Here is a 72,089-nt window from a genome sequence, read left to right on the forward strand (position 1 = left end):
CATCCTTCCCACTCGGGTTGGGGATCTTCCGCCTATAAAAGTGTCGGAGTCAATTCTTGCTAAAGCCAGAGACAAATCCACAGTGGTCCGTGGTGGTGCTCCTCATGCAGGGTTTCTCCCTTTGCGAACTCTCTTTTTGGTTCTACTCTACTACTATCTTAACAAAAATAAAATTGAATCAGATCCAAATCTCAGGTGGACCATTTATATGAAAAAGTGGTGATTGAACGCACCATCATAAAAAACTTCTCAAGGCCTAGCTTAATGTTTTCCTAATGTTTATTTGCCATCCGACCTGTTGATAAGATCAGAAAACCTGGATTGAGGACAAAAAAAAAAAACAAATATCACTTTGATCCAAAACTGTTGTAGCCCACAAAAAGTTTTTAACGGTCAATCACCACCATTTCCTATGCTATGGTCTACCTAAGATTTAGATCCACTTCATTTTGTGATATGGAAAAAGATGGACGGCATGGATATCGTCCTAAGTGAGGCCAGGCCGCCCTTAATCCGCTCCTCGTTAAAGCCTTCTCTCCCAAAAGCACCACCTACCTACTAGGTGTTGTTGACTCTGTAGGGCCCACCTAACTAATCATTTTTCTTTTGTAGCATTATTTGATGGCTATTGACCAGACGGATGAGATCATCTAATAAATATATATCATCCAGAGAGGGGCCCAGTAAATGGATGGGTCCGATTGATACGCGGCCCTACCAAGATTACTCTGGAGTAATGGATCTACCATATTATTCTTGTACCCGCTCTCAAGCTTTCTATGTTATGCACTTTAGCATATATGAATGATGATCCGATGATCCAAAGCGTTCATTCATCTGGGACAACCATAAATGCTTTGCACACCGAAAATAGAATAACATGACAGCCGCATATATTAAAATGGTGTCCCAGATCGCTAAATTCCGATTTGTGGTTTTTTTACGTACGGCATTCTTCACATGTTTTGATAGTTGTTGTTTTTGGACTTATAGTTCATTTATGGACCTTATGATGCATGAACATCTATTTATTAGCCCCCATGATGAATCAACATCTGACCATCATATGCATGCCACGTGTAAATGTACTTGCCCTCTTAGGTGAATCCCATGCATGCTTGTCCATGTGGGAGCATCCTGTACACTCCAATCCCAGTGGAGAATGATCACATACATTGAAACTAATTCAAGCCATGTGGGCCCACTGTCCCTCATGTATGCTACAAAAAATAACCTTGATCATATATAAATGTAAAATAACTCGGGTGGGACAGACCAAAACTGGTTCAGTTGAAAGTGCAGCAAGAGTCATGTTTTGAATGTTCCTATGCTTCATCTTTGTATCTAATTGTTTGCTTTGAGGGATAGTTCCATTAGGTATAGGAAAAGACTTATGCTTGAATTTTCTTGAGCTATAGCAATTTGGTTTCAGGTGTGCCCTGATGGAAAAACCATTGAAGCTGAAGCAGCACATGGCACAGTTACACGTCATTACCAGGTTCATCAGAAGGGTGGTGAAACCAGTACAAATAGCATTGCTTCAATCTTTGCATGGTCACGGGGCCTTGCACACAGGTATAGTATCTTAATCTGCAATCTTTTCCTATTAAGCAATGATGCGGTTTGTCTTGGCCTTTTCAAAAATTAACAATTTACTTCAGATCCTGCGAAGCTGACAAAACACAAACAGATTACTGCCCTTTTCATGTTTTTCTACATTTTATCTCATTACTATAATTTCAGTATCAGATTACATGTTGGCAGATGCCAGAATCAATACAGTATAAAACATGTTGGTCGATTCAAATAAAAAGGCTTTATCAGTGATGTGTTTTGGTCAATATGGTATCATATACCCAGTTTGCCTGCCCCATTATAACAGGCTGTCTTTTTCAAAATGCCAATCTCCTAACTTCATATAAAGGCTGTAACGGGTCCTACTGTTCCCGGTCTAATGTCTCAACTCTCATATCCTGTTTGCATTGGAAACATTAGTGCTGGTAGTGCATTTACAAAGTATCTAAACTTAACAAAATGTGTCTAACTTTGCAGGGCAAAGTTAGATGGCAATGCTAGATTGCTGGATTTCACTGAGAAACTGGAAGCAGCTTGCATTGGAACTGTGGAATCAGGGAAGATGACCAAAGATCTTGCACTTATCATCCATGGATCCAAGTAATCTCAAGAGGCTATTCTCACAGTTGTTGTTGCTGTTGTTATGTTAACATCCTTTCAACTTCGGAAGCTAAAAACTCCCAGAGGATCTAATTCAAGGCTTGGATAAGTATTTTTTTTCTTTCTTTGTTAGCTTGTTAGTACACCCATGAGGTCAAGCCGTGTGGGCCCCACCATGACGTGTGTCAAACATCAACACCATGCATTTGATGAGTCCCCTTTAAATTATGGGATATCCCAAAAATCAGTCGTATAAGGAACTCTGGCGGGCCATACCATCTAAAATCATGTGAAGACATGCCTAAAACATATAAAAGCACTTGGTGGGCCTCACCTGATATTTGGATGCATCTGAAACTTGGTATGACCCCTCATCCAAGTGGTACACACATAATGGATGGGCTGGATTTGTGGACCACATCTCGGTGGGCCCAAAAAATAATTATGAATGTTTTAATGGAGGGTAACCCCTCTCAACTTTTGTATGTGGTGTGGCCCACACAAGTCACAGATTCACTTGATTTTTAATCTCTGGACCCACCATGGAATGGTGCATCTGACTGATGGGGTAGATGTTTGACACGTATTATGGTGGGGCCCACACAACTCTCCCGTCGCCTGCCCCAAATCTTGGGCTCACACAACTGATGGGGCTATAACTCCTTTTTTGTATTAACCCTTAAAATGATCCGTTAAAATGAATGGATGGAGTGGATCAGTAACATACATCACGGTGGGCCCCACAAAACTCAGCGCGCGCGCCCATCTTCCCAAACCCAAATCCCTTCTAATCCTCCCGCGCGCGTCCATCATCCTAAAACCCAAACCTAAAACTCTCTCTCTCTCTCTCCCTCTCTCGCGCGCGCGCACCCTCTCCTCTCTGTCTCTGCCTCTGCCTCTCTCACACCCTCTCTCTCTCTCTCTCTCTCTCTCTCTCTCACACACACACACACACACACACACACACCCTCTCCCTCCTCTCTCTCTGTCTCTCTCTTCCTCTCTCTCTGATCTCTCCACCCTACCGTTGCCGAACGCCCTACCCACTCACACCTTCTCTCTCTCTCTGAAGCTCTGTTGAAGGCTAGCTCATTGACGACCATGAGGTATCTCTCTCTCTCTCTCTCTCTCTCTCTCTCTCTCTCTCTCTCTCTCTCTCTCAATCTCTCTCATCTCAATACCGATTTAGGGATTTGGGTGTGGTCTAAGATGACAATTTAGGTATTTCATTTAGGGGTTTATGCCAGATTGGCAATGACCGCTTTCAACTATGATTGAAGATCTCGTCTTTCCAAATTGAAAAAGAAGAGAAAAAATCCTGAATTTTCTTTGTTCATGAGGTATATGCTTTTTGAATATTTCTTTTGCATCGTTTAGATTCTATTCCTGGTTACTTTTCTGCTGTACAGAAGGAAATCTCATGTGGGTATATCTCCTTTTGAAGTTTCTATGATTTTTTTTGGGTGAAAATAGCGATTCTGATGTTCTTGGGATTTGGATTTGTTGTAAAAATGGAGTGTTATTTGAATTTTTTTATGTTATATTTTAGGGAATCTCATGTGGCGTGCTTTTGCATTTGTTAGTTCTTGAAGTCTGTGTGGTTATTTGTGGTAATTTAGATTTGAATCGGTTTGAATTCTATTGCAGATTATTTTTCTCTTATACTCTCATATGGGCATACCTCTTTTTTAAATTTATTTATTATTTGGTGAAAATCAATGAGGATTTAGTACGATTTGGCTAGATTTATTTATATAAATTTTTTACACCCATGTGAATCTGTTTGGATTCTATTGCAATTAGTTTTCTGTTTACAGAAGGGAATCTCACATGTGTATATCTGTTTTTGAAGTTTCTTTGATTTTTTTTTTTGGTGAAAATCAATTTGATTTTAGTAGATGTGTAGTTGTTTTCTTTTCTTTTTTTTTTCTTTTTGGAAAATCAGTGAAATTTGGGATGTTTTGAAGCAATTTTATGCATATTTTTCGATTTCGATGTTCATCAAATTTGGATTAGTTTAAAAAAGGAGTATTATGTGGGTTTTTTCTATTATATGTAACAGAATCTCATTTGAGTGCTTTTGCATTTATCAGTTCTTCAAGTCTGTGTAATCATTTGATGTGAATCCATTTGGATTCTACTATAATAATTTTTCTATTGTCAAGAAGGAAATCTCATATGGGTATCTCTTCTTTTGAACTTTCTTTGATTCGGTGAAAATCAATGTGACTTTAGGATGATGTGTGGGCTGTTTTCAATTGTTTTGGGATGAAAAACCAATGAAATTTGGATGTTCTTAAGCAGTTTGATGCATATTGGTTGAAAAATGAAGTGTTATGCAGATTTATTATATTTTTTTGTGATTTAAATGAAGGAATCTCATGTGGGTGCTTTTGCATTTATCAATTCTTAAAATTTGTGGGATTACTTGATGTGAATCAATGGGAGTTTTTGATGATTAGTAGTTGCTTTTGGGGGTTCTTGGACTGAAACTAATGAAATTTGAGGCACTTTCAAGTTATTTGATGCTAGTTGATTGATTTTAGTGTCATTTGGACTCGGCATAATTAATGGAGTGTTGTACACATCATTTATGTTACATGTAAGAGAATCTCATGTGGGTACTTTTGCATTTGGCAGTTTTTGAAGTTTATGTGATCATGTTATATTAATTGATGGGAATTTAGGATGATGGGTACTTGTTTCTGGTTTTTTTTTTTTTGGGACCAAAATCAAGGGAATTTGGGATGTTCTCAAGCAGTTTGATCAGTGGGTCTGGTTCAACCCAGTTTGAGGAGCTCATGGGAACTCCCCATGAGGTTGAGCTGTGTTGGCCCCACCATGATGTGTGTCAAACATCAACACCATGCATTTGATGGGTCCCCTTTAAATTATGGGATATCCGAAAAATCAACCGTGCACTTAGTGGGGTCCCAACTGAAATTCATATTCTCATTTCCCTCGTTCCAAACAGGACCTTTTCTTTTTTCTTATTTTTTTTGCACCAAAAGGTGTGGTTTGCATTTCTGGGTGGACTCGCTTTCCTCTTTCAAACCATTCTCTGCTTTCTGCACATTCTAGGGAAAGTGGATCTAGGTGATTGGAGTAAATCACAATTTTGACCTAGGAAAAAGCTTTTTCCCTCCTTTTTTTCTTCTCCTCCTTGCATGATCCAAGGCAAGAGGTGGCAAGACACACAGGACAGCCTAGTGGGCCTAAAAAAGTTCACTTGGATGTGTGGCAATGATGCTAAGATCAGCCCACTAGAACATGTGTTAATGATGTTTAAATCAGTTCCACTTGGACATGCATTTATGATGCTTAAATTAGTCCACTTGGACATGTGTTTACAATGCTTAAATCAGTCTACTCTACTTGCTCAAATGTTTATGATGCTTAAATCAATCCACTTGGATGTGTGGTAATGATGCAAAGATCAGCCCACTAGAACATGTATTCTCTTCATTTTTATATGAACCTCTCTTTATCTCGGCAATGGGCATCCTTCTCTTCATTTTACATTTATCATTCGCATATGAATTAAATCTCTTGTTTTAAGTAGCTGACAGTAGCATCATTATACATGAGGACTTTCTCGTCTTCTAGAGCTTTTCTTTCACATATTAGTTTGCTAGAAATGTTTGTTTACTTAACATTGTATTTCTGTTCTCAGTATAAAGATAAAATGTGTATTTCTATCGTTGCAAACCTTAATTGGCTTGTAAATTACATTTTTTTGTCTTGACTTATTATTGTGATTAGTTAGTTTATAGTTGTGACTTGTAATTTATAGATTTGTAAGTTAGATAATTAGTTACTTGTTTGAGGATTCTATGGGGCCATACATAGATATGGTGTGTTTTTGGTGGCATAGAAATCACTCAAATTGTCCCATTTTGGACAGTTCAAGGTTAGATGGATAGTATGCTTTCATATAATCTATTTAGATATTTGTAAGTTAGATAATTAGTTACTCGTTTGAGGATTCTATGGGGCCATACATAGATATGGTGTGTTTTTGGTGGCATAGAAAGCACTCAAATTGTCCCATTTTGGACAGTTCAAGGTTAGATGGATAGTATGCTTTCATATAATCTATTTAGATGTTCATGCTTGATCCGTGGTCCATCTCCTCGTTTCTCTCTGGATCTGTTTTTTTCGTTCCGTATCCAATGCCAAATATCTTTACATTGCTTTAGATTTTTAGCATCGGAATATAACGTAAGATCAACTTATCCGGAGAGGCATGGGGAGATGCTACCGGATTTTCGGCATGGACGTTTAAGTGGGAATATGAAAGTATTACAATCTATCCAATCTTGGATGAGTAACTAATTTAGGATTTAATTGTATCATCTCGAAATTGATGGAGCAGACTCGGATGTGCGTCGGAGCTATCCGGATGTTGAGCGAGGGTCCCTAGAAGACAGGAACTGTTGTTATGACCATGATGAAGCTTCCATTTCCTATGGACAACATTGGAGGGGCCTAGCCAATTAGAGCAGGCCGTGTTTATATCTGTATTTGCTTGAAATTAATGGAGTAGACCCGGATGTGCGTTGGAGCTATCCAGATGTTGAACGGGGGTCCGTAGAAGACGGGAACTGTTGTTATGACTATGATGAAGCTGTCCATTTCTTATGGACAACATTGGAGGGGCCTGGCCAATAGGAACAGGTTGTGTTTATATCTGTATTTGCTTGAAATTAATGGAGTAGACCCGAATGTGAGTCGGAGCTATCCGGATGTTAAGCGGGGATCCCTGAAAGATGGGAACCATTGTTATGACTATGATAAAGCTGTCCATTTTCTATGAACAACAGTGGAAGGGCCTAGCAATTGGAGCAGGCGGTGTTTATATCTGTATTTGTAGGGACCACACCCTTAACCAATAACCTAAACCTATTCTCAAATCCTAAAACCTATAACTACAACCTAAACCTATAACCTAAACCTATAAACTATAACCTAAGCCTATAACCTAAACTCAATTCCCTAAACTTTAACCTACAACCTAACCTAAACATAAACTTATAACCTAAACCTATTCTCAAATCCCAAAACCTATAACCTAAACCATAACCTAAACCTATACCCTATAACCTGAACTCAATTCCCCAAACCTTAACCTATAACCTAACCTAAACCTATACTTATAACCTAAACCTATTCTCAAATCCTAAAACCTATAACTATAACCTAAACCTTAACCAAAAACCTATAACCTAACCTAAACCTAAACCTATAAACTTAACCTAAACCTAAACCTATAACCTTAACCTTAACATATAACCTTAACCTAAATCTAAACCTATAACCTAAACCTATTCTCAAACCCCTAAACCTAAACCTAAACCTTAATGTATTCTCAAATCCCTAAACCTAAACCTAAACCTTAATGTATTCTTAAATCCCTAAACATAAACCTACACCTAATCCTAATCTCAACTCCCTAACCTAAACCTAAACCTAAACTTGAAAACCCAAACCTAAACCCGATCCCGAACCCGAACCCGATTTCCTAAACCTTAACCTTAACCTATTCTCAATTCCCTAAAGCTATAGCTTATAACCTAAACCGAAAACAAAACCTGTACCTTAACTTAAACCTAAACCTAAACCTATAACCTATAACCTATAACCAAAACCTAAAACCTAATGTATTCTCAAATCCCTAAACCTAAACCTACACCTAATCCTAATCTCAACTCCCTAACCTAAACCTAAACCTAAACTTGAAAACCCAAACCTAAACCTGATCCCGAACCCAAACCCGATTTCCTAAACCTAAACCTTAACCTATTCTCAATTCCCTAAAGATACAACCTATAACCTATAACCCTATAACCTAAACCTAAACCTAACCTAAACCTATAATTTAAACATATAACCTAAACCTAGAACCTAAACCTAAACCTAAAACCTAAATATATTCTCAAATCCCAAAACCTAAACCTACACCTAATCATAATCTCAACTCCCTAACCTAAACTTAAACCTAAACTTGAAAACCCAAACCTAAACCTAATTCCGAACCCGAACCCGATTTCCTAAACCTTAACCTTAACTTATTCTCAATTCCCTAAACCTATAGCTTATAACCTAAACCGAAACCTAAACCTATACCTTAATCTAAACCTAAACCTAAACCTAAACCTTAATGTATTCTCAAATCCCTAAACCTAAACCTAAACCTTAATGTATTCTCAAATCCCTAAACCTAAACCTACACCTAATCCTAATCTCAACTCCCTAACCTAAACCTAAACCTAAACTTGAAAGCCTAAACCTAAACCCGATTCCAAACCCAAACCCGATTTCCTAAACCTTAACCTTAACCTGTACTCAATTCCCTAAACCTATAGCTTTTAACCTAAATCGAAACCTAAACATATACCTTAACCTAAACCTAAACCTAAACCTATAACCTATAACCTATAACCTAAACCTAGACCTAAAACCTAATGTATTCTCAAATCCCAAAACCTAAACCTACACCTAATCCTAATCTTAACTCCCTAAACTAAACCTGATCCTGAACCCGAACTCGATTTCCTAAACCTTATCCTATTCTTAATTCCCTAAACCTATAGCTTATAACCTTAACCTAACCTTAACCTAAACCTAAACCTTAACCTATTCTCAATATCCCTAAACCTAAACCTAAACCTAATGTATTCTCAAATCCCTAAACCTAAACCTACACCTAATCCTAATCAACTCCCTAAACCTAAACCTAAACCTAAACCTTGAAAACCTAAACCTAAACCTGATCTTGAACCACTCAATTTCCAAAACCTAAACCTTACACCTAAACCTAAATAACCTCAACTCCTAACCTAAACCTTAAACCTAAACTAATAAACATCAAACCTAAACCTAAATCTAGAACCTAAAATACAATATTAACCTAAACCTTAACCTTAACTTATTCTCAATTCCCTAAACCTAACCTATAACCTAAACTTGAAACCTAAACCTAATACCTTAACCTAAACCTAAACCTAAACCTAAACCTATAACCTAGAACCTATAACCTAAAACCTATAACCTACCTAAATGTATTCTCAAATCCCTAAACCTAAACCTAAACCTTAACCTGTAACCTTACTCAACTTATAACCTAAACCTAAACCTAAACCTAATCCTAAACTATAACCTTAACCTAAACCTAAACCTAAACCTAAACTATGAAAGCCTAAACCTAAACCCGATTCCAAACCCAAACTTAACCTGAATTCCTAAACCTTAACCTATAACTTAACCTATACCTAACCTAACTAAACTAAACCAAAACCTATAACCTATAGCTTTTAACCTAAATCGAAACCTAAACATATACCTTAACCTAAACCTAAACCTAAACCTAAACCTAAACCTATAACCTATAACCTATAACCTAAACCTAGACCTAAAACCTAATGTATTCTCAAATCCCAAAACCTAAACCTACACCTAATCCTAATCTTAACTCCGTAAACTAAACCTGATCCTGAACCCGAACTCGATTTCCTAAACCTTAACCTATTCTTAATTCCCTAAACCTATAGCTTATAACCTAAACTGAAACCTAAACCTATACCTTAACCTACACCTATAACCTAGAACCTAAACCTTAATGTATTCTCAAATCCCTAAACCTAAACCTAAACCTTAATGTATTCTCAAATCCCTAAACCTAAACCTACACCTAATTCTAATCCCAACTCCCTAACCTAAACCTACACCTATACTTGAAAACCCAAACCTAAACCCGATCTTGAACCTGAACTCAATTTCCTAAACCTAAACCTTAACCTATTCTCAATTCCCTAAAGCTATAACCTATAACCTATAACCTAAACATAAACATAAACCTAAAACCTAAATGTATTCTCAAATCCTAAAACCTAAACCTACACCTAATCCTAATCTCAACTCCCTAACCTAAACCTAATCCTAAACTTGTAAACCCAAACCTAATCCTTAACCTAAACCTATAACCTATAACCTAACCTTAACCTGAACCTATAACCTTAACCTATACTTATAACCCTAACCTAAACCTATTCTCAAATCCCAAAACCTATACCTATAGCCGAAACCTAAACCTTAACCTTAACCTATAGCCTATACTTATAACCTTAACCTAAACTATAACCTTAACCTAAACTTATAACCTTAACCTAAATCTATTCTCAAATTCCAAAACCTAAACTTATATCATAAACCTAAACACGATCCCGAACCCAAACCCGATTTCCTAAACCTAAACCTTAACCTATTCACATTCCCTAAACCTATAACCTATAACATATAACCTATTACCTAAACCTAAACTTAAAGCTAAACCAAAACCTATAACCTAAACCTTAACCTATAACTTATAACCTATAACTGAAACTTATAACCTATAACCTAACCTTAACCTAAACCTAAACCTAAACCTATAACCTTAACCTATAACCTAAAACATAAACCTAAACCTAAAACCTAAATGTATTCTCAAATCCCTAAACTTAAACTTACACCTAATCCTAATCTCAACTCCCTAGCCTAAACTTAAACATAAACTTGAAAACATAAACCTAAACCTGATCCTGAACCCAAACCCGATTTTCTAAACCTAAACCTTGACTTATTCTCAATTCCTTAAAGCTATAACGTATAACCTAAACCTAAACCTATAACCCTAACCTAAACCTAAAACCTAAACCTAAACCTAAAGCAAAACCTATAGCCTTAACCTAAACCAAAACCTATAACCTAAACCTTAACCTATAATCTATAACCTGTAACCTAAACTTATAACCTATAACCTAACCTTAACCTTAACCTATACCTAAACCTATAACCTAAACCTATAAACTAAAACCTAAATCAAAACCTAAAACCTAAATGCATTCTTAAATCCCTAGACGTAAACCTACACCTATAACCTATAACCTATAACTTAAACCTAAACCTAACCTAAACCTAGAACTTAAACCTATAACCTTAACCTAAACCTAAACCTACACCTAAACCAAAACCTATAACCTTAACTTAAACCAAAACCTATAACTTAAGCCTAGACCAAAACCTATAACTTAAACCTATAACCTTAACCTAAACCTAAAACCTAGACCTAAACCTAAACCAAAACCTATAACCTTAACCTAAACCCAAACGTATAACCTATAACCTAAACCTAAACCTATAACCCTAACCTAAACCTAAAACCTAAAGCAAAACCTATAACCTTAACCTAAACCTTAACCTATACTTATAACCTTAACCTAAACCTATTCTAAAATCCCTAAACCTATAACCTATAACCTATAACCGAAACCTATAACCTAAACCTATACTTATAGCCTAAACCTAGACCTTAACATTAACCTATAACCTATACTTATAACCTATAACCTAAACATAACCTATAACCTAACCTTAACCTAAACCTATAACCTATAACCTATAACCTTAACCTATACTTATAACCTTAACCTAAACTTATTCTCAAATCCCAAAACCTATAACCTAAACCTAAAACCAAAATGGATTCTCAAATCCCTAAACCTTAACCTATAACCTAACCTAAACCTATACTTATCATCTAAACTTATTCTCAAATCCCAAAACCCATAACCTAAACCTAAACCTTTACCTAAACCTGTAACTTAAAACCGAAACCTATAATGTAAACCTATACTTATAGCCTAAACCTAAACCTTAACCTTAACCTATAACCTATACTTATAACCTATAACCTAAACCTATAACCTATAACCTAACCTTAACCTAAACCTATAACCTATAACCTATAACCTTAACCTATACTTATAACCTTAACATAAACTTATAACCTTAACATAAATCTATTATCAAATCCCAAAACCTAAACTTATAACATAAACCTAGACCTAAACCTATAACCTAAAACCTAAACCTAAACCTAGAACCTAAACCCGACCCCGAACCCGAATCCGATTTCATAAACCTAAACCTTAAACTATAACATATACTTATAACCTTAACCTAAACCTAGACCTTAACCTAAACTTATAACCTAAACCTAAACCTAAACTTATAACCTAAACCTATTCTCAAATCCCAAAACCTATAACCTAAACCTAAAGCTTAAATATATTCTCAAATCCCTAAACCTTAACCTATAACCCAACATAAACGTATACTTATCACCTAAACCTACTCTCAAATCCCAAAACCCATAACCTAAACCTAAACCTTAACCTAAACCTATAACCTATAACCTATAACTGAAACCTATAACCTAAACCTATACTTATAACCGAAAACTATTCTCAAATCGCAAAACCTATAACCTAAACCTAACCTTTCCCTAAACCTATGACCTACACTTATAACCTAAACCTAAATCTATAACCTAAACCCTAACCTAACCCTATAACCCATAACCTTAACCTAAACTTATAACCTTAACCTAAACCAATTATCAAATCCCAAAACCTATACCCATAGCCTAAACCTAGACCTTAACTTAAACTATAACCTATACTTATAACCTATAACCTAACCTTAACCCAAACCTATAACCTATAACCTAACCTTAATCTAAACCTATAACCTATAACCTTAACCTATACTTATAACCTTAACCTAAACCTATTCTCAAATCCTAAAACCTATACCTATGGCCGAAACCTAAACCATAACCTTAACTTATAATCTATACTTATAATCTTAACCTAAACTATAACCTTAATCTATAACCTATACTTATAACCTTAACCTAAATTATGACTATATTTATAACCTATAACCTAAACCTTAACCCAAACCTATAACCTATAACCTTAACCTATACTTATAACCTTAACCTAAACCTATTCTCAAATCCCAAAACCTATACCTATAGCCGAAACCTAAACCTTAACCTTAACATATAACCTATACTTATAACCTTAACCTAAACTATAACCTTAACCTATAGCCTATACTTCTAACCTTAACCTAAACTATAACCTTAACCTATAACATGTACTTATAACCTTAACCTAAACTTCTAACCTTAACATAAATCTATTCTCAAATCCCAAAACCTAAACTTATAACCTAAACCTAAACCTTAACCTATAACCTAAACCTAAACCTAAACTTATAACCTTAACCTAAACCTATAACCTATAACCTATAACCTATAACCTATAATCTATAACCTAAACTCAAATACCTAAACCTAAACCTACACCTAATCCTAATCTCAACTCCAATTCCCTAAGCTTAAACCTAAACTTATACCTATTCTCTATTCCCTAAACCTAAACATATAACCTAAACCTATAACCTAGCCTAATCTTAAAGCTATTTCCATAAACTGACTTTAGTCTTTTCATTGTAGACATGCATAAGAGTTGAATGCGAGCTAAGAACAGGTTTGGCCCAGAGTATAAACAAGGGGTTTAAGAGTTCATGAAATTTGCGCGAAATCGGGCAGATTCAAGGAATAGGATTAGGTGTCCATGTCGAAAATGCAAGAACATGATATATAAGACTTTAGACAAAGTAGAAGATGATTTGTTCATAGTTGGGATTGACCAGGGTTACACTTGGTGGATCTATCATGGTGAAGATATAACCCATAGAGTTAAGCCCACTAAAGTCCTTGCTGACCCAATTGTGCCGAATGATGAGGATGAAGACGTTGACGAAATGCAAGATATCATAGGGGATGTGTTCAGGGGAACAGCTGCAGATACTGATTTTGTAGCAACAAGCAGTAGCCAAGATATTTCTCCAATAGGTGATGTCGAATCAGAAAAGTTTAGTAGGTTGTTGAGGGATGCGCAATGTCCACTTTATCCGGGTTATAAGAACTTCTCCAAGTTAAATTTTCTTACAAAGTTACTTTATTTAAATACAATAAATCGTTAGAGTAACAAATCATTCGACAAGTTGTTTGAGTTGTTGAAAGAAGTATTACCGGACAGTGAGACATTACCAAAGTCTCATTACGAGGCAAAATCCTTGATGCGAGACTTGAGCCTTGGTTATGAATTCATACATGCATGTATAAATGATTGTTTATTATATCGAAAAAAGTATGATAAGGTTGAAGAGTGTCAAGAATGTGGAAAGTCTAGGTGGAAGAATGACAGAGCCAGGGGTAAGAAAATCCCACGAAAGGTGTTAAGGTACTTCCCATTGAAACCCAAATTGCAAAGATTGTTTATGTCTCGTAAGACAGCTGAAGATATGAGATGGCATAAGGAGAAATGCGTTCATGATGATAGTACACTGAGGCACCCTATGGACTCTGAAGCCTGGTAAAATTTTGACAAGCAACATGACTGGTTTGCAGAGGATTCTCGCAATGTTCGACTAGGCCTTGCAAGTGATGGTTTTAATCCATTTAGTAATATGAGTAGCTCGTATAGTATGTGGCCAGTGGTACTTATGCCCTACAATTTACCTCCTTGGTTGTGTATGAAAGAGTCATTTTTCATGATGTCATTGCTTATTCCTAGACCCAGGTCACCTGGGAATGATATTGATGTGTATTTGCGACCGTTAGTAGACGAGTTAAATGAGTTGTGGAGTCAAGGTGTACAAACGTATGATACATTTGTAGGATAGATATTTCGATTGCATGCAGCGGTCTTGTGGACAATAAATGACTTTCCTACGTATGGAAATTTGTCTAGGTGGAGCACGAAGGGCAAGTTGGTTTGTCCTACATGTGGTATTGAGACTTGTTCATTGTCATTGAAGCATGGTAGGAAAACATGTTATATAGGCTATCGTCTCTTTCTTCCGAGCGATCATAGTTAGCATAGGAAGACGATGATCTTTGATGGCAAACAAGATCATAGGCCACCTCCGAAAGAGCTATCTGGAGAAGATGTGATGTAGCAACTGATTAACATTGGAGAAGTTAGATTTGGTAGGGCATCGCACTTGAAGAAAAGGAGACGTACAGTATTGGACTATAACTGGAGGAAGAAGAGCATCTTTTTTGAGTTACCCTATTGGAGTGATCTGAAATTGCGACACAACTTGGATGTCATGCATATTGAGAAAAATATATGTGACAATGTCTTCAGAACATTGATGATATAGAGAAGAAAACAAAATATAGTTTCAAGGCTCGATTGGATCCATAAGAAATGGATTTAAGGAAAGAGTTGCACTTGTAACCACATGAAAATTCGTGTACTATACCAGTAGCCTGCTACACGTTGACAAAACTAGAGAGAAAGCGTTTATGTGAATGGTTGAGATCGGTGAAGTTTTTCGATGGGTATGCGTCAAACATATCTTGGCACATAAAAGTTATGGACTGTAAGGTAACAGGAATGAAAAGTCATGATTGTCACGTCTTTCTGCAACGCCTACTACCGGTTGCGATTCGTGGATTCTTGAGCAAGGATATCAGTGCAGCACTGATTGAGTTAGGGATATTCTTTAAGGATTTGTGTTCGAAATCGTTAAATGTAGATGTTATTAAACGACTAGAGAGGGACATTGCCGTAATCCTTTGCAAACTTGAAAGAATATTTTCACCTGCATTTTTCGATGTCATGGTACACCTAGCGATTTACTAACCGCACGAGGCGAAGCTTGCAAGCCCAGTACAATATCGTTGGATGTATCCGATCAAAAGGTGGTACCAATATGTTAAAAATTTTATTCATTCCATAAACTATATATATTCATATTTTCATATGTATAACATAGTAGTTTTGCGTACAGATACTTTCACACACTGAACCGATTTGTGACGAATAAGGCACAACCGGAGGGGTCGATAGCTGAAGCGTACATTGATAATGAGTGCCTTACATTTTGCTCCATGTATCTTCGTGGCATAAAGACTAGATTCAACAGAGAAGATCGGAATGCCAATGAAGGGCAGGAGCATGAACAAGGACTCATATCTGTATTTACACATAACGTTCGTCCTTTAGGATCCCCGACGTTTCAGGATATGGACCTTGGGGATCTAGTAAAGGCGCGGTGGTGTATGTTGCATAATTGTGAAGAAATAGAGTCGTACTTGGAGTAAGTCTTTCCTCGATTATTATTTTCTCTACATACGATGATCTTAATGTTTCTTGCTAATGACATGCCCTTTATGTGTAACGAACACATAGACGAGATGAAGACCAAATTCCCCACAAATTATAATCGAATACATCAGGATCAGTTTCTAGAATGGTTCGCCAAACTGTAAGATTTCACATTGTATCTCACCACACTTAGCATTTTCATTGTATTGCACATTATTTCAACTTATAAAAATTCTTAAACAATTATATTCTGTACATGATAATATATGAAGACGTTGCGCACAAGCAACTCTGCGTATGCGTCTGATGCATTATACTCACTGGTATGTGACCCTGATAGACGTGTATCTAGATATACAGGTTGTATTGTAAATGAGATTCGGTTCCACACTGAAGAACGTGAGAAGTATAGCACCACACAAAATAATGGGGTGGTTGTGAAGAGAATAAATGAGGAGGATGAAATTGACTTTTATGACATTTTGACAGATATTATTGAGCTGAGTTATTGTATGAGAAAGCGGGTGTACTTATTTAGATGTGATTGGTGAGACATTGGAAATAAGAAGTTGGGAATAAAGACCGACAACTACTTTACGAGCATAAATTTATCTCGGATGTAGTTTAAGGACGACCCATTTATCCTTGCCAGCCAAGCCGAACAAGTATTTTACCTCGCTGACACCAAGTTAGGTGGCTCTTGGCACGTGGTGCAGAAAATAAAGCCTAAAAACGTATTTAACGTTCCCATACCAGAAGTTGAAGATAGCGAGGACGGGGGAAATGACACGTTTAGGGTTGAAGAAGCATATCAAGAAGACATGCTATCTAGGGATATAGGGACTGATTCAAGTGTTGATATTGATGTGGTGTAATTAGATAGAGATGATGTACCACCTGATCATGTTGATGTTTCAATAATACGTGATATTGTTACAGATGATAGCGGTTTCATTGATAACGACATTACAGACAATGAGGATGAAATACTGATCAACAATAGTGATGGTGAAAAAATAGCCCTAAGCGATAGTGATACAGACAACGATTATTAAACGTACACATAATTTACATGTTATTTTTCAATTCAAATAATTTATGTATTCCATGTATACATGAAAATTACAAGTCATGATTAATTCTTTTTATTGACTTGTTCATAATCCACATTTGCAGTTGAGTCAATTTTTGATCATGTCCTCCTTAAACCGGAGTATAGCAGAATCACACAACATACTTCATCAGCTATTACAGATGGATGTTTTGGTCCTATCTTCTTCTTATAGGGCCATAGAGATACCCGGTCTGGTCGATGAGTGTAGAGTAGAATATATTGACGATGACTCAGAGCAGAGATTATGTCATCTCAAAGAAATTTTGGGGCTAATGGAGATATATAATCGCGGGAAACAAGATATGGAAGATGCGACTCTGTCACTTGCACATCTGAATGGAGTCCCAAGAGACTAGATTTCTCCTATTATGACTGGCATGTTGGCTGTAAATATGTCGAGTGCTTCACACGAAATGACATATGCTTCTAAAGCATACGATAGCTCACGCAGGGAGTACTTCGGATAATTTACCTCAAAGTTGTTTCGTATTACAATGAAATATGTGTATTTAATATAGAATGACAATGTATAATGAAATTTTCAATGGTTATAAATTAAAGTTTACAGTTTTATTATATTCTACTTGCATTATAGTGTAATGGTCTAATCATATTTTAATCATCTCTCTAAGCATAAGCACAAATGCATTGTACCGTCAACACTACTTGTATAATGTTTTAGTATATTCTACTTGTATTGACATTATTTAAATTTATAAGTTCGTAGCTCGCACATATTCAGTGATGGCACCAGGTGGGAGAGTACATTGTTCGCGCACTAGATCTACCCTTTCTACCCGTGATGCGATGGAGCCAGCATCGCCGCCACATGTTGCATCGCAAGCGTCTGATCCTTCAGTCGTGCATACACCGAGCACTGCATGTAAGTCTAGACGTATATTTCTTTTAATAATTTCTGTTTATGTTTAGACTTACATATTTCTTTTGCAACAGCGTCGTCGACCAGTCGACGAGGACGTGGACCCACGCGTGGGTTGCTTTTAGAGTGAGTTATGCGTGAGGGTAGGGTGACGGTGGAATTCCCATAGGACTGCATTAGACCTATTGGGAACAATGTCATATTGTTTACGTCGGAGGTCGGTGTCTTATGCCGATCTCTGATCCCCCCACCAACCCCCGTTGGGGAGACGTGATAGATGATGTGCGGCAGCTCATCCGTCAGCACCTTTAGGTAAATTTTAGCAAATTAAAATTTATTTTATAAAAGTTCATTTACGATTAAGTTATTTTCTTAATAAGTTTATTGTCTTAATCTATTATTTACTAAACTGTAGGATAAATTTAACTTAGATTTGAGTGTTCCGCACATCTCTCATGCCGTCGACGACATGATAAAGGAGTGGTTCAAGGATTACCACAGTAAGTTACACTGGCAGTACAAGCGGTGCATGAGCCACGAGGAGGCCGTACAGTCCGCACCGCTGCACGTGACCGATGAGGACTGGCGGATACTCTGCGATAGGTTTTCATCTGATTCTTTTCAGGCAATATTTACATATTTATGATATCTTAACGTAATAATTAAATTCGTAATTAATAACAATGTATTATGAATAATGTGTTCAGAAGAGGAGCAAAATAAATTCTAACAACAGAGAAAAGTTAGAAGTGAACCACGTAGCGGGTTCAAAGTCATTTGTACGACTTCGTCACGACATAGTAAGAAAGTACTGGAAATTATTACATTTATATATTCTTTCCATGCATTTATATTAACTTTATTGTCTTTTCAATTACGCAGCGAGATTCTGTCACTGGCCAGGAGCCCGGACTAGTAGACTTCTACAAAGGGACTCACTGTCTGCAGGCGACGGGATCTTGGTTAAAGATCCTAACATTGTAAAATTTATTTGCATTAAATTATAATAATGTCATTTATTATGAAAATTCATATGTTTTCATTACAGGAGGAGATGGACACCTTACGTAGTCAGCCCACTCCCGATGGTACTCAGTAGAGTGAGCCAGAGATCTTGAGTTAGGTGCTTAGCACCTGTTCTGGATATGTGCATGGTTTTGGCCATGATGCCAAGCTCACGGCACCCGCTAGAGCTGCCTCCAGCCGATCCATCGTCGTTGGCGACAATGCCGTACGCTGAGCTGATACCGCAAAGAGAGAGGTTCAGCAGCTACAGGTGGTTGTCGATGACATCAAAGATCAGCTGGACAGACAGAGGGAGGGGCAGGAGAGGAAGATGATGGATCAGCTGGCGAGGTAAAGGGAGGAGTAAGAGAGGAGGATATAGGAGGAGCTGGCGAGGTAGAGGGAGGAGCAAGAGAAGAGGATGGAGGAGGAGCTGGCGAGGCAGAGGGAGGAGCATGAGAGGACGATGGGCGATTAGCTGGCGAGGCAAAGGGAGGAATAGGAGAGGAGGATGGAGGAGATGCGGGTGCAGCATGAGCGACAGATGTTGAAGATGTTTCAGGTTATCACTGCACTCTTACCCACCGCTGCCCATCACCTCCTCATTCATCTTTGTGATTTTTTGTATATTTGTTTATGATGTTAAGTTTATATGTATTTATGCGTGAATAAATGTGATGCGGATAAGATTGTTTGTGTTTGGATAAATGTAGTTTATGTTTGGGTTTGGGTTAATTTAGATGGATGTGAATGTGAATATGATGAAATATATTATATAATAGGTGTATATCAGGATGAATATGATGAAATATATTGTTAACAGGTGTATATCAGGAATTTTGTGAGGAATTTTGAGCCGTATATTAAAAAAAATTGACTTCTAGCAATGAAAATTTTTGTAGCTAAAAGTTTTGTATTTTCTACCAAAAGTCCTGTAAAGTTTTTTAGCGACGAAAGTTTTCGTTGCTAAAGGTGTAACAAATTTTTTGGCAACGAAAATTTTCGCTGTTAAAAGCCATGTAAAGGTTTTTTAGCGACGAAACTTTTCGTCGCTAAAAGTGGAACGAATTTTTAGCAGCAAAAATTTTTGCTGCTAAAAGTATTGTTCATTTTTTGTAGAGACGAAATTTTTCATCACTAAAAGTGGAACGATTTTTTAGCAACGAAAATTTTCGCTGCTAAAAGTCTTGTACAGTTTTTTTAGCGACGAAAATTTTCGTCGCTAAAAATGTAACAAATTTTTCTAGCAGCGAAAATTTTTGCTGTTAAAAGCCTTATATAGGTTTTTTAGTGACGAAAATTTTCTTTGCTAAAAGTGTAACGAATATTTTACAGCAAAAATTTTCGCTGCTAAAAGCCTTATACAAGTTTTTTAACGACGAAAATTTTCGCTGCTAAAAGTCTTGTACAGGTTTTTATACGACGAAAATTTTCGTCGCTAAAACTGTAACGACTTTTTTTAGCGGCGAAAATGTTTGCTGCTAAAAGTCTTGTACAGTTTTTTTAGCGATGAAAATTTTCGTCGCTAAAAGTGTAACGAATTTTTTTAGCAGCCAAAATTTTCACTGCTAAAAGTCTTGTACAGTTTTTTTTAATGACGAAAATTTTCGTCGCTAAAAAGCTTGCTTTAGCGACGAATTGGATTTTTCGTCGATAAAGTCCTTGTACGTCAGTCTTTTAGCGACGAAAATTTCCGTCGCTAAAGGGTTTTAGCTACAAAAATCTGACTTTTAGCGACGAAAATTTTTGTCACAAAAAGTAGCATTTCTTGTAGTGTATTGAAAATCAGATTGAGAGTTCATTGTATCCTAAAGATAATTTGCAGATTTCCTTCGTTTGCACTTGTTGGAAATTTCAAAAAAAAGGGCAGCAAATCTGTTTTAAGAAATTGACTATTCAAGTCAAGCCTTGAACCAGATAGATCTGATCGTTTTGTTATCGTTTTCTTCTATCCTCCGCTGTGTACAAAAAACTTTAATAAATCTAACATTCAAGACAGAATTTTTATCTTTTCACAATAGAGGCAATTCATTTCATTCAAGTTATGAACCAAGACTTTATACGACTGGATCGTTTCGACCGTCAATTCTTCTCAAGATGGCGGCAGAAGATACTTTTTTTTCTCACTACTCTCAAGTTATCTTACATTCTAGATGATGATCTATCTTCTCTACCCTAGCCAAAAGAAGACGACTCAGATCAAGTGAAGGAAGAATGGAAGAAAAGGAAGGAGGATGATTTTCTATACAAAGGTCATATCCCAAACGCCCTCTCTAATTCCATCTATAATTCGCACCATGAAATATCCCCTGCTAAAGATCTGTGGACAAAATTGGATCAAAAATATAAAACTAAAGAGATTAGTACTCAGAATTTTCTGATCGACAATTATGTCCACTTCAAGTTTAAAAATGATCAGCCAATTCTCTCCTAAGTAACCAAACTACAGAACTTGGTTGATGAATTGAAGATTGATGAGATTGATCTTCCTGAAGAATTCCTGGTTAGTGTAGTAATTACAAAATTACCCTTATCATGGTTTGATTATAAAAAGAAACTAAAACATGATGAAAGGAAGTACACTCTTGAAGGGCTTCAACAACATCTTCGTATAGAAGAAGAGTCCAGAAACCGAGACAAGAAAGAAAGTGCTTCGGAAAATCATTCCAAAGCAAATATAGTAGAAGATGACAAGTTAAAATCTCAGAACTCCAAATCTATTCCCCCAAAGAAAGATACAAAGTTTAAGAAAAATGGAAAGAAAAAGGGCAAGTGTCACTTTTACAATAAGCCTGGACACTACATAAAGGAATGTTGACACAGGAAGAAACAACTGAAAACTTAGGCTAACATAGCAGAAGACCAACTTGTAGCAATGGTTACTCAAGCTAACACAGTAATATCTGATGGTGGATGGTGGCTAGATACTGGTGCAACCATTCATATATCGAAGGACCGAAAAATCTTCAAGACCTATGAAGGTATAACAACTGGACAAGAAGTGAAGATGGGTAATAACATTCATGCGAACATTGTTGAAAAAGGAACAGTAGAGCTGCAGTTTACATTAGGCAAAAGACTTACACTAACAAATGTATTACATGTACGTGACATGTCTAAAAATCTATTGTTAGGCGATCTTCTCAATAAGAGAGGATTCAAAATAATGATTGAGTCTGATAAGTTGGTTATCAACAAGAATGGTATGTTTGTAGGCAAAGGATATTCATGTAATGATATGATTAAACTAAATATTAATAATAATAATGATGTTTCTGTTTATATAGTGGATTCTGTTTCTTTATGGCATGTTAGACTAGGTCATGTTAATTATCATTCAATGAAAAGAATGATGATCCTAGGCCTTATACCAAATCATGAAATTCAACAAGAAGGAAAATATGATGTGTGTGCCCATTCTAAAATAACCAGAAAATCATTTGGGACTAGCTTGAGAAAATCACAACCCTTGGAGTTAATTCATTCCGATATCTGTGATTTAAATAATATCTTAACTCGTTGAGAAAAAATATATTTTATCACATTTATCGATGACTTCACTAGATTTTCATATGTATACTTGATAAAATCTAAAGATGAAGCCTTTAAAAAGTTTAAGCTTTATAGGGCTGAAGTAGAAAATCAGTTAAATGTAAAGATTAAAGCCCTTGAAGTGATAGAGAGGGTGAATACTCTTCTAACGAATTCAATGACTTTTGTGAATCAAATCGTATAATCCATGAATTTACGGCATCTTACATACCTCAGCAAAATGGCCTAGCGAAATTTAAAAATAGGACATTAGTTGAGATGATCAATTATATGATATTAAATTTTGGATTACCACTAAATTGTGGGGGGAAGCATTGTTAACAGCAAACCGTATTCTAGATGTTATCCCACACAAAAAATTGAATATCTCCCCATATGAATTATGGAAAAAGAAAAAACCATATCTTCATTACTTCAAAGTGTAGGGAAGTATAGCAGAATTAGAATTATTGATTCTAAGAGAGTAAAGTTAGGTCCTAGAGGAATTAGGTGTGCTTTTATGGGTTATGGGATTCATAGTCTCGTATATAAATTCTTGGTTCTAGAACAAACTTCTTTTGCTAACAAAAACATGATTATAGAGTCTAGGGATGCTATATTTTTTGAAAATACAGTATACAAAAATTATATGAATAATCATACAAAAAGGCATGTTGATGAAAATATAATAGAACCAATGAACGAAGAGACTAACAACTTTCATGATAAATCTAACACTCATCCAAAAGGAAATGAACCAAGGAGATCGAAAAGGGCAAGAAAAGAAACACCTTTTGGTCCAGAATTCTATATGTTCTTTATAAAAGAGGATAGAAATAAAATAAGAAAGGAGATTACTCTATCACTAAGTATTGAAAGTGATCCATCAACACTTAGTGAAGCTCTCTCATCTCCTGATGTACAGTTTTGAAGGGAAGCCATCGACGATGAAATGGATTCCATAGTCTCCAATAACACACGGTGTTTAGTCGATCTTCCACCAGGTTCAAAGCCTATAGGATGTAAGTAGATTTTTAAAAGAAAGTTCAATCCTAATGAAACCGTAAATAGGTTTAAAGCTCTATTGGTAGCCAAAGAATTTAAACAAAAGGAAGGTATCGATTTTTTCGATACATATGCTCCTGTTGCTCGAATATCTACCATTAGGACTTTAATTGCTCTTGCAGCAATTCACCACCTGGTAATCTATCAAATGGATGTCAAAACGGCATTCTTAAATGGTGATCTAAATGAGGAAGTCTATATGGAACAACCTGAAGGGTTTGTTCAACCCAGGCAAGAGAAGAAAGTGTGTAAACTGGTCAAATCTCTTTATGGGCTCAAGCAAGCTCCTAAGCAATAGTATGAGAAGTTTGATCAAGTAGTACAATCTAATGGTTTTAGAGTAAATCGAGCAGATAAGTGCATATATATTAAAGGTCAAATCATTATCTGCCTATACGTAGATGATATGTTAATATTTGGACCAAATGAGGACTGTGTGAAAGAAACTAAAAAGTTTCTAAGTACTAACTTTGACATGAAGGATATGGGTAAAGCCGATGTAATATTAGGTATTAAGATTTATAATCTTAATGATGGAATAGCCTTAACACAATCTTATTACCTAGAGAAAGTGTTAAAGAAGTTTAATCATTATGATAGTAAACCGGTTTCAACCCCATTTGATCCAAGTATTAAATTGGTTAAAAATACTGGTAGATGTAAAACACAACAAGAATATGTGAGTGCTATTAGGAGTTTAATATATGCAATAAATTGCACTTGACCCGATATAGCATTCACAGTAGGAATGCTAAGCAGGTATACCAATAATCCAGGACAAGTACATTGGAATGTGATTTCGAGAGTTTTAAAGTATCTAAGAGGAACTATAGACTATAGACTACATTATAAATCATATCCTTCTATACTTGAAGGGTACAGCGATGCAAGATGGAATGCAGATAGCATAGAATCTAAATCTACAAGTGGCTGGATATTCACTCTTGGAGGAAGAACAATATCATGTGCATCTAAGAAATAAACATGCATATCTCACTCTATAATGAAAAGTGAGTTTATTACACTTGATGCTGCTTGTAAAGAAGGTGAATGACTAAGATACCTACTATTGAAAATCCCGTATTGGCCAAAACCTATTCCTGTCATATGTATCTTTTGTGATAGTCAGGCTACTCTTTGTCGTACTATGAGTAAGACTTATAATGGTAAATCTAGAAATGTAGGTCTAAGGAATAACTTTGTTAAAGGATTGCTTAGAGATAGAGTAATCACAGTGGAATATGTTAAATCCATCCTGAACTTAGCAGATCCCTTGACAAAAGGTTTATCAAGAGATCAAATAAGAAGAACCACTAAAGGAATGAGACTAAGATCCATAAAGATGTAACTTTCACTCTTGATGGCAACCCTACCTATGTTTTGAAATATAGGCTAGGTTCAAAGGGACAAACAAGTCAAGTATGTGACTGAAACATACACTAGAAAAAGAAAATTTGAGTCTCATTCCTAGAAGTCTAGTATTTGGTTTTTACATTTCATAAGAGGCTAAGTACTAACTCTTAATAGATCTATAAGCAGACTTTGCTGAGATGAAGTAGAATAATTTTTGATAGATCTACCTATATGAGTAGAAAAGTGAGGCCGCTTTTGAAGAGATTGGGATCGTCTCTAAAATACTCATGAAATAAGGATACGCACAGGGCCAGAAATGTGTGAACTTTTAGATCTCCAGTTATATATGAATAAATATGTGTTATGTGTCCAGTGAGTTATATAAGGTCCTTAGTTCAAGACTAATGGGTCACTAAGTACCTAGCATAACTTTGATATGTATAAACTAAAGTAAAGGTTCAAATCCAAAAGATACCTTTACTTATGCACCATTTATACTGATATGCCATTTTGTTCCAAAATCTGATTTTATTTTTGAAATTGTGGGGGATTGTTGTGTTTTTTAGAATAAAAATAAATTTTAAAAATAAAAGTTATTTTTAGAAAGTAAATAAATATATTAATTATTTAAACTTTCCATAAATAGTGTATATAGCCAGTCGGTAAGAGAAGGGGTTTTTGCTTATCAACCAGGGTTCAAATCTCCTCGAGGACGGTGCGAAGCACCGTCACCGTTCGCGCACGCGCATCGTCACAAGGAGCAATAAGAGCCTTAGTCTTTTTGGCACACGGTTCAAACTTTTTTGTGTCATGGTTCAACTAGTATTGAACCAGGGTATACCCTTATGTTTTATTACCTTTTTTATGATTGAGAGTAATTGTGACATGATTGTACATGTGGCACCTATGTCACGTGTCGCTTATATGGATTTAGTTTTTCCTGTTGGATAACTGCTCCTGTCTAAATGGGTACAAAAATAACTGTCATAGGACAAAGAGTCATGTCCTTTCATGAAAAGGCAATTATTTGTTGTGAATGGGTATGGATTTCTTGAAGAGGCTCTTTAGCATCTCTTCAGGAAGAAATCCATAACCTTTCAATTGATATAAATCCTGGATACTATAATCCAGAAGTAGATATTCTTAATCCTTAAGATTATAACATCTTCTGTGCAATTACTCTCGATCTGATCTCTTGCTGATTTTTTTCTGAACGTCTTAAGGCACATCAGTGTTAAAACTAGAGATCTATTCAACACTTAAATGTGCACATTTTCGTGTTGAAAATCGGATTGAGAGTTCATTGTATCCTGAAGACAAATTGCAGATTTCCTTTGTTTGCACTTGCTGAAAATTCCAGAAAAAGGGCAGCAAATCTGTCTTGAGAAATTGACTATTCAAGTCAAGCCTTGAACCCGATTGATCTGATCGTTTCGTTATCATTTTCTTCTATCATCCGTTGTATGCAAGAAACTCTTACAAATCTAATAGAGAGACTAATGCTAAGAATGTAAACCATGCATGTAGGATGACCCAAGCTTCCTAAATCTGAGCATTACAGGTGAGTTCCAAATCCAACTACCTTACCTTCGGTACCTTAAAATCAGTCATTCAGGGTAGTAAGGCAGATATGGGGGCTCATCTAATGCATGCAAAAAATCCAACTTGTCCATCAGATACATCAATGTACATTACCCTCGAGACCTCAAAATCAGGCTGATCATGGAATCAGTAGATCAAACTACAGCCAACATGTCATGAGGGAATGTCCACCGTTGAATTGTGTGAAGGGCCCACTTGGGTAATATGAGGTTAAGCACATGATGGACGAGTTGGATGGCCTCCATTCATCACATGGGCCTACATGATATGTCCACATCAAATGGCACACATGCCAGAGATCTAAGATTAATCATTAAGCAGTGGGGCCCTGTGAGAATACACTACATACTTAAAGTCACGGGAGTACAGTCACCAAGTGAGTTTTGCATATGTGAATTACAAGTGTAACCAAGAAGGAGACTTTTCAAGTACAAGCCAGCAAAAACCAATAATACAAGCCAAATAGACATCACTAGCAAAGAACTGTCGCAATAGTTGCATATAAGGATGGTACAACTTGGTAACCAATATTGAATTATATAACATTTAATTCATGAATTATCTTGTTGGCATGGCTTCTTATGCACTGCTCTAATTACAAGTGAAAAACTCAGAAGTCAAATTCCAATAGTTAGCATGTAATATATCTAAGAAGTGAGAGGGAGAGACTGTTGGAGTCAATTGTTATGGGCCCAAATTTTACTATTCTAACAGGAAATTTTGGTGCCTTTTTGTTTATGCATCCATTCAAAGCTGAAGTTTAGATTGTTGCGGAAATTACAATGAATCTCATCCTCAGCTTCAATTTCAATGTGGAATCTTTCAAGCCTGTGGTGAGAGAGATATGTCAGATAGTCGTATTTAACAGCAGCCTAGGAAAATATGACTCGCCACACCCACTAGAGTGTTTATAGGAAAAAGTTTCCCTAATCATACCATGGTTTCCAAGCTTGCTATGAGAGGCGTATTTGTTACTCTTATATTGGTAGCAGCCCAAGTATGTTGTTTATATGTTTGGGCCCTATTTTTTATGTGTGTTTTAACCTCATCCAGGTCTATGTGACATTCTAAACAGGTTGAATGAGGATTAACCATCACAGTGGACCCTAGGAAGATTTCAACTGTGGATAAAATGATATAGAAAAATGGATGGACGGTGTACACAAAACACATAAATCACAGTAGCCCTTAAGAGCCCTTGTATGTTCTGTAGTACCCAATCCACATCCTGCATTGTCTTGAGTGGGGCCGAGGCACAACTAATCTGCTACACCATTCATTGCCACAACTGGCACTTGCACAAAATTTGAATTTCATTCTTTGGAGTTGTTCGATACTAGTATGATAGTTGGTACACATGCACTCGTGAATTGTACATGAAGTCATATTAAACCGACTAAATTGTGAACTCCACTCTTTACGAGTCAAGGTCCCAAAATCAATCAAAATGTTTGTACATTCCTCACCTTTGATTCATGCGCATTCATTCCTCACCAAGTCCTTACTCTTGCCCTGCTGGTAGATTCACAAGAGTTTCAACACTAGGTCAAGGGTTCGAGATCCTGCTACAACATGAGTGTGTGGGTGTGAGGGCTATGTGTGCGTGAAAAAAAAAAAACAGGTGGTGACTCATCCTTCTTGTTAAAGTTTTGGAAGAACAACAAACATTAAAAGTTTTTCAAAAATTTAATTACATTGAGTAACTTCTAAGAATCACTTTGAGATATTATTAATTGTTTTTGTAAAACTCTCCATCTTAAAGAAAACGGAGCCACTATCTTCATTACATTTTCTTCTCTTTGGCAACCTTCCAAGACTACTAGCTCCTGATGCATTCTTCTGCAAGCTCCCTCTTGTTGAATCGATGGGAATGATGATGGATGTAGGGAGAAAGCGCCCTCCAGGACTATTGATTCATGACTCGGGGGTTCCCCTTGCAAAAAACTGGTTCGAAGTTGGAGGGTGCGCCTTCCAATACCATTGGCTCCCACGGCTGATTGTTTAAACGAGACAGGGGAAATAGGGAGTGCGCCTTCCTTGAAGGGTGACTGGCTCGGCTGCTGGGAGAGGGGTCAGGGATGCCCCTCTCAAGACAAACAATGCATTAGAGTGATCTTCTAAGATGGTGTGGATAGATTGTATAAGAAAGAAGAAGCGATTAATGCTTTCCTTTTCGATGAGAAAGGTTTTGTGATATTGATTAGTCACAGAACATTTGAGATTTGCTATATAGTTAGTGACTCTAGCTCGTCTAAATTATCGTGTTACATGGTCCAAACCAATGAGACTGAATTATGACATAAATGCCTTGGGCATGTACACTACCGAAATCTATATAGACTGAGCAAAGGCGAGTTAATAAGAGATCTACCCAAATTAAAGAAAATGGACAAAATTTATGGCAAATGTCAAATTGGGAAACAAACTAGAAGTAGTCATAAGAAAGTGAACCCCAGTGCCACATCTAAACCCCTTGAACTCCTCTACATGGATCTCGTTGGACCTACCAGAAAGGAGAGTCGAGGTGGAAAGAAATATTTTCTGGTAATTGTGGATGACTTTACCAGATATACATGGGTAGCTTTCATGAGAGAGAAGTCTGAAACTCTCAATGAAGTGAAAATGATACTTAAGCATATCCAAACTAAGAAGGAATCAAATGTTTCAAAATTTTGAAGTGACCATGGATCGAAATTTGATAATAGCAATTTTAAGAAGTTCTGTAGCGATCACCGGATATCGCATGAATTTTCTGCACCTAAGACACCTCAACAAAATGGAGTTGTTAAAAGGAAAAACCATGTGCTTCAAGAAATGACTAATGTTATGTTAAATAGCATAAATTTACCTAAAAACTTTGGGCTGAAGCTGTGAACACTACATGTTATATAATAAACCGTGTTTATACTAGAAAATCAATTGATAAGACTACATATGAACTGTGGTTCAATAAGAAGCCCACAGTCAAATACTTTCAAGTTTTTGGCAGCAAGTGGTATATTTTGCGTAACCGCGAAAATTTAGGGAAGTTCGACACTAAAAGTGACGAAGGGATTTTTCTAGGGTATGCTTTAAATAGTTGAGTGTATCGTGTTCTTAACAAGAGAACTGGTGTTATTCAAGAGTCCATTAATGTGGTTATAGATATCACCTGAATGCACCTGTCTCTAGTTCAAAAGATGATGAAGTCTCTATATATGATAAACCAAACTCTTCATCCAATCAAAATGACACTGAACTATGGTCAGTTAAAGACCATCCAATTGATCAAATTCTTGGGAACCCTCTCACTAGTGTGTGCACTCGTAAATAATTAGAAAACATATGTAATTATGTGTGCTTCACTTCCCAAATCGAGCTAAACAATGTAAAAGAAGTGCTTACTGATGAAAACTGGATAGTAGCCATGCAAGAGGAACTAAATCAATTTGTAAGGAATAATGTGTGGTATCTAGTTCCTATACCTAATGATAAACGTATAATTGAAACTAAGTGGATCTTTAAAAATAAATCTGATGTAGGAAATATTATAAGAAACAAGGCAAGACTGGTTGTACAAGGGTACACTCATATTAAAGGCATCGATTATGACGAAACCTTTGTCTCGGTAGCTCGTCTTGAATCTATCAAATTATTTATATCCATTGCTTATTTCAAAAAGTTCAAAATCTATCAACTGTATGTTAAGAGTGCTTTCTTGAATGGTGATTTACATGAGGAAGTTTATGTAGAACAACATAAGGGTTTTGAAGACCCTAAATACACTGATCATGTTTATCACCTAAAAAAGGCACTCCACGGTTTAAAACAAGCTCCCAGGGCATGGTATGAGAAGCTGACTAAGTTTTTACTAAGTTATAACTTTATAATGGGGAGTGTTGATAAGACATTGTTTGTAAAGAAATGCAATGATCACATACTCATAGTACAGATATATGTTGATGATATTATTTATGGTTCTACATGTTCTAACTTGACTACTGATTTTGCAGAATTGATGAAGTCCAAGTTTGAAATGAGCATGGTTAGAGAACTAAACTACTTTTTAGGTTTACAAGTGAAACAACTTGAAGATGAGATTTTTATTTCTTAAACCAAGTATGCTCTAAACTTAGTGAAGAAGTTTAGTTTTGAGAATGACAAAAACTTTGATACTCCTATGAGTACGACTTTTAAGCTCTCTAAGGATGCAATAGGTAAAAGTGTAGATCCTAGGTTGTATCACAATATGATTGGTAGCTTATTATATTTAACTGCGAGTAGACCTGATATAGCATTCAGCGTAGGTATCTGTGCTAGATATCAATTAGATCTTAAGGAATCTCACTTGATTATTGTCAAGTGAATTATGAGATATGTCATAAGCTCGGCCAATCTTAGCCTTTGGTATCCATATGATACTAATGTTCAATTAGCTGGTTATATGGATCTGACTGGGCTGGTAATAGAGATGACCGAAAGTCTACAAGCGGTGGATGTTTTTATGTCGGAAACTTTTTACTTTTATGGCATAGCAAGAAACAGAGTTCCTTATCGCTATCCATAGCTGAGGCTGAATATATTACAGCCGAAAATGCATGCCCTCAGCTTGTGTGGATGAAAAGAATGTTAAATGACTATGGATTTGCGTAAGATACTATGGTAGTGTATTGCGATAACTCTAGCGCAATCAATATCTCTAAGAATCTCATCTAGCACTCACGAACCAAGCATATTGACATTAGATATCATTACATTCATGAATTAGTGGAAGATAAAATTATTTCATTAGATTATGTTCAAACTGAAAATCAACTTGCGGACATTTTCACCAAACCACTTGACAGAAACAGGTTCTCTAAATTAAAACTGGATATTGGTGTGTGTAATTTGATATGAGATTATTGTGTCTATTTTTTTTTTGCATTTTTCATTTTTACAAATTTTTGGATTTCAAATATTAATAAAATTGAGAATTTTCTTTTTGTCTACACGACCAGTCGAGTACACACTCGACAAGTCGTGACATGACGGTCGAGTATGTACTCGACCAGTCGAGATGCGTGGTTGGGTTGCTTTTAATGTAAAAAAATCACTTTTTCTTCACTTTCTTCATCTTCTCTAACAGCCCCTTCTCCGACCGGTCGAACCCACCTCCAAATACAACTTGGTTAGTGCATCATTTTCATATATATTTTTTTCAGATTTAGGTTCCTTGCATCTCTATTTGCTTGATTCTAAGGTTTATTTCAAGTTTTCTAGTGATTTCCTTGCAATTTTTTGGATAAAATCTGATTTGTGTGAAATTCTTAAATCCTTCTTGCATTTTATTTTTGTTTCTTGCAATGGAAGGTAGATCTAAGAAGAAAACAACTCGTGGTCCTTCTTCTTCCCGTTCCACACCTATTATGATGCGTACTCTTTGACCACCCAAAGAGGACCCGAACTATGTGCGGGACATCCGTCTCCACAACATCATTGTTGAGCAGATTGTCAATTCCAACCATTTTGTTCAATTCAATATCATTCCCCTCCTTGTGGCTGTAGGATGGGGTAACATACTGAATTGTGGTGGACCCGTATATCGTCCCATTACACAAGCCATATATGCATGTATTAGTGATGTTTCTATTGAAAATTTAACCTTCACTATTATGTTTAGAGAAGGTCCATTTCCAGTAGATCGTCACTTGATCTCTAGCTTGATGGATATACTAGTTAATGATGAAGGGATTCCAATATCCATACTGGCTGAGAGATTTAATGAATTTGAGAAATGTCTTTTAACCAGAAATGTATGCAACATGAACTCGGAAGAAATTCTGGGATTGCGCTCCATGCCAATCTGATGTTACCCAGATACAAAGTACTTCATCGTATCTTTATTTCTAATGTTTGCCCTAGATCTGGTAACAAGGCTGAATTAACTTCTTTCATGGTGCGCATTCTTCATTCTGTTGTTTCTGGTATTCAAATGTCTTCCTTCATTAATTTGTTATATTATAATCTAATTTCATTTACACCCGTGGCATAGCGATATTCCTTTCGCTTATTTTATGACCACCCTTGCTACTCATTGTCGCGTGGTCATGCCATCTGGAGAAGCTCCTATTTCCCATCTTCCATTCAACAACTTAAATATCAACAAGATGAAATTAGAGTTGACTCCTGGTCAAGTTGACAGGGATGCTGGAGGAGTTAGAGAAGAAGTTGGAGAGGAAGAGGTACTACCCACTGACGACGTGAATATAGATGATCTATTTGATGAGTTAGAATCTGATTCTGAGGCTGATCCTAATTTTCAACCATCTGATTTTGATGAGCAGTTGAGAACCTTAGAAGAGAAGGTAGAAGGTCTACATGTGTCCCATGAAACTCAATCTAAATATATGCGCAAATACCTTCGTCGCATTAACAAGGGATTACATCAAATTGACTCATTTATTCCTCCACCGTCTTCTTCTGGTTCTGACTAGTTTTTTTTGTTGAGCATGTATTAAAATCTTAAACTTTACTTTTGCTTGGATGATCCTTAGACATGTTTTTATTTGCTACTCTATGGACATGTTTATATTTGATGATGATATACACTAGTTGATGCTTGGACATGATGTTATTCTACTAATATTAACTCTCTTAACTCATACTCTTCTCTTACATTTTTACTTCAATCATTTATGAATTTCAGTTACTTTCCTTTGTCATATTGTGACAGAAAGGGGGAGAAATGTGATTGGAATGGTATATGAGTGGTATATGATGATTGTTGGATGTGGGTTGTAAAGGCATATGTGTATGGAATGTGTATGGAAATGCATAGTTTTTTTGTGCATATTTTTGTTTAGATATGTATAGGTACTCTACAAATCACCTTGCTTGAATTGAGGGGGAGTAATGGATTGAGGGGGAGTAGTAGTTGTAAGACCCGTGTCCTAATCCGTACCATTTCATTAGCTTCCGCGGTCCTTCCTGTCAAATTCCGGCAACCTTCGCACCGTATTCGGTATTTGCGCACGATCTTAAGCCAGGTCCCGCACACCGACGTCGGCTCGATCCGAAACTTATGTCTTGGTGATCGCGTCGTCGCCGCGGTTCCAACGCCGTGACTTGCGCACCGAACCGATACCTAGGTAAGAAGATGCCGATCAGCGTTTATTCCGAAGAAACACCGCGCGTTGCGGATTTCGAGGGAATCTCTACACAATTAGTCCCACTAATTAACCATAAATGCAACCATACCTCAAAGTACTTCACCCATTCCCTCTTTTTCCAAAAGTCCACCATCTTTCCACCTCACCATTCCTCTTTTCTCATTTTCAACCTCAACCATCCCTCTTCTCCACCAATTTCAAACTAAACCATACCCCTCATCACTTCTTTCTTACAACCACCACTCCACCCATCCCTCCACCCATTATTTCTATCTCTCCCTCTCATTCTCTAGCAAATTTTCCAAATCCCATGAGAAATTTCACTCATTCATCACTCCCTCTCAACTTCAAGTGTGGCCCACCCTCTCATCTCCAATCTCAACCATTCATCTTTCATCAATCTCCATTAAAAGTGAAGGTAAGGAGCTAAGGAGTCCAAAGGAGCAAGGAGAAGGAAGATAAGGTGGGTGTTTTTCCATTAATTTAAATTTTAGGGCCCACTTGTTGGTGGGACCCATTTGGATGTATGTGATTTAATCTAGAGGGCCCATAGTGGCGGGGTTCCTCTATCTCACCGTATATCTCTCTTTATCTCTCTCATTCTTTCTTTGTAATGGTGTGGATCCCACCAATAGGTTACATCTCCTCCGTCCATCTACATCAGACGGTGTGGCCCACTCTATTATAGGTGATGATCCGTACCCTCTACTGTTGGGATGGGTCCAATGCATCTTTTTATAGGTATATATATATATATGTATGTTATATTTTATATACTTATGTATATGATATATAATATAATAAGTACTTATATATATATACAATATAAGATAAATATTAAATGTATCTGTATATATATATATATTGGTGGGCCACATTCACGTGGGACCCACCACATTTTTATGAATATATACAGACCGTACAGCGTCCCTGGACGCTGGACGTTGCAACAATGGGCTTTAAAAAAAAAACAAAAAGGGAAAGGGAGTGGTGGGCCACTCATGCAGGCCCCACCTTGATGTATATGTAAGATCCGAGCCGTCCATATTGTTTCTCAACTCATTTTAGGCGTTGAGCCGAAAAATGAAGTTGATCCCATTTTCTGGCGGGCCGTACCATAGGAAACAGTGTTCCTACTTTCGGTTTACTCCCTAAGGCTCCTGCATATCAAAAATACCCCGATATTGGACTCTATGGGCTTGTATCAAGCCATAGGGACCCATGGCTGGAGTGGATCTTGCGGATGTGGGCCCCGTCTATAAAAATCCGCAGAAAAACAAATTTTCAAAAAAAAAAAAAAAACAGGTGCGCTGCCTGCGGCTGCGCCAGACCGTCTGACGGACGGACGGCCTGGGCTCACGGCCCCCCAGCTGTGGTCCCACCTTGGTGCATCTCGGCCATCAACACCGTGCATTTGATGGGTCCCCATATTTCAGCCGTCCACCCCAAAATTCAACTGTATATGGAACTCCGGTGGGCCACATCATTGAAAATCATGTGAAGACATACTAAAACATATAAAATCATTTGGCAGGGCCCACCTGAGTGTTGGATGTTGCTTAATCTTGGTCTGTACCCTCAGTCAAGTGGGACCCACACAATGGATGGGCTGGATTGTGAATCACATCTCGGTGGGCCCCAATACAAAAAAAAAATTTTAAAGCAGCAGCAGCGCTGCTGCTGCTGCAGTGACGGGCGACGGCCAAGAGGCAGGGACCCACGGCTCCATCCGTGGGCCCCACCATGATGTATATTTTGTATCCACATCGTCCATTTGGTGGGCCATTATTTGATATGGACCCCCCTCAAAAATCAGGCCAATCCAGCGCTCGGGCGGCCCACATCACAAGAAACAGTGTGAATTGAACTCTACCATTGAAACCCTTTCTGGGTCCACAGAAGTTTCAGATCAAGCTGAAAATTGTTGTTCCCCTCCTCCCTTGCCTGTGTGACCTTATGAATAAGTTGGATTCCAAATAAAAATTTCAGTGGGCCTTACCCAAGGTCCAAGTGACCTTATGAATAGGTTGGATTTCAAATAAATATTATGGTGGGCCCTAGGCCCATGTGGTGGAGTCATATTGATGTATTTCTGGCCATTGGGGAGGCCCACCTTGATATATATATAAGGCCCATGAGGTTAGGCCCATTCGACGTATTGGTGGCCCGATGTCGAGGCCCACTCTGATATATATAAGGGCCATGTTACGAGACCCATTGTGATGTTTTCAAAGGCTCATGGAGTATGACCCATTGCAATGTACATAAGGCCCACTAATGCGGCCCACTTGATTTATATAAGGCCCATAGGAGATGGCCCATTTAATGTATCTGAGAACTATGGGTCGAGGCCCAATGAGATGTATATTAGTCCATTGCAATGTGTGATTTCCTATGGTTTGTGTAATGGTGCTTTATGGCGGGCTAAGCCTTGGGAACAATGTTGGTTTGACGTCCACATTGTAAGGACAATGTTGGTTAAATGTCCGCATTGTCACACTCCTTAAGGCCACTGATAGGTTCATATTTATACTCTGCAGGCCGTCTAGGCCCATTTCTGTGATACGCAGAGCCCATCCCTATATGCATGTTTAGTATAGATCCATGGTTCATGATCATTCGCATCATATGTATGCCTGACGTGAGGAGTGACCGATCATAGCATATGCCTTTGGGCAGACTGTTTATGGGCTCCCTGATAGGCGGAGTTGCCCCATATAAGTGCATGGTATATACGGACTGTTGCATGACTGATAATGTGACTCATGCACTTGCATTTGTGTGATTATAGTTACTATATGCCCTAGCGACATCAGGGCCATAGCCTCCACAGATACATCGTGGATGGCAGGATTGGAGACCGAAAATATTTGATTCTAGCATACGGGCACCATAGATGTCCCTGGGTGAAAATCCCTAAACCCGATGGTACCAGAGGATGACTCCAACGTCGAGACCGAGTGGATATACGAACGCATGAGGGCCGAATACCAGGAGGCCGCGTCTCCCACTGTGTCGTGGTCGGTTGGAAAGGAGTGTGGCCTTACTCGCCCGAGGGTAGGGGCAATACTAGGCCGAGTTTGACCACTCATGAATGGGTCCGCTATCGACGTGCGGATAGGTATTGGCGACTATTGCTCGGCGGATAGTGAGGTTTCTTACGCTTACTTGGATTGTGCTGGAGAGCGACATTGCCATTTGGAGTGTATTGGACCCGGTGATTATCCGAATGAGAACTGACCGATACATGTTGAGGATTGGCATGCTTGAGTTGCATCTTGCATCGCATGGCCGTGTTATGGCCGATAGCATTCATATCTTGCACCGCATAGCCTTGTACGGCTGATTGCATTCATGTGCTCATCACCATGATTCCGCATCACTCTGACCTTGCATTTTGAGCACGTTTATATTGCGCACACACTTACATCACCCTCTAAGCTTTCCATAAGCTTATGCACGCTTGTTGCGTGCGGGTGACGGTCGCAGCCATAGTCTCGTTGTAGTTGGAGCGTGCAGTCGAGCTTCTGGAGTTCTGTTTCTTTTGTTACATTGTATTTTATTTTCTTTCATCGTATTGTACTTAAAAAGTTTTTGATCATAGTGGATTATGAGTGGTATATGATGATTGTTGGATGTGGGTTGTAAAGGCATATGTGTATGGAATGTGTATGGAAATGCATAGTTTTTTTGTGCATATTTTTGTTTAGATATGTATAGGTACTCTACAAATCACCTTGCTTGAATTGAGGGGGAGTAATGGATTGAGGGGGAGTAGTAGTAACATTACCTTAAGATGTGTATAAACTGGTGCATGATTCTTTCATCGATTTTGTCACAAATTTGACATAGGGGGAGATTATAAGTGCTATGTTGTAATTCTAGCACCTGGTATTGTCAAATTTTGTTGTGCCAGACCACTTGGAGTCAGTATCTTGTTATGATAAGATGGAAAGTTTAAGATCATCATCGTCAACTCTTCTACATTTTTAAGTTGAAGAACATTGCCAAAGATCGAATACAAGCTCAAGTACAAGAACAAAAATTCAAAGCTCAAGTTAAAGTTCATGATCACTCTCAAGAACACAAGCTCTAGCTCATGCTCAAGTTTAACACTAAAAGGTCAAGCTTCACGTACTTCAAGACAATCGAGTTACCGAAGCGATCGATGTTTCGATGTTTCAAACTCACATTTAACGTATGAATGACCCTAGATTAACCATAGGTTAGGTCATGTTAATTGCATATTATATTTAGGTTATTGTATAAGTTTATAGGCTTTTCTTCAACTAGTCCTAGCCTTTGTTCGACTAGTCCAGGCACTAGCTCGACCGGTCCAGGGGTTTTTTCACTAGTTCAAGTTTTGTTGAAGATTTTTCAGATTTTCTATTGGGCTCTCGACCAGTCGAGTGAACAGTACTCGACTAGTCGTATAGTGCTCGACTCAAAGTCCAGCAAACTTTTCTGGTTCCACTCGACCAGTTGAGCAGACCACTCGACCAGTCGAGCAGGTCACTCGACCAGTCGAGTAACGAGTTTATCCTATCGCACTAGAATTTTTGAAAATTGGTTGGTGCTTCAACGAGTCGAACCGAACCTTAGACTAGTCGAGGGAACATAATTTTTGCCTATAAATAGAGGACATTTCTTAGAATTATTCATCAATTCCAAGCCTAATCAAGCCATCATTATGAGAGATAAGTCCCTACAATTGTGAAGCTATTACTTATTCATTTTAGATTCTTGTATAGATTTTTGCATTTGATTTTGAGATCTCTTTATCCAATTCTATTCTATTAAAAAGGGAATTTTGTTTTACCCTTTTGAGATCAAAATCAAATCAAGCTAGCCCAGGTTGATTTAATTTAAAAATCGTTTAGACTTAGAACCCTTTCATTTGTGAGATTGGATATTGAACATTTATGTCTACATCGAATTGGTTCTACTGGGCTACATTGGAAGAAGAATCTTCAGATAAGCACAATTTCATTTTCTGTATTTTTGGTTTGTGAGGTTCAGCCAGGAAAATCTCATTGTGGGGTTTTTGTGATTATGTAAGCCCATTTGAAAAACACAATTGTGAAGGTTTTAAGGTGAACCTTAGAAAACCTTATTTCTTAGTGAAAGTCAATATCCCGTGGGTGTAGATATTGGGAGTGGAGTAGTTGTGTGGTTGTTTGCAAATAATTGGTGTACACACACGAACCACTATAATTCTCGGAGTTTGGATGATGGTTGTGATGTATGTGTGGTGTTGAATGTTATAATTTTCTTTATGCGCTTGTGGTGAATGTTAGAATTTTGTAATAATTTAGTTTATTTCCTTCGCCTCATTCTCAGTTTGAGTTTTTGATACTTACCAACATTCTAGACATCAAGTTGTCCTACCATAAACCTTGGTTTTTAGTGAAAGGTTGTCCTTAGAACTCAGTTTGTATCAACCTCTCTAGACTAGTGCATTTGAGGTTACTATTTAATTATGTTATTTTTCTTTGTATTCTGTATTTATTTTTATTTGGCATAGTCCTATTCACCCCCCCCCCCCCTAAGCCCCTCTCCTCTAGGACTTATAGCTCGGCCTTTTCAGTTAGTATCTTTGTTGTTGATGTTGAGGGGTGGTACTGTTGGTACTGTTGTTGTCCTTGTTGAGGTGTATGTTGGGTGCCTTGAGTTGTGGTGATGATGTTATTTGTTTCTATTGGGCGATGGGCATAACCATTGCTGTTTCTGTTCCTATATCCCATGAGACTGCCTTCAACTTTGGTCCGTTTGGTTAGAGCAGCTTGATGAGGCCATGAGGAGATCATCCCTGCACGTATTCTTGCTCCTACTTGCTCTTCAGCATGGATACGTTGAGCAAAATTTGCCTAAGGATGCGAGATCAGATATCCAGAGATGCTTGGATTCATTGAATGGACGATCATGGAGATTTTCTCCTCGTCATCGATTGGGATGTGCATTCTGACGGCCATTACTCGCCATCGTCCCACATATGCAGATAATATTTCATCACCTTATTGTTTCAAGGTTACCAAGTCTTCTCTCCTCGGAGCCATGTTGAGGTTTTAGGCAAACCTATCGACGAATGCTTGTGAGAGTTGTTCCCAGGTCTTGATTCGGTGACAATCCATGAAAGTGTACTAGTCCAGGGCATCGCCCTTCGAAGACTTTTAGAATAGGCAAATCAAGGCTCTATCATTCCCTACTGCTTCATTTACCACAAAATGCCTTGAGATGTGTCGTATGATGTCCGCTGCCACCGTATATCTATCGTTTAGGTACCTTAAAGTTCTGAGGTACTTGTGCATCTGGGAAGAGACAGAAGTCCCTGAATTTTTTTGAGGGGAGATCAACCTCGTACTGTCTTTGAAGCTGGTTCTGCATGGTTTAGAGTTACTCCCGCAATTCCTCTATTTCTGTACGGCTCGTTTGCGGGACCAGTGTCTCTCACAGCAAGGCCTGTTCCCCTTCTTCAGCATAGTGATCGATTTCTTTGATCATATGGTTCCCATGAAGGAGAGCTTGTTGAATGTAACTGTGTTCCCGTTTGTGGGAAATTGAAATTGAAAAGCACTTCCAGTTAGGGGAGGTTGAGATGATGGGAAGTGATCCCCTTATTGGCTATTCGCCACGTTCCGCTGGCTAGATTAAGCTTGACAATGACCCCTATTGTGGGCATTCACTAGTGCTATCCTTGGGCTTCCGATCAGGGAAGCTACTATTAGAAATTGATTTGAAATCTCGGTTGCAGGATGTGTTGGACTTTGACTGGAGACCCTGTTTGCAAGATCGGTTTGAAGTAATTTGAAACCCCAATTGTGAGGTTAACTGGAAATTGACTGGATATATTGTTTGTAGGATTAGTTTGAAACTGATTTAAAACCCCATTTGCAAGGTTGGCTAGAAATTGATTAGAGATCCTGTTTGCAAGATCAATTTGAAACCTTAGTTGCCAGGTTGGTTAGAAATTGATTAGAAGCCCCGACTGCGAGGCTGTTCTAAAATTGATTGGGAATCCCAGTTGTAGGATTGTTTTGAGATTGACCCCCTGTTGTGGGAGAGTATTGAAAAAATGCCCCATGGTCGATAGCTGTGATGGCTGGTGTCAGTGGTCCTTGCGGACTCTAATATTTGTGCTTAATTTGAACTTGAAACTAGACAAAGCCTGTGAGCTAATTGTTGTTGTTGCTAAACAGGGCCAACTTGGTTATTAACTGTGGTGGCGTGCACCTGCATGAACTACAGGAACATTTCCTACATTGCTTTTAAGCCTTGTGCCAATTCCTAGATGCAGGCCATTAGCGTGGATTTTGCCTATTGTAGCTGTGCAGGCTGAGCTTCTGTGAGATCGAGAGTGTGGAAGGGTCGAACATCTTTTTCACAATTAGCCATAGCTATTTGTGATCTGGTGCAGATTATGCTACGGTAAGAGGAGTTTTTTCGAGGATGCTTGACTCGTAGACGTGCAATTTTTATGTTTTTTTTTAAGTTTTTTAAATGGATGTTAATGCAAATGCAGATGTAGATGCACGAGAATAGGTATTCCTCAGGTATTTGTAAGATCCTGTTCTTCAAGTCGGGTCACAACTGATGTAATTAGTTCCTCCCTAGTAAAGTCACCATTCTATGGATGTTGGATCCCGGGTGGGGGGATCAGCCCACTTTCCACGGCTTGTCTCACTCGAAGGCTTCTTTTTTGTTGGGGGTTAAGAGGGTGTTATGCTTGACCTGAGTCACCACTAACCAATTATTTCGATCCTATAGTCAGTTTGATCCTGAAGAAACACTTAGGATTGAGAACTTGAAGATCCTTAATCCTGAGATAACTCTTGATTTTGCATTTCAGAGATTCTGAGTAAGAGACCATGGTTATAGAAAGGGAAGGTGTTAGGTACCCACTCTGCCCGTACAGATGTACAGTCTTTACTTCAAAAGATTTAACTAATTTTTAAGGAATAAGATTAATTATCATGCAAAAAAAATGTGATGTAATGCAATGTTAATGTCAACTAATCGATTCGAATTTCTGATGGACAGGATCTGATTATATCGGCAAGCCACAGAGCACATGTTCGAACCAACCGATTGCTTGGTGAAAAGTATATATAAATGGGATGTATAAGATGTTCGATGCTATGTTAATGCTTATGCCAAAACGATGGCTAACTGGCTAGGTTTCTGGTGGGTAGGCTTTGATTATATTGGCAAGCCATAGAGCATATGCCCACCAATTAGATTTGAAAGAACAATGAAATGAAATGCAATAATGATGTATTTGAGAAGCAGGGAGATTGAAGAGGGAATGTGTGTTGCATGATGCTAATGCTCAGGCTTAGGTGAAACTATTTGAAGCTCAAATGGTTGGATGAACGATTGTGTCGCAAAGGCTAGATTGAGTGGCTCGGATTAGGACTTAGGTGGCTCAGGAGACTCAAGTTCTAGCTAGGCTAGCCTAGATGATAGTTGGACTCTCTCTCTCTCTCTCTCTCTCTCTCTCTCTCTCTCTCTCTCTCTCACTCTCCTTAATAGAGGGATGACTTAATGCAATGGATGCCTCCTGAATGGATGAAGATGCCTTGGAATAGGAGTGGATGCTTGAAATGGGAAGGGGAGGGGGATATTTATAGCTTCTAAACTCGATTTTTCTTGTAATTCCTGCAATGTCCAGTGGCAAAAGGTGGTTGAAAGGTTAAGATTGGAGATTGCCACATGACATCATTTTCATGGGCTGGATGAGGTGGTAAAAGAGTAATTTTGGGTAAGGAGATGTGCATCAGAGTAAATACACATCAGTTGCACACTTAGGATCTGGAAAGGAGGGGCTACAAATGCTTGATGGATGCCACCCCAAAGAGGGGGAGTGTCACATGGCTGGCATCAAGGTAGTTGCTGCAAGTTCCCACTTAGATTCCCTGCTTTGGTAGGCAACCTCCCTCACTTGTGTGAATGCTCTATTATGAAGGATGTCACATTGATATTACTTAATGTACTTCGATTGGCTTGATTTTGTGCTTTAGTTCAGGCTTGGTTTTGGGCTTAATTAGATAAGTTGACTTGGTTGTTGGACAGGGTAGGTTGACCCAATGAGTTGATTGGGGTGGGTTGACTTGTCGAGTTGACTCAAGGCTCTAGGTCTATTGGTTCCTATGGTTAGGATTAGGTTGACTGAGTTGGCTGGGTTAACTAGGTTGAATGTGCTAACTGGGTTTAGTTTAGGGTTTAGGATTGAGGTTCCTAGGGTTTAGGCCTCTAAGGTTGGGGTTTATGATTGGGGTTTTGATTGACCATTCATTGGTTTAAACTCAATTGGCTTATCAACTTCGGTTGGGGGTGTTTGAAAAGGCCGAACTATATGTCCTTGGGGGGGGGGGGGGGGGTGAATAGGACTCTGCCAAATAAAAATTAATAAGCGGAATATAGACAACAAATAACCAAATGAAATGGAAATAATAGAGAGAAATAGCAACCTCAAAAATCAAGTTTTGAGATGTTGATACAGACTTGGTTCTAAGGACAACTGACACCAAAAACTAATTGTTTATGGCAGAATAACCTTACTAGAACGTGGGTGAGTATAAAAAACTCAAACTCAAGAGGATATGAAAGAAATAAAAACTAATCTATTATAACATTCACCACACAATGCTGAAATATAAAGATTACAACATTCACATCCACAAATACATCCCACAATTTTAAACCATAAAAGATAAAGAAATAAATCACATATTCACTAAATACAAAGAATTATAGTGGTTCACTTGTGTGTACACCAACTGTTAATAAACAGCCACACAACTACTCCACTCCTAATATCCACTCCCTCGGGATATTTAGCATTCACTAATCAAAATAGGTTTGTCAAGGTTCACCTAAAACCTTCACAATTATGTCTTTAGATGGGCTTACACAATTCAAAAATCCCTTGCTCTGAGATTTTCTGAATCATCTCAGACAAAATCAAAATAGAAATTTTCTGGAATAACCTTACAAAGCAAAAAAAAAATTGAATTACAGAAAAAGCAAAATACTTATCTGTATGAAGATTCTGAAGCAGCCCGGTAGAACCAACTTGATGACGACGAGATGTTCAATGTTTAGTCTCACAAGTGTATAGGGTTCTAAATCTAGATGATTTTTAATTAAATCAGCAAGGGCTTTATATTGATTTTGATCTTAAGAAAGGGTAAATCAAATATCCCTTTTCAATATAAGAATGGAATAGAGATTTAAAATCGAATTACAAGAGTTACTATAAAGAATCTTAAATATGCACAAAATATCTTAGAATATACTCAATATTATCTTAGAGTGATTGTTTAAGAATGATAAAAATTGAATAGAAAACTCTGAAATTCGAGCATTATTTATAAGTGAAAAATCGATTCGCATGACTAGCCTTTGGTTAGCTACGACTGACTTTATCTAAACAGATTTTCAAAAATTCTAGCATGATAAGATTTTTTAATCACACGACTGGCCTTGTGGATCCCACAACTGGTCGAGTGGCCTACTCGACTGGTCGTGGACACCCCACGATTGGTCGTGTAAGTCAATATTACTCGCTGAAAAATGAGTCGAGCACTATTCACACGACTGGTCGAGCAGTTTCCAGGACTGGTCGTAAACCAATAGAAAAATTCTGAAAATTCATAACAAATCTTGAATTAGTCGAAGAAATACTAGGACTGGTCGAGCCAGTGCTAGGGCTAGTCGAAAGAATAAAATTTTACACTATAAAATGACCAAAATGACCGACCGAAAGTATGAAATAATCTAATCATGATCTACGGTCAATCTAGGTCAATCATACCTTACTTGTGAGATAGAACATATGAACACTTAATCTATCGATCACTTCAGAAGCTTTAATTCTTGCGATCTTCAAAGCTTAAGCTCGACATACCAAACATAATCTTCAACTAGGTCTTGAGTTCTTGGACTTTCTGGTTCTAGATCTTGAACTGCAATGTTCTTGAAAACTCTGTCTTCACTCAATATATGAAAGTCTTTACTTTCTTCCAGTTTGAAGATCTCGGTAAGTTTGTCGTAGATATCGATAAGATAGATTCAGCACGAACAGAACGAACGTCGAAGATTCAATGTGAACAGATGCACAAGCTTGATGCAAATCAAGATACAAACCTGAATAGGTTTGTCACACCAAAATTTGACAATACTAAGGGTTTATCAACATAACACTTTCAATCTCCCCCTTTGTCAAATTTGTGATAAAACCAAAATTACAATATGCAATAGATATTTAAACAACATATTGCACAAACATGTTACACTAACATGCACACACATGTATGATATGATCCATAATAGATATCATGCACAATAATCAACTCTCCCCCTTAATCCACTATTCTCTGCAAAAAAATATTAGTCATATTTCATCATATCATATCCTCATTCACATATCATTCACATATAATAATATCTCCCCCTTGTTGTCACAACATGACAAAGGAAGCGAATAAGGATAAATGAAGAGAATAAAAGAGCATGTAGAATTAATAATTACTCATTCAAATCAAATAAACAGAGTATCTGAACTGAATAGATAAGAGTTTAAACAAAATTATCCAATCAGTTATAGGGAAAAGAATTAAAATAAAGTTATTACAGATACCATCAAATCAAAACAAAACTAAGCAGATCCTGAAGAGGGAATAGGAATAGATGGATCAATTTGATGTATACCCTTATTAATATGCATCATATACTTACGCATATAAGCAAATTGAGAATCCTGGGTTACACGAATCTGAGCCACCTGTTCCTCAAGATTACGCAACCTCTCATCAAAACCAGAAGGTTGATAATCAGGGTCAGGCTCAGAATCTGATTCAAGTTCATCAAATAAATCATTCATATTAATGTCTTCTTGAGCATCAGCTTCTTCATCTCCTCCAGCATTCCCATCAACTTGAACAGGTGCCAAGTCCAAGTTCATCTTGTTGATATTAGAATTGTTAAATAGATGGAGATTAATAAAACCTTCTCCAACAGGCATAACTACCAAAGCATGAGTAGCTAAGGCAATCATAAGATAAGAGAATGGAATATTGTTATGACCAGGATGAAGATGAAACTGAATAATATCATGACAGATAAGAGAAAGAAGATAAATATGAATGCCAGATACAACTGAATGCATAATGTGGGCCATAAAAGAGGTCAGTTTAGTCTTATTGCCTGAGCGAGGATAGACATTCGAAATAAAAATCCAATGTAAGACCCTGTATCTGGGCAACATAAATTTGGAACTGAGCGCAGTACCGCCATTCCATTCCCCATTCATATTACAGAGAACTCTTATAAACAATTGTTTGGCATATTCAGAAGGTCTAGATTGCAAAGTGGATATGGGCATGCCATCATCAACAAAAGGTATATTCATAATTGCTGAAATTAAATGACGGTCTACCTCAATTGGACCTTCTCTAGTTAACACAGTAAATGTCAAATCTTCTAGAGAGAACTCAGTAATGCAAGCGTACATGGCCTGTGCAATGGATTGGTATGCAGGACCGCCCCAAGATAGTATGTTTTTCCAACCTACAACTTGAAGAAGAGAGACAATGTTGAAGCGCTCAAGATAATCAACAATGATAATACGCTCAACAATAACATTTCCAAGACGGAAATCCCACACATACTCGAGATCCTCTTTGGGAGGCCGAAGGTGACGTACGATAATGGGTGCAGAACGGGATGAAGAGGGACTACGAGTGGTTCTCTTCCTATTTCTTCACTCCATTGTAGCAAGAAAATGAAGGATTGCAAAAAGAAATAAAAGGATTCCAAGAAAATCAGTTTTTAAGGAAAAAAAACCCTTTGAAACCACCATAAATCTTGAAATAAGAAGCAAAATCAAGATTAAGGATGATTAAAGAACTTACAACCACAAGGAAATAAAAAATTAAGCACTAACAGGAGAGTAATCGAGCGATGGGTTCGACCGGTCATGGTTGGGCTTGATGGAGAAGAAGAAAGAAATGAAGAAAAATGACTTTTTCCCAAATAAAAACCTATTTCACAAGTTTCACGACTAGTCGTGTACATACTCAACCGGTCGTGCCATGACTGGTCGAGTGTGTACTCGACTGATCGTGTAACAATGAAAATGTGCATTTTGCATATATTTAAATTTTTTTTAAAATGAAAAATAATATACACACACATTGTGATACAAATGAGCACAAACCATCAATTCATATTTCACATACCAAGATCAAATTTCAATTTTGCAAATCAATTTTTATCAAGCGGTTTTGTGAATATGTCAGCTAGTTGATTCTCAGTCTGAATATATTCTAATGAAATTATCTTTTCTTCCACCAATTCACGAATATAATGATACCTAATATCAATGTGCTTGGTTCGTGAATACTGAATAGGATTTTTGAAAATATTAATTACGCTTGTGTTATCACAATATAACATCATAGATTCTTGCCCAATTTTGTAATCGCTTAGCATTCTCTTCATCTATACTAGCTAAGTGCATGCATTACATGCAGCAATATATTCAGCCTCAGCAGTGGAGAGCGATACAGAACTTTGTTTCTTATTTAGCCAGGAAACTAGATAGTTCCTGACGAAATAACCACCGCTAGTCAATTTACGATCATCAATGTTACCAGCCCAATCAGCATCCGTGTAACCAGCTAATTGCACACTAGTATCATGTGGATACTAGAGACCAAGATTAGCTGAACTAGCGACATATCGCAAAATTTGCTTAACAACAATCAAGTGGGACTCTTTAGGGTCTGATTGATATCTAGCACAAATTCCAACACTAAAAGAAATATCTGGTCGACTCGAAGTTAAATAAAGTAAACTTCTTATCATACTGCGATATAACTTAGGATCCACTCTCTTACCTGTTGAATCTTTAGAGAGTTTCAGAGTAGTACTCATTGGAGTATCAAAATTTTTTCCACTCTCAAATCCGAACCTTTTAACTAAGTTTAGAGTATATTTCGTTTGAGAGAAGAAGAATCCATCAGGAAGTTATTTGACTTGCAACCCTAGGAAATAATTTAATTCTCCAACCATGCTCATTTCGAATTTAGACTTTATAAGATCTGCAAACTCAATAGTCATGTTAGCACAGGTAGATCCATAGTTAATGTCATCAACATAGATTTGCACTATTAAAATATGATTATTATGTTTCTTAACAAATAATGTTTTATCTACACTCCCCATAACAAACTCATGATTTAAGAATAATTTAGTTAATTTCTCGTACCATACCCTGGGAGCCTGTTTCAAACCATAGAGTGCCTTTTTTCGGCGACAAACATGATTAACATGCTTAAGGTCTTCAAAATTCTTTGGTTGTTCAACGTATACTTCTTCATGCAAATCACCGTTTAAAAAAGCACTCTTAACATTCATTTGATATATTTTGAATTTTTTAAAACACACAATGGATATAAACAATCTAGTTGATTCAAGACGAGCTACTGGGGCAAAGGTTTCATCATAATCAATACCTTCAATTTGGGTGTATCCTTTTATAACCAGCCTAGCCTTGTTTCTAATTATGTTACCAAGTTCATCAGACTTATTCTTGAAAATTCATTTTGTTCCGATAATATATTTATCAGTTGCTCTTGAAACTAAAATCCAAACATTATTTCTCATAAACTGATTCAGCTCTTCTTGCATAGCTACAATCCAGTTTTCATCAGTAAGGGCTTCTTTTATGTTAGTCGGTTCCATCTGAGATGTAAAGCACACGTAGTTACACATATCTTCTAATTGTTTACAAGTGCATACACCAATGAAGGGGTTTCCAAGGATTTGATCAGTAGGATGATCTTTATTTGTTCGCAGTTCAGTGTTATTTTAATTAGATGAAGAGTTTGGTTTATCAATTAGAAGAACCTCATCATCTTCTGAACTTAAGACATGTGTATTCAAATGATCATCAATGACCACATTAATAGATTCTTGTATTACACTGGTCATCTTGTTAAGTACTCGATATGCTCAACTATTCAGAGCATACCCTAAAAATATCCCTTTATCACTTTTAGGGTCAAATTTACCCAGATGTTCTCGGTCACGCAAGATATAACATTTACTGCCGAAAACTCGAAAGTATTTGACAGAAGGCTTCTTATCAAACCACATCTCATAAGCCGTTTTATTATTTGATTTTCTAATATAAACAAGGTTAATTATATAACAAGCAGTATTTACTACTTCAGCCCAGAGATTTTTAGGAAGCTTCATACTATTTAACATTACATTTGCCATTTCTTGAAGCACCCTATTTTTCCTTTCCACTACCCTATTTTGTTGTGGTGTTTTGGGAGCAGAATATTCATGTAATATACCTTGGTCACTACAAAATTTCTCAAAACTGCTATTTTCAAATTCAGAACCATGATCACTACGGATCTAAGTGACTTGTAACTCTTTTTCATTTTGGATACGTTTAAGTACCCTTTTTACTTCGTCAAGAGTTTCAGATTTCTCTCTTAAGAAGACTACCCAAGTATACCTGATAAAGTCATCTACAATGATTAGAATATACTTCTTGCCACCTCGATTCTCTATTCTAGTTGATCCAATGAGATCCATGTAGAGAAGTTCGAGTGGTTTAGATGTGGCATTGGAATTTATTTTTTTGTGAACACTCCTGGTTTGTTTACCAATCTGGCACTCGCCACATATCTTATCCACTTTCTTTAATTTGGGTAAACCTCTTACCAAATCACTTTTGCTCAATCTATACAAGTTGCGATAGTGTACATGTCCTAAGCACTTATGCCATAACTCGGTCTCATCGGTATGGACCATGTAACACGATAGCTTAGATGAGCTTGAGTCACTAACTATATAGCAGTTTTCAGAAGTTCTATGAACTGTTAATATTACAGAATCACTCTTATTTAAGATTTCATACTTTTGGTTTGAAAATTTTACACTGTGATTATTATTGTAAATTTGAGAAATGCTTAATAGATTATGTTTTAAACCTTCTACATATAAAACATTCTCAAATAGACGGAGGTTAGGGAGTTAAACCATACCTTGGCAAATAATTTTGCAGTTGCTACCATCACTGAATGTGACTGAACCATCAGTCATGTCTTTAAGACTAGTGAATAGACTTTTATCACCTATTATATGTCTGGAACAACCATTATCCAGGTACTACTTTAAATGGCTCTTGGCTTTGAATACGGTGTGGGTGACCAAACAAGCAACCTTAGGGACCCATTTCATTACAGGTTTAGATTTAAGAGCATAGTTGGTCTTCTTCTGATTATAATTGTTATACGTTCTACCCACTAAGTTAGATTTTAAGAGCTCCTTAAGCAAGTCTACAATTTTCTCAGCTAAAGGATTACGGTTCTGATTTTTATAGTTGATATGGTTCTTTTTATGTTTTAAGGACTGAAAAGTTTTAGTCGTTTTAGAAATATTTTAATTCAGACTTTTCCCTTTTGAATTAAAAGACTCCCCTTTAACAAATTTAGGTGGAGTATTCTTATATTTAAAAGGAATGTTTTTATCATAGCCCATTCCAAATCGATCACCACATTTTCTAGATTCAGATAGGAGTTTTTCTAATTTAGGGTCACCTTGGGCATACCTCCATGTGTCCTTCAAACTCAAAAGTGAAGAGACTTCTAGTTTTAGGTTTTTATTTTCAGATTTTAAGTTTTCAAATTAGGACATTTTGAAATCTAAGTCACACTTAGTTTTTTCAAAGCAATCTGAAAGGTGTGATTTTTTCAAAACCAGATTATCAAAATTCTCTTTCAATTTTAAAAACTTTTCTTTCCATAGTTTTAATTTAATAGTTATTTTACAACTTTCCCTGTATAGGGCATCATAAGCATCCTGAAGATCTTCTTCATTCTCATAATCACTTCCAAGATTTTCTTCACTGGTTGGATTATTATCTGAGAAAGTGAACTTGGCTAAAGTCATTAGGGCTTTAACATCATTACCCGAGTCAGTTTCAGAATCTTTTGACTCAGAAGATGCTTCAGAGCAGGAAGATTCATCCCATGTAACCAACATACCTTTCTTTTTAAGTTTGTCCTTTTTAGGACATTTGTTCGCTAGATGTCCATATTCATGGCAGTTGTAGCATTGACTTTCTTTTAAAGATTTTCAATTTTTTAATCTTGATCTTTTCTTTTCAATAGATTTTTGAACATCAACCCTCTTTTTACTTTTAAAAATCTTGTAAAACTTTTTAGCTAAAAGGGTCATATCATCTTCAGAATTTTCTAAATCAGAATTGTTATTTTCATGAGACATGCTTTTAGAAGACTTAAGGGCGATAGATTTACCTTTTAGAACTTTAAAGTTTAACTCATATGTTTGCAAAGAACAAACCAGTTCTTCAACTTGCATATGGTCTGTATCACGAAGTTCCTAAATGGCCGTGACTTTTAAATTAAACCTTTCAGGTAGTGAGCGTATTATCTTTGCACAGACTTTGCTTTCTATGATGTTATCTCTAAGACCCCACATAGAGTTGACTATGTCATTCAAGTTAGTATAGAAGTCCATGAATGTTTTACTTTCTTCTATACGTATTTCCTCAAACGTAGTAGTGAGGATTTGTAGTTTAGATTTCTTGATAGTAGTCGTACCCTCGTGTGTCATTTATAAGATATCCCAGGCTTGTTTCGCAGTATCACAAGATATAATTTTTTTGAATTCATCCGGTGATAGTGCGCAATAATTGCATTTAAAGCCTTGGCAAGGGCACTACTCTCAGTTCTCTGAAGAGTGGTCCAAGTGCTATATGGAACAACCTTTGGAGATTTAGTTCCATCAAGGCCTAGAACTTCAATAGTAGGTGGAGTCCATTTAGTTACTGTGGCTTGCCTCACATTCTCATCAAGAGACCTCAAGAATATTCTCATTCTGGCTTTCCAATAAGCATAATTAGAGCCATCAAAAGGTGGAGGCCTAGTGATAGAAAGGCTATCAAAATTTGACATCTTAAAAGCTCAGATCAGTTAGCTCAGGAATTAAATCCAAATAAATAAGCTATTAGGCTTTGATACCACTTGAAAAGGCTGAACTATATGTCCTAGAGGGGGGGTGAATAGGACTATACCAAATAAAAATTAATAAGCGGAATATAGACAACAGATAGCCAAATGAATGTAAATAATAAAGAGAAATAACAACCTCAAAAATCAAGTATTGAGAGGTTGATATAGACTTGGTTCTAAGGACAACCTGACACCAAAAACCAATGGCTTATGGCAGGACAACCTTATTAGAACGTGAGTGTGTATAAAAAACTCAAACTCAAGAGGATATGAAAAAAATAAAAACTAATCTATTACAACATTCATCACACAAAGATGAAATATAAAGATTACAACATTTACATCCACAAATACATCCCACAATCTTAAACCATAAAAGATAAAGAAATAAATCATACATCCACCAAACACAGAGAATTATAGTGGTTCGCTTGTGCGTACACCAACTGTTAATAAACAGTTATACAACTACTCCACTCCTAATATCCACTCCCTCGGGATATTAGTGTTCACTAATCAAAATAGGTTTTTCAAGGTTCACCTAAAACCTTCACAATTGTGTCTTCAGATGGGCTTACACAATTCAAAAACCCCTCGCTCTAAGATTTTCTGGATCACCTCGAACAAAACCAAAATAGAAATTTTCTAGAACAACCTCATAAACTAAAAAAGAATTGAATTACAGAAAAAGCAAAATACTTATCTATATAAAGATTCTGAAGTAGCTCGGTAAAACCAACTTGATGACGACGTAGATGTTCAACGTTTAATCTCACAAGTTTATAGGGTTCTAAGTCTAGATGATTTTTAATTAAATCAACAAGAGCTTTGTATTGATTTTGATCTCAAGAAAGGGTAAATCAAATATCTTTTTTAATATAAGAATGGAATAGAGATTTAAAATAGAATTACAAGAGTTACTATAAAGAATCTTAAATATGCACAAAATAGCTTAGAATGTACTCAAAATTATCTCAGAGTGATTGCTTAAGAATGATAAGAATTGAATAGAAAACTTTGAAATTCGAGCACTATTTATAAGTAAAAAATCGATTCACACGACTGGCCTTTGGTTAGCTACGACTGGCCTTATCCAAACAGATTTTTAAAAATTCTGGCACAATAAGATATTTCAGTCGCACAACTGGCCTTGTGGGTCCCACGACTAGTCGAGTGGCCTGATCGACTGGTTGTGGACACCACACGACTGGTCATGTGAGTCCATATTACTCATTGGAAAATGAGTCAAGCACTGCACGACTAGTCGAGAACTATTCACACGATTGATCGAGCAGTTTCTAGGACTAGTCATAGACCAATAGAAAATTTTTAAAAATTCATAACAAATCCTAGACTGGTCGGGGAAATATTAGGACTGGTCGAGCTAGTGCTAAGGCTAGTCGAAAGAATAGAATTTTACACTTATAAAATGACCAAAATGAAAAACCGAAAGTATGAAATGATTTAAGGTCAATCTAGGTCAATCATACGATACTTGTGAGATAGAACATATGAACATTTAATCTATTGATTACTTCAAAAGCTTTCATTCTTGCGATCTTCAAAGCTTGAGCTCGACATACTAAACATAATCTTCAACTAGGTCTTAAGTTCTTGGACTTTTCCAGTTCTAGATCTTAAACCGCAATGTTCGTGAAAACTCTGTCTTCACTTAATATATGAAAATCTTCACTTTCTTCCAGCTTAGAGATCTCGGTAAGTTCGTCATAGATATCGATAAGATAGATTCAGCACGAACAGAACGAACGTCGAAGATTCAATGTGAACAGATGCACAAGCTTGATACAAATCAAGATACAAACTTAAATAGGTTTGTCACATCAAAATTTGACAATATTTAGGGTTTATCAACATATGTAACATCTCAAAAAAATCTGTACAAAGACCTGAGTACCACCTCAGGCAGAAACCACTAAGGACCGAATCTTATAAGAAATTAGACGAAAATTAATTAAGTACTAAACTAAATAAATCGAAGAATTAGCTTGAACCACTTTCTATATGAACTACAAGACTCAAAACCATTAGAATCGCTAACCCAACATTACCTAGAAACCTAGGATCAATCTCAAAACCCAGTTGCTCTCGCGAACATATTGAAACACCGTATCGGGCCTGGACCGCGCGTCGAAAGTCCGATGACTGTTAACCTATAAGGTTATGATTATCTTACTGGGCTTGACAACTAACGCGGAAATCGAGTCTAAATAATATCCAGAAACGCAAAACTTAAGCCTGGAGCGAAGTGTGTGAAAAACGTGAATATCTTTATAAAATAAACTCAAACTTAAGTGAATTGGGCCATTCGCTTGCAGGCCAAATTTAAGGTTTTAGACCATCAGATTCTGACCCAACTACACCCTTGGATCAGGAAAATTTCCCTATAGCCATTGTTATACTTGTGGCCCTGATCAAGAGACAATAACCGTTGAACTGAAACGGGTCCTCCACGATCGATCTACTAATCCAATCAGACCAAAATCTTAACTTGGGTTAGATCCATGGTAAGGGAACTTTTTTCAGACCGCATGTGAGCAATGGACCTCCAAATGAGCTCCGTTGGCCTGAAACAGCCATCCTTTGGCTATACCCTAAGTATACCATGGCCCTAGGGCCATTGACACTAGTTCTGGGCCTATATAAGGACCTTAACCCACCCCTCTCTCATTCCATACGAATTTTCCTAACCCTAGGAGAGAGAAGAGAGAAAAGAGGAGAAAAGAGTGACGAGAAGAGAGAGAGTTCAGGAGATCGTTACTGGGATTCATTCTCACTGCTCCTTGTGCTGAATCGCCTCCCCACCTTCGCTACACAAGCGATTTCAACTCCATTTTTGGCCAAGAAATCCTAACCCTAATCTGTTTTAGGAATCCAAATAGAGAAATCGATGAAATAGCTAACTTATTTCAATGTTTAGGTAGCCGTTGTGCTGAAGATAAAGACGTGATGTGCGAACTGAGTTCGTAACCAGCGTACCAACGAAAGGTGCAGACTATAAACATTTAGGTTATGGTTTTCAAGGCTTTCAGTGTCAGCAATGATTTATGTCTAACTTGATTCCTGCCATATGAACTTAGTTACGACGTTTTCTATATATCATGTATGCGTAAACTAGTTTGTATACTAAAATGCATTCCATGTGTTTGTTGAAATGTTTGAATGAATAAGAAATTATGATTTATGCTTTGAATGACTATTAATCTAGAATTCATGTTTGTTGTATGTATGACAACTCCTTGGCGAAAGGATTTGCCATAATATATGTTATGACTAATTTATTATATGTATGTTGAAATGTATAGTCTAAGTGTTTGATAAAATGTCTAAATGAGAAAGTGTTTACTGAAATGTATTTAATGAGGGTGTTGAGATAGGGTTCTCAATTTCCTAATCTATAGTTATAGTTTCCTTCATGTAACCTATCTTGCTACTACGTGATTTATGGATGAAATGCCAAAGTTTGATGACATGTGTAATATGGTTGTTAAAATGCCCGAATGGAAATAGTATTTAAATTGGATGTTAAATGTTGTTTGACTACCACATGTGATTACCTACTGTAATTGAGTATGATTAGGACTACTACATAGTTTAGGCAATCGGTAACGATTCCCAGTTGAGTGGTCGAACTAGATTCGCCACATTGGATACGTTCGATGAATCTGAGTTATACGATGATTGTCGACAGTGGACAGGCCACGCAAAGTGCTCACACACTCCATGTCAATTAATTCAGCGTGCGCTCGTACTAATCGAACTTGTCAAATAACCCGATTGGCCTATTGTATGTTTACCATGTATGGACGCTACTGCTTGAATCTAAGATACCACTTACCAATGAAAAGCCTGTTTCAACCTTAATACTACGATCCGCTAAGACTCATGAGCCAGGCATGGTGGTATGGGACACCGTGGTCGAGCTGTCGGCCTACGTTGGGGTGACGAGCCTCCCCGTAGTGTCCAGTGAGCAACCTAAACTCATGAACCGAATACAGTGGTATGAGACACTGTATTCGTGTTGTCGGCCTACGTTAAGGTGACGAGCCTTTCCGTAGTGACCTCGAGTATAAACTAGGCCTACGCTGAGGTGACGAGCCTCTCGTAGCGACCTGAACTTGCCTATCCACTGCTTTTAAATCAGGGGTGATGTTGCCCTATAATTTGCCTATCTTATGTGATTAACTAGGATTGATGACCCTAGATGGATCCTCGTTTGGGTAAATGATATAAAGGGAGGTACTTTGGCTTCCCAAATCTGTTGTGTGAATAAGCCTAATTAATTACTTTGCTAACACGATCATGCACCGCATTGCATGTGCTTTGACGAGGAAGCGTATGTTTAGGGAGTTTGTCATGCACGACCATGAGATGAAGTCGCTGAGGGATTGCAGGCGAGGACATGCATCACTATAGCATATCATTCCTGCATTAACAAGAGTACGTGGGACATGATTGTTGCACTGCCTTATCATTACCGCTTGACTGATTTGATAATATGTTAACCTTTGCCTTATAACTCCACTGAGTTAATCACTCACTCCCACTCTGAGACGATGTTTTAAAACACCAACCAGATTCTATTTTAGCTGCAGATGAAGGCGAGGCATATGAGGTGGAGCCAGACTTCTATGACGATGAGGAGCTCTCCTATGTACAACTATCCGGCGGGTCTATGTAGACCATGTACTAATCGACGGGATTACAGGGATACGAATTAGTTAGACATTACACGTTGTCATTTTGTATATTTTGAAACAATCATGTATATATTCAGCCTGGTGACATGATCATCCTCTGGGGATTTATAACCACTTTTATACATTATATATCTACTTCAGCTTCTGCTTGCTTAACTTAATTCTCCCTGGAGTGTGATATGTTGTTTTGGTATAATCTCACTCATGTTTAATGCACTAATATGGACAAAATTTAATCATCATTATCTATGTTGCATAAGTGATGCATTGGAACTCGGGAGTTGAGCTTTGCTCGACCCCCGATTTTTGGAGTGTTACAAGTTGGTATCAAAGCATGATTTGGATTAAACTAAACCTGGGTTATGGTAACACGATGCACACTTACATACTTGACTTAGGAATGACGATAAAATGTAGAAATAAACGTAGGATTCCAAGTTTCGCCAACGGGTGAAACTAACCATTGAAATAGGACTCGTATGTATCTGTGATTATGTGAGATGATCCCAGTTCCTTTCTAGACCGTCAATCGACTAGTTTAGACGATAAATCGGCATAGTCCACACTCAAATAAACCGCAAGCGTGAATATGCACGAGATGGGACCCGAAACCACCTCATACGGACTCGGGGGCCCAAACAACACAAAACGGTGAGACCTGGGTCCCCCGTACATTTCCAGCACCCTGGAGGGGGATGTTATCGCCCCTAGGGCGATGCCATTACCTTGGGTTTAGTGGACCGTGATGGCATTGGCCTACCGCGAGGCCTCGCGGTCGAGACTAGCGGGCTGCGTCGGGTTCCCGGGTTCAGCGGCCCGCTGACCTTTTGCACATGTGTGGGCCCACGAAAATCGTGTGGGATCCCCTATATGTGCCCTTTTTGCTCATTTTAACCCCCACCTAGCTTCTAAACCCTTCCAACCCCTCCAAAAACTTGATTTTTCACCTTAAATCCCCCCTCCATTCTCATATCTTCTTCTTCTTCTTCTTCACATACCCACCTCCACCATTTTCATCAAAACATATCTCCTATCTCCCTTATTTCCTCCCATTTGAGCACACAAACCCTCCTTTGTGTCTTATAAACCTTAAAATCCACCAATCCATCTTATCCTTTAACCTTACTTCACTCTCATGGCTCTTTTTGAGCTAGTGGCCACTATCTTTTCCCTTTCCACACTTCTTTCCCTCATGGGAAAGAAGAGGGCGCCCGCGGATGAAGTCGGGCCTAGCCGCCCTACTCGTCCAAGGAAGCAAACAGGCGCCGAGGTGTTGAGGGTCAAATATTACATATCAGACCCATTTATTGCATAGATTTACACGCATGATACTGCTTAATGGCCTGATTAATCGTGTTTATAATGCAGAGTGTATGTACGAGCCTGGACCGAAATGGGTGCTTAAAGCATGGACTTAACGCTCTGATGACACCAAAGCGTGGGACGGACTCCAGAGACCCAAGATCAACAGAATTACACATCAGGGACCCAAGAAAATCAAGGAATTGAAGCTCAAGTGGCCTGAAAAGTGTCCAGAATGCAAGATCATAGGGTTCCCACCATCTGATCAGTTCGAAACTTCATACGTGGCCTGAGGACCATAAACTAACCGTACACGTCAAATTTCAGCCATTGGATCCTCGTGAAAGTGCCTGAACTAACAGATCAGTCCATAAAATCCTGATTTGGGGCCCACCCGCTGTCCAGATACGCTTTAACTTTGGTCCCCACGGTTCAAATGAAATGGAGAACAAGATGAATGGTGTGGATTTCTCATAATCATTATACAGTGTACATAGTACACTTTTTGCACTAAGAGTGCATGGCAACAGGGACGTCTCTTCTTCAAAACAAACAGAACTCTGTTTCTGGTATGAAACAGAGCCTGCGGATGATCTCAGTGGGCCATCATCATGGTCCAAATGCTCAATCTGAGCCGTCCATCATGCAGAGGGGTTCGATTTACCCAAACCCATGTTGATATTATATACCCATGCACCCATACATGCTGGTTTCAACGGTCACAAACGGACAGCCCTGCATTGATTGCAGCGTGATTACCACCTTTTGCCGCATCCATAACATTCCAAAGCCGGACACATCTAGCTGAAATTTTGTTGTAAAGACAATTGACGCAGTGGATTTCGAAGATACCAAGTACGTGGACCCCACCAACTCTCATCAGAGCCTTCCGTTTCGGTCTCTGCTGCGGAAGCTTGAACAGGGACTTGCGGCCGATCTCTTTGGGCCAACACCGTGCATCAACGGTCAGATCTGAACCGTTTATGAGACTCAAACCGCTCCTCTCACTTAGGCCTAGGTGGATAGATTTCAGAATGCATCGGAGATCGGTTTTTGATCGTCCGAACGGAAGATAGACGGAGGAACTGTTTCAATTGATGGGTTGCACTAAACCTGAGAAAAAATACTCCCTCTCGACTGAAATTTCAAAAGGAATTCCATGGACGGGTCGGATTTCTCGTCTGACATCAATCCTGGGCCCACCGATTTCAACAGCGTAAGATTTACGCATTACGCACGGCCAGACGCAAACGACTTTCGTGGGCCATTGTGCGATCGTATTGATGGTCGGATCCATGATCTGGACCGTACATATGTTACAACAGGTGGCCATAACCCTAGCCAAGATATCAGAATCAAGAGATGAATTGATTTCGCGACTTAATTCTTCTCCAGAAGGTGAGTAGTTTCGCATGGCTCTTTCGCACATTACTGGGCTGCGTAAGGGAACTTTCGCATGAAGTTCTTGGACTCGAGCCGACCTACAGAAGAGTATAAGAGGAGAAGCACGTGAGGAGGCCAGGTATCGAAGGGAAGAAAGGAGAAAGGGCAGGGATCTAAGGCTTGGGGCTGGACGTCTGCATAGAGAGTTTGTTTTTTAAGTTTTAATTTTTTTATTTTTATTTATTTATTATTAGTTGAGAGATCAAGCCCGATCATGTTGGGCTAAACCTCTTAGCTAGGGCTAAGAGGTGAAGCTTGTAGCGTGATGGGAGAACTTGTTGCTTGTGCGTTTTGTTTAGATTGAAGGGGTTTTTTATTTAATTTTATTATGGGAATATTTTTAGTTTTTAATGGCCTGTTGTGATTGAAATTACAATGGGTTTGCAATGGCTTTGAGTATTTCTTTTTCCTTATTTTGATTATGACGTTAGGAAGCCCTGTTGTTCGCCATCGTCTCCTGGGCATGGTCGGATGTCGGTACCCTTCTTGACCTTCATAATCATCTGATTGGTTGGTAATTAGTTTAATTCTGTTGTTGACTTTGTCTCCTGGGCATGGTTTGGTGATGGAATCCATTCTAATTCATATACCTTTCACCTCTTGAAAACTATATCAAAGGAAGTCTAATTAATTTCCATGATTTCTGAAGCAGGCATAAGATCTCCCTGATCCCTACAAGTGGATCCTCTGAATTCTTAGTTTTTCTTCCTCTAAATTCCTTAAGTTTTACATTAATCTCTCACCATTATTCATCAATTTATATTTGATTTAGATTGCATCTTAGGCTAGTTCTATTTCTAGTTAGTTTCAGGAAACGTACAAGTTTCAGTCCCTATGGATTCGACCTCGGTCTTACCGAGTTTATTACTACATCACAACCCTATACTTGGGGAGTGAACAAGTTTTTGGCGCCGTTGCCGGGGACTGACGGTTACGTTTTCTGGGATTAATTAGTTTTAGAATTAGTTTGAGATTAGGATTTTACTAACTTTAGTTTTAGATTCTTATTTCTATTTGATTTTTAGAACTAACTTGTTTTCTGTTTTGTAGGATCCTGACATAAACTTCTAAATTGGTAATCCCTTTCTAACTCCTCTACTTTTTCTATTTTTAGAATTAGGGTTTGAATTTTAGAAATTTTCTAATTCTAGTATTTTCCTATTTTTTTTTAATTTTTTTTTTTTTTTTTTTTTTTTAGAAATAGTTTATTTTTGGAAACTTTCCTCTTTTGTTTTTAGAAATTTGGTTAGTTATTTCTTTTTTTATTTTTTTTTGAGTTTCTTGCTAATTTTAGAAACTAACTCATCTTCCCTTTATTTTTAGAAATTTTCTAATTCTGGAACTTTCCTTTTTAGGAATTAACTTTCTATTTTTATTAACTTTCTAATTCTAACTCTTTTAGAATCTAACTTTGTTTCCTAATTTATTTTTAAAAATTTCTACTTGTAGACTTTTTGTTTAAAAACTAACATTACTTTAGAATTTTTAAATTTAGAAACTAATTTCTGTTGTTTTCTTTTGTAGGATCTTAATATAAGAATCTCTAGTCTGGTAACATCTTTCTAACTTCTCCTCTTACTTTATGTATTGTTGTAGGATTTTTCTTTTTTTCTTGGATTAGACTCAGAGTTAGGGTTCTACCATGGAAGCATGGGTACATGCATATGCCGAGATGGATAAGAGATATTGGGGAATGCCTGAGGGTTGTGGAATTCAACGTATACCTCAAGATTTTTCTCCATCAAGAACAGACATTGAGAACCGACTAGAACGTTATGTTCCATCTGTTAATAGGGCCGTATATGATCGTAATTATGGAAACGAGGATTATTATCAACCATCATATTCTCCCATGTATGATCAGTATGACTATTACCAGGGGAAACATCAAAATTTGGAAGATGAACCAACTATATGTTATAATGATTATCCTCTTGGATATCCTACCATTGATATCCAACCAGAAACAATCCAAGAGGATTTAGCTCAGCATAGCCTGGCCTATCTCACGGAAATGAGAAAATCGTTGGAAGCGCTTAATTCGCGCCTTGATAAGATAGAGGAGGCTCGGTTATCTCAACCACAATTCATTCCAGAAATACAATGCGAGAAAAGTGATCCTAACTCGCTTTGGAAGAACTCTGGAATTACAAATGAGGAGTTAGATTCTATCAATGAACATATGGTTCAATTTCCCGATGAGTTGATCTCGATGACTGTTCAAAGGAATGGTCAAGATGCGTGGGTATCTTTCAAATACAGTGATGATGACACACTTTCCTCACATGACACACAGGATCTCAATGATGACGTAGAGGTTAGTTTTTTCAAACCTCAACCGAACTTAGGTGTAGAATGTGAGGAGAGCGACCCCATCCCAAGTGTGTACTGCACGGAATTAGACAATGATGCTTATTGGGATGATGATCATGAATATACAGCCCAAAGTCCCCTAGAATCAATCTCAAGTTTGGTCCAGGTCAATGATCAAGATGTACATGAAGTGGTCGGTCATAATGAGCCACTCCCCTCACCTGACATGTCTGATTTTAAGGTGGAGGATGAGCCCCTTACAATCGACCCTTCTAACTCTTGTGAAACATGTTTGGACCACTCTGAATTAAATGATGATGTGATTCAGGAGAAGGTCGAGTTGCTCGTTACGACCTTGGAAATTGAAACCACTAAGTTGAGGCCACCATCTGAGCTGTACACGTTTGACAATTCAACACCTCGATTGAGTAGTTTCAATGAACAAAGTGATCACATCGATGCTTCCCCTATTGATTTTCAATCCATCTGTGTAGGGCTGGAGCAAGAGAGTACACCTCCATTTACCTTTAAGGACAATGGATTCCTTGGGCAGTTCATCACAAGCTTTAATGTGGAAAATGAGTCACCCTCAGCTGAATGTCCCAACTCTTTTGATGATTGTTTGGCACACTTTGCAGATTCAAATGATCCCATGATAAGAGACATAGTGAATGCCTTGCAAGACGACATCTCGGTAGTCATCACTGACCGAGTGAACCCTTACTCTGAAGCCCCTTCTTCCACAGACCCTGAATATTTACCATTAGGGGAGGAGGAGCTGAAAATTGAACTGAAGTTTGCTACTTCGGAATGTGTTGAGACTACACTACTTCCTGAAAATTTTTCTCAATTTAATCTACCTATAGTCTCTGATTCACCATGGGATAGTAACTTTGTAACTTTTTCTGACACAGGTGAATCACATATACTTTGGATACCTCAAGCGAATCAACAGCAAAATTTTAATGAGGTACATAAGTTTCTATGGAAGGTCATGCTCCAAGGCGTCCAAGCCTATTGCAAAAAGGGCTTTTGGATGATCCTGTTGAGGAACTTACTGAGAAACTTATCAAGATACTGGCCGAAAGAGGAACCTTGCAGCTTGACTCAGTAGTTTTTCCTTGCTTTCTTAGGACTAGGGTAGTTGCTTTATTTGTCTGGCTGAAGACGATAAACTTAGCACTCCTGGGAGGCAACCCAGCTCTTCATTTTATTTCGTTTTTATCATTAGTTAGTGCAATGTTTGTGGGTAACATTACTGCAAACCCTCACGAGACTACAACTCGTCCACTAGGAGCAACCTAGGGGTTTAAAGGCTTGTTGCATATGCTAAATGCAATCGAGAGCACCTGCGAAAGTGGTATAGGTAGGATTTTGTCTTTACTTTTGTTAATTTCTCTCTTGTACTGACCCCCTTTTACGTAAATAGCTATGGAAAGCCTCTTGATTCTTTCAGGTATTATCTTCCTATCACTTCTCATTTACTTATTTTGTCCCATGTGCATTGTATGTTTATTTCTTTTACATTGAGGACAATGTAAATTTTTGGTTGAGGGTGAGAGATTAGGTTTCCTAATCAGTGTTCTTGGTCTTGAGCAAAAGTTGTGAAAATTTTTAATTTTTCAGGCTTTCTGATGAATTCGAAGTGATTTTGACGGCCATCTAGGGCACTTAGAATTTCAAGATGCGTGATGTTGGTACTTTATGACTCTTGGATTCAGTTATCTATTAAATTTCACAGCTAAGTTTGAATTATTAATCCATTATTAGAATTTGTAAACATTGGTTGAGTCATGAATTCGCAGGACATATCTCGCTTGCATATTAAGGTTTCAGTTCGATATTAAAGGATTAACTTGGGAAAACTGAAAGGATTGGGCAAATGGTCTTTACCTTAGGTTTGCTCCCTATAGGTGTAGATTTAATTCCCCATGAATGATATGTGAAAAAGTTGGGTGTACAGACTTTACCTTAGGTTTGCTCCCTATAGGTGAGGATCTGATCCCTCTTCTTGGCGTTACTTCTAATAAAAAAAAATCAAAAAAAAAATTAAAAGAATAAAAAGATAATGTGTAAGCCAAGAAGAGTTATCGTGAATTCTCTCAGTTGTTACCAGTGATATCCTTAAATATCAAGGTAAATCTTAATGTTGACAAGTCGAGATTAGATTATACATTCATGGATCTCAATGGTTAGAATTTTTCTAATTAATGGAATAATACTTTGAACTTGATTATGAAGTTTACCATGTACTGGAGTCTAGGAGAAAGTAATATCCAACAGTCATGAATCTAAAAGTTCTCGTATCTGGATTACTCTGTAAAAATCACTCGCATTTATAAATTGTTCTGTAATTCTCAACTCATTTTTCGCATACTTTGCTCGGGACTAGCAAAATGCTGGTTGGGGGTTGTGTTGAGGGTCAAATATTACATATCAGACCCATTTATTGCATAGATTTACACGCATGATACTGCTTAATGGCCTGATTAATCGTGTTTATAATGCAGAGTGTATGTACGAGCCTGGACCGAAATGGGTGCTTAAAGCATGGACTTAACGCTCTGATGACACCAAAGCGTGGGACGGACTCCAGAGACCCAAGATCAACAGAATTACACATCAGGGACCCAAGAAAATCAAGGAATTGAAGCTCAAGTGGCCTGAAAAGTGTCCAGAATGCAAGATCATAGGGTTCCCACCATCTGATCAGTTCGAAACTTCATACGTGGCCTGAGGACCATAAACTAACCGTACACGTCAAATTTCAGCCATTGGATCCTCGTGAAAGTGCCTGAACTAACAGATCAGTCCATAAAATCCTGATTTGGGGCCCACCCGCTGTCCAGATACGCTTTAACTTTGGTCCCCACGGTTCAAATGAAATGGAGAACAAGATGAATGGTGTGGATTTCTCATAATCATTATACAGTGTACATAGTACACTTTTTGCACTAAGAGTGCATGGCAACAGGGACGTCTCTTCTTCAAAACTAACAGAACTCTGTTGCTGGCATGAACTGCGGATGATCTCAGTGGGCCATCATCATGGTCCAAATGCTCAATCTGAGCCGTCCATCATGCAGAGGGGTTCGATTTACCCAAACCCATGTTGATATTATATACCCATGCACCCATACATGCTGGTTTCAACGGTCACAAACGGACAGCCCTGCATTGATTGCAGCGTGATTACCACCTTTTGCCGCATCCATAACATTCCAAAGCCGGACACATCTAGCTGAAATTTTGTTGTAAAGACAATTGACGCAGTGGATTTCGAAGATACCAAGTACGTGGACCCCACCAACTCTCATCAGAGCCTTCCGTTTCGGTCTCTGCTGCGGAAGCTTGAACAGGGACTTGCGGCCGATCTCTTTGGGCCAACACCGTGCATCAACGGTCAGATTCCGAACCGTTCATGAGACTCAAACCGCTCCTCTCACTTAGGCCTAGGTGGATAGATTTCAGAATGCATCGGAGATCGGTTTTTGATCGTCCGAACGGAAGATAGACGGAGGAACTGTTTCAATTGATGGGCTGCACTAAACCTGAGAAAAAATACTCCCTCTCGACTGAAATTTCAAAAGGAATTCCATGGACGGGTCGGATTTCTCGTCTGACATCAATCCTGGGCCCACCGACTTCAACAGCATAAGGTTTACGCATTACGCACTGCCAGACGCAAACGACTTTCGTGGGCCATTGTGCGATCGTATTGATGGTCAGATCCATGATCTGGACCGTACACATGTTACAACAGGTGGCCATAACCCTAGCCAAGATATCAGAATCAAGAGATGAATTGATTTCGCGCCGGAATTCTTCTCCAGAAGGTGAGTAGTTTCGCATGGCGCTTTCGCACATTACTGGGTTGCATAAGGGAACTTTCGCATGAAGTTCTTGGACTCAAGCCGACCCACAGCAGAGTATAAGAGGAGAAGCATGTGAGGAGGCCAGGGGAGAGGGGGGGAAGAAACGAGAAAGGACAGGGATCTAAGGCTTGGGGCTGGACGTCTGCATAGAGAGTTTGTTTTTTAAGTTTTAATTCTTTTATTTTTATTTATTTATTATTAGTTGAGAGATCAAGCCCGATCATGTTGGGCTAAACCTCTTAGCTAGGGCTAAGAGGTGAAGCTTGTAGCGTGATGGGAGAACTTGTTGCTTGTGCCTTTTGTTTAGATTGAAGGGGTTTTTTGATTTAATTTTATTATGGGAATATTTTTAGTTTTTAATGGCCTGTTGTGACTGAAATTACAATGGGTTTGCAATGGCTTTGAGTATTTCTTTTTCCTTATTTTGATTATGACGTTAGGAAGCCCTGTTGTTCGCCATCGTCTCCTGGGCATGGTCGGATGTCGGTACCCTTCTTGACCTTCATAATCATCTGATTGGTTGGTAATTAGTTTAATTCTGTTGTTGACTTTGTCTCCTGGGCATGGTTTGGTGATGGAATCCATTCTAATTCATATACCTTTCACCTCTTGAAAACTATATCAAAGGAAGTCTAATTAATTTCCATGATTTCTGAAGCAGGCATAAGATCTCCCTGATCCCTACAAGTGGATCCTCTGAATTCTTAGTTTTTCTTCCTCTAAATTCCTTAAGTTTTACATTAATCTCTCACCATTATTCATCAATTTATATTTGATTTAGATTGCATCTTAGGCTAGTTCTATTTCTAGTTAGTTTCAGGAAACGTACAAGTTTCAGTCCCTATGGATTCGACCTCGGTCTTACCGAGTTTATTACTACATCACAACCCTATACTTGGGGAGTGAACAAGTTTTTGGCGCCGTTGCCGGGGACTGACGGTTACGTTTTCTGGGATTAATTAGTTTTAGAATTAGTTTGAGATTAGGATTTTACTAACTTTAGTTTTAGATTCTTATTTCTATTTGATTTTTAGAACTAACTTGTTTTCTGTTTTGTAGGATCCTGACATAAACTTCTAAATTGGTAATCCTTTTCTAATTCCTCTACTTTTTCTATTTTTATAATTATGGTTTTAATTTTAGAAATTTTCTAATTCTAGTATTTTCCTTTTTTTTAATTTTTTTTTTTTTTTTTTTTTTTTAGAAATAGTTTATTTTTGGAAACTTTCCTCTTTTGTTTTTAGAAATTTGGTTAGTTATTTCTTTTTTTATTTTTTTTTGAGTTTCTTGCTAATTTTAGAAACTAACTCATCTTCCCTTTATTTTTAGAAATTTTCTAATTCTGGAACTTTCCTTTTTAGGAATTAACTTTCTATTTTTATTAACTTTCTAATTCTAACTCTTTTAGAATCTAACTTTGTTTCCTAATTTATTTTTAAAAATTTCTACTTGTAGACTTTTTGTTTAAAAACTAACATTACTTTAGAATTTTTAAATTTAGAAACTAATTTCTGTTGTTTTCTTTTGTAGGATCTTAATATAAGAATCTCTAGTCTGGTAACATCTTTCTAACTTCTCCTCTTACTTTATGTATTGTTGTAGGATTTTTCTTTTTTCTAGGATTAGACTCAGAGTTAGGGTTCTACCATGGAAGCATGGGTACGTGCATATGCCGAGATGGATAAGAGATATTGGGGAATGCCTGAGGGTTGTGGAATTCAACGTATACCTCAAGATTTTTCTCCATCAAGAACAGACATTGAGAACCGACTAGAACGTTATGTTCCATCGGTTAATAAGGCCGTATATGATCGTAATTATGGAAACGAGGATTATTAATAACCATCATATTCTCCCATGTATGATCAGTATGACTATTACCAGGGGAAACATCAAAATTTGGAAGATGAACCAACTATATGTTATAATGATTATCCTTTTGGATACCCTACCATTGATATCCAACCAGAAACAATCCAAGAGGATTCAGCTCAGCGTAGCCTGGCCTATCTCACGGAAATGAGAAAATCGTTGGAAGCGCTTAATTCGCGCCTTGATAAGATAGAGGAGGCTCGGTTATCTCAACCACAATTCATTCCAGAAATACAATGCGAGAAAAGTGATCCTAACTCGCTTTGGAAGAACTCTGGAATTACAAATGAGGAGTTAGATTCTATCAATGAACATATGGTTCAATTTCCCGATGAGTTGATCTCGATGACTGTTCAAAGGAATGGTCAAGATGCGTGGGTATCTTTCAAATACAGTGATGATGACACACTTTCCTCACATGACACACAGGATCTCAATGATGACGTAGAGGTTAGTTTTTTCAAACCTCAACCGAACTTAGGTGTAGAATGTGAGGAGAGCGACCCCATCCCAAGTGTGTATTGCACGGAATTAGACAATGATGCTTATTGGGATGATGATCATGAATATACAGCCCAAAGTCCCCTAGAATCAATCTCAAGTTTGGTCCAGGTCAATGATCAAGATGTACATGAAGTGGTCGGTCATATTGAGCCACTCCCCTCACCTGACATGTCTGATTTTAAGGTGGAGGCTGAGCCCCTTACAATCGACCCTTCTAACTCTTGTGAAACATGTTTGGACCACTCTTTTGAATTAAATGATGATGTGATTCAGGAGAAGGTCGAGTTGCTCGTTACGACCTTGGAAATTGAAACCACTAAGTTGAGGCCACCATCTGAGCTGTACACGTTTGACAATTCAACACCTCGATTGAGTAGTTTCAATGAACAAAGTGATCACATCGATGCTTCCCCTATTGATTTTCAATCCATCTGTGTAGGGCTGGAGCAAGAGAGTACACCTCCATTTACCTTTAAGGACAATGGATTCCTTGGGCAGATCATCACAAGCTTTAATGTGGAAAATGAGTCACCCTCAGCTGAATGTCCCAACTCTTTTGATGATTGTTTGGCACACTTTGCAGATTCAAATGATCCCATGATAAGAGACATAGTGAATGCCTTGCAAGACGACATCTCGGTAGTCATCACTGACCGAGTGAACCCTTACTCTGAAGCCCCTTCTTCCACAGACCCTGAATATTTACCATTAGGGGAGGAGGAGCTGAAAATTGAACTGAAGTTTGCTACTTCGGAATGTGTTGAGACTACACTACTTCCTGAAAATTTTTCTCAATTTAATCTACCTGTAGTCTCTGATTCACCATGGGATAGTAACTTTGCAACTTTTTCTGACACAGGTGAATCACATATACTTTGGATACCTCAAGCGAATCAACAGCAAAATTTTAATGAGGTACATAAGTTTCTATGGAAGGTCATGCTCCAAGGCGTCCAAGCCTATTGCAAAAAGGGCTTTTGGATGATCCTGTTGAGGAACTTACTGAGAAACTTATCAAGATACTGGCCGAAAGAGGAATCTTACGGCATGATCGAGTCATTTTTTTCTTACTTTCATGGGACTAGGGTAGTTTGCTTTATGCTATTCTAGGTTAGACGGTTTTACGCCATTAGGTTAGTTTGTTTTCTACATTGTTTTTAGTTTTTATCATTAGTTAGTGCAATGTTTGTGGGTAACATTATCGCAAACCCTCACGAGACTACAACTCGTCCACTAGGAGCAACCTAGGGGTTTAAAGGCTTGTTGCATATGCTAAATGCAATCGAGAGCACTTGCGAAAGTGGTATAGGTAGGATTTTGTCTTTACTTTTGATGGTTTCTCTCTTGTACTGACCCCCTTTTACGTAAATAGCTATGGAAAGCCTCTTGATTCTTTCAGGTATTATCTTCCTATCACTTCTCATTTACTTATTTTGTCCCATGTGCATTGTATGTTTATTTCTTTTACATTGAGGACAATGTAAATTTTTGGTTGAGGGTGAGAGATTAGGTTTCCTAATCAGTGTTCTTGGTCTTGAGCAAAAGTTGTGAAAATTTTTAATTTTTCAGGCTTAAAAAAAATTGAAGTGATTTTGACGGCCATCTAGGGCACTTAGAATTTCAAGATGCGTGATGTTGGTACTTTATGACTCTTGGATTCAATTATCTATTAATTTCACAGCTAAGTTTGAATTATTAATCCATTATTAGAATTTGTAAACATTGGTTGAGTCATGAATTCGCAGGACATATCTCGCTTGCATATTAAGGTTTCGATTCGATATTAAAGGATTAACTTGGGAAAACGAAAGGATTGGGCAAATGGTCTTTACCTTAGGTTTGCTCCTATAGGTGTAGATTTAATTCCCCATGAATGATATGTGAAAAAGTTGGGTGTCCTCAGACTTTACCTTAGGTTTGCTCCCTATAGGTGAGGATCGATCCCTCTTCTTGGCGTTACTTCTAATGAAAAAAATCAAAAATCAAAAAAAAATTAAAAGAATAAAAAGATAATGTGTAAGCCAAGAAGAGTTATCGTGAATTCTCTCAGTTGTTACCAGTGATATCCTTAAATATCAAGGTAAATCTTAATGTTGACAAGTCGAGATTAGATTATACATTCATGGATCTCAATGGTTAGAATTTTTCTAATTAATGGAATAATACTTTGAACTTGATTATGAAGTTTACCATGTACTGGAGTCTAGGAGAAAGTAATATCCAACATCATGAATCTAAAAGTTCTCGTATCTGGATTACTCTGTAAAAATCACTCGCATTTATAAATTGTTCTGTAATTCTCAACTCATTTTTCGCATACTTTGCTCGGGACTAGCAAAATGCTGGTTGGGGGTTGTGTTGAGGGTCAAATATTACATATCGGACCCCAATCATTACTTGAGATTTACATGCATGATACTGCTTAATGGCCCGATTAATCGTGTTTATAATGCAGAGTGTATGTACGAGCCTGGACCGAATTGGGTGCTTAAAGCATGGACTTAACGCTCCGATGACACCAAAGCGTGGGACGGACTCCAGAGACCCAAGATCAACAGAATTACACATCAGGGACCCAAGAAAATCAAGGAATTGAAGCTCAAGTGGCCTGAAAAGTGTCCAAAATGCAAGATCATAGGGTTCCCACCATCTGATCAGTTCGAAACTTCATACGTGGCCTGAGGACCATAAACTAACCGTACACGTCAAATTTCAGCCATTGGATCCTCGTGAAAGTGCCTGAACTAACAGATCAGTCCATAAAATCCTGATTTGGGGCCCACCCGCTGTCCAGATACGCTTTAACTTTGGTCCCCACGGTTCAAATGAAATGGAGAACAAGATGAATGGTGTGGATTTCTCATAATCATTATACAGTGTACATAGTACACTTTTTGCACTAAGAGTGCATGGCAACAGGGACGTCTCTTCTTCAAAACAAACAGAACTCTGTTTCTGGTATGAAACAGAGCCTGCGGATGATCTCAGTGGGCCATCATCATGGTCCAAATGCTCAATCTGAGCCGTCCATCATGCAGAGGGGTTCGATTTACCCAAACCCATGTTGATATTATATACCCATGCACCCATACATGCTGGTTTCAACGGTCACAAACGGACAGCCCTGCATTGATTGCAGCGTGATTACCACCTTTTGCCGCATCCATAACATTCCAAAGCCGGACACATCTAGCTGAAATTTTGTTGTAAAGACAATTGACGCAGTGGATTTCGAAGATACCAAGTACGTGGACCCCACCAACTCTCATCAGAGCCTTCCGTTTCGGTCTCTGCTGCGGAAGCTTGAACAGGGACTTGCGGCCGATCTCTTTGGGCCAACACCGTGCATCAACGGTCAGATCTGAACCGTTTATGAGACTCAAACCGCTCCTCTCACTTAGGCCTAGGTGGATAGATTTCAGAATGCATCGGAGATCGGTTTTTGATCGTCCGAACGGAAGATAGACGGAGGAACTGTTTCAATTGATGGGCTGCACTAAACCTGAGAAAAATACTCCTTCTCGACTGAAATTTCAAACGGAATTCCATGGACGGGTCGGATTTCTCGTCTGACATCAATCCTGGGCCCACCGATTTCAACAGCGTAAGATTTACGCATTACGCACGGCCAGACGCAAACGACTTTCGTGGGCCATTGTGCGATCGTATTGATGGTCGGATCCATGATCTGGACCGTACATATGTTACAACAGGTGGCCATAACCCTAGCCAAGATATCAGAATCAAGAGATGAATTGATTTCGCGCCGGAATTCTTCTCCAGAAGGTGAGTAGTTTCGCATGGCTCTTTCGCACATTACTGGGTGCGTAAGGGAACTTTCGCATGAAGTTCTTGGACTCGAGCCGACCTACGAAGAGTATAAGAGGAGAAGCACGTGAGGAGGCCAGGTATCGAAGGGAAGAAAGGAGAAAGGGCAGGGATCTAAGGCTTGGGGCTGGACGTCTGCATAGAGAGTTTGTTTTTTAAGTTTTAATTTTTTTATTTTTATTTATTTATTATTAGTTGAGAGATCAAGCCCGATCATGTTGGGCTAAACCTCTTAGCTAGGGCTAAGAGGTGAAGCTTGTAGGCGTGATGGGAGAACTTGTTGCTTGTGCGTTTTGTTTAGATTGAAGGGG

At 37.9% G+C, this 72,089-nt stretch overlaps 1 long non-coding RNA gene across 1 annotated transcript; it reads left to right on the forward strand.

Annotated features, from left to right (window-relative positions):
• The first annotated feature begins 1,282 nt into the window (after positions 1-1,282).
• Positions 1,283-26,673, forward strand: LOC131237131 (uncharacterized). Its single transcript, XR_009167057.1, has 3 exons — positions 1,283-1,575; positions 2,053-2,175; positions 26,663-26,673. It is a non-coding gene; the product is annotated as an uncharacterized LOC131237131 (long non-coding RNA).
• Positions 26,674-72,089: the final 45,416 nt, after the last annotated feature.

The sequence above is a fragment of the Magnolia sinica genome, chromosome 2, assembly GCF_029962835.1.
Source record: "Magnolia sinica isolate HGM2019 chromosome 2, MsV1, whole genome shotgun sequence".
Lineage (NCBI taxonomy): Eukaryota > Viridiplantae > Streptophyta > Magnoliopsida > Magnoliales > Magnoliaceae > Magnolia > Magnolia sinica.